This window comes from Musa acuminata, chromosome BXJ2-4, assembly GCF_036884655.1.
Source record: "Musa acuminata AAA Group cultivar baxijiao chromosome BXJ2-4, Cavendish_Baxijiao_AAA, whole genome shotgun sequence".
NCBI lineage: Eukaryota > Viridiplantae > Streptophyta > Magnoliopsida > Zingiberales > Musaceae > Musa > Musa acuminata.
This window is the reverse complement of record NC_088341.1, coordinates 26,364,594-26,436,682: the sequence shown is the minus strand read 5'-3', so window position 1 is coordinate 26,436,682 and position 72,089 is coordinate 26,364,594. Positions and strand designations below refer to the sequence as shown.

The 72,089-nt window shown below is 39.3% G+C and overlaps 3 protein-coding genes across 5 annotated transcripts; all 3 read right to left on the bottom strand.

Annotated features, from left to right (window-relative positions):
- Positions 1 to 28,735: 28,735 nt before the first annotated feature.
- LOC135610179 (DEAD-box ATP-dependent RNA helicase 37-like) lies at positions 28,736 to 46,039 on the bottom strand. Its single transcript, XM_065104351.1, has 7 exons — positions 45,845 to 46,039; positions 44,793 to 45,643; positions 43,876 to 43,959; positions 40,070 to 40,312; positions 34,041 to 34,208; positions 33,762 to 33,875; positions 28,736 to 29,559 (listed from the first exon to the last, which is right to left on the bottom strand). The coding sequence occupies exons 2-7, from the start codon at positions 45,588 to 45,590 to the stop codon at positions 29,065 to 29,067; spliced, it is 1,902 nt and encodes a 633-aa protein (XP_064960423.1). The 5' UTR covers positions 45,591 to 45,643; positions 45,845 to 46,039; the 3' UTR covers positions 28,736 to 29,064.
- A 1,785-nt stretch (positions 46,040 to 47,824) lies between these two features.
- LOC135609063 (pollen-specific protein C13-like) lies at positions 47,825 to 48,661 on the bottom strand. The gene is made up of 2 exons (XM_065102151.1): positions 48,409 to 48,661; positions 47,825 to 48,333 (listed from the first exon to the last, which is right to left on the bottom strand). The coding sequence occupies exons 1-2, from the start codon at positions 48,569 to 48,571 to the stop codon at positions 48,005 to 48,007; spliced, it is 492 nt and encodes a 163-aa protein (XP_064958223.1). The 5' UTR covers positions 48,572 to 48,661; the 3' UTR covers positions 47,825 to 48,004.
- Positions 48,662 to 50,217: 1,556 nt separating this feature from the next.
- LOC135610178 (probable CoA ligase CCL12) lies at positions 50,218 to 60,954 on the bottom strand. Of its 3 annotated transcripts, none has more exons than XM_065104350.1 (14): positions 60,496 to 60,954; positions 59,011 to 59,140; positions 58,590 to 58,849; positions 58,246 to 58,447; positions 56,798 to 56,838; positions 55,552 to 55,680; positions 54,318 to 54,391; positions 54,013 to 54,233; positions 53,837 to 53,931; positions 53,543 to 53,759; positions 53,319 to 53,444; positions 51,261 to 51,359; positions 50,948 to 51,157; positions 50,218 to 50,712 (listed from the first exon to the last, which is right to left on the bottom strand). In XM_065104350.1, the coding sequence occupies exons 1-14, from the start codon at positions 60,768 to 60,770 to the stop codon at positions 50,680 to 50,682; spliced, it is 2,112 nt and encodes a 703-aa protein (XP_064960422.1). In that variant the 5' UTR covers positions 60,771 to 60,954; the 3' UTR covers positions 50,218 to 50,679. The 3 variants fall into 3 exon arrangements, with proteins under 3 accessions (XP_064960422.1, XP_064960420.1, XP_064960421.1); XM_065104348.1 differs by having other exon boundaries at positions 50,218 to 50,737; positions 60,496 to 60,949; XM_065104349.1 differs by having other exon boundaries at positions 50,218 to 50,737; positions 54,318 to 54,388; positions 60,496 to 60,949.
- Positions 60,955 to 72,089: the final 11,135 nt, after the last annotated feature.

Sequence of the window (72,089 nt, the reverse complement as noted above, 5' to 3'; positions counted from 1 at the left end):
TGTAGCTCCGGATTTGGTCTTCTACAAGAGGAGCGTATGTAGATGCTTCCTGGGTTTGAGTTCTGGAAGTCATCCTTTTGCTTCTCGGAAGATTTTTATGGGATCTTTGAATACCAGAATTTTTCCTTTAGTTTCCTTAGGCCTTTCTGAAGGTCCTAGGCTGAGGTTTGTAAGTTTGGTGATTAGTTCGTCAGGAACCACCTGGGATTGCACAGCCTTAGATTGCTGTAGTTCCCTTAGTGTCTGTAATTCTGCTCTTATTCCTCTAATGTCCTCAGCAATTTGTACCAGAAGCTGGATTTGTACGTTATGTTGTCTGATAACTGCTACCTGGTGACTGAGAGTTCCTTGGAAGTCACTTGATTTAAGGAAACCAAGTGATGAGGGTTCAATAGATTCAGTAGCTTTTAGTGCTTCTTTATATGACTCGGTACTTCGTGAGGATATATGGCTCATCCAAAGATTTGCTTTTCGATTTTTGAAAGCAGGATTTCAATCCTTTGGATCTTCTGGTCCAGGTTTTTGGATAACCTTAAAGCTTCTTCTTCTATTATTTTTGGCTGCTTAGATATTTCAAGTACTAATTTCCGTATCTCAGTTTTGGTTAACGGTTTGTTTTCAATGAGTAGTGAAGAAAGGATTTTTACTGATGATTCAAGGTCCTTAATCCTTTTTTCAAGATTTTGGTTTTCTTCGAGTAAGAGTTTGAAATTTTTAAGGTTTACTCGACTCGATAGACAAGTCCTATCATATATGACAGAGATATTGTGGGCTAGTTCTTTTCTTGAGGGATTTGTGGTTTCTGCTAAGTTTAAGTAATCAAGATGAGAAGTTCGAGAATCTAGATACCATTTTTGAATAGATTCTTCCCAAAGTCCAGACATGTACTAAACGAGCATTGTTTTAATCTACTTACTTTCTTAATCCTGAGGGCTTGCGTCAAAGGTCTTACTTTGGTTCCCAGACCTGGCTGCCTTCCTCGGGCTCCTCACAGATTTAGAGAGCAAGAGATCGTATTATAAAGCATACTAAGTACAAATGTCAAGATGATTTGGAAAAAAATCTAAATTAAAATAGTAAATCTAGAGGCTCTGATACCAGAAAGGAAGCGATGAAGAATTGTAGAACACAAAAGAGAATTAATTCTTAAAACTAGGAACTCAGAACTTAGAGATTGAACTTTAAAAGCTTACAGGGTTGAGCTCAAGTAAGACTCTGGTTGTCTACCGATGTCTTGCAAGAGTTCTAGGCAAGGGTTTATATAGAAGGGAAGGATAGAATCGGGTGCTCATTGGGCCCCATTGCGTTCATATCCACTCCTTTTTATATAATTCTTGCTTGCAGCTATTACCAGCTGTTATGCACTATGAGCGGCTCCCCGGGGCTCAGCTCATTTCTTAGATGCTAAGTAAACTTTTAGTACATCTAGTTGTAGCCAGCTGTTAGGCACTATGAGCGGCTCCCCGAGGCTCAGCTCATTTCTTGAATGCTAAGAAAACTAAGTACATTGATTGTATAAATACTACTGGTGGTTCTTTTGTTCTTATTTGGCGGCGAAGAAAAGTTGATTCTTTCAGCTGATTGCAGGGGTCCGCCTTTTCCTACATGCTGAAGCTGGTTGTTCTTTGCGCTACGTCTTTTACCAGGGATAAGGCATCTTCCAGCTGTTGTTGCTGTTGGATGATGACTGGTAACCAATCCCTGTACCAGTTGTCTTTTCCTCCACTTCTTTTCTTGTATTCTTTTGTCTTGATCGAGTGGATGTTGATGAATTGCTGGAGCGCACTAACTGCCTGTCTGGAGGCTTCTTTCTGGATGGCTCCCAGTCTTCTTTCTGACAGTCCCATTTTGTTGAATGAAAGTCCTCCACGTGTTCCGGTGGTGATCTTATCCAATTCTTGTTGGTATTGTAGGAGGAGGTCACTTGATTTATCATCTGGCTCAGGTGAGCCACTGCCCGAGCATTGGGCTTGGCCTGTACTTCTTGGGTGGCTCCTAGGATCAGAAAAAGAGATTCGCTTGGCCATCCTGCAACCAAAACATTGATTAGTCTAGATAATGAATCAGCTAGGACATTATTTTCTCCTTCAATGTGTTCGAATTTGATGTCCACGCCGCTTCCAGTTATATAGTCCACGAAGGCCATCCACCTGACTCTGGAAGGTTTATTTTGAGATGATTTGTTGAAGAAGCTTATTATGGCTTGACAATCAGTTCTTATAATAATCTCCCTTTTGTCCAGAAAATATATCTTCAGGGCTTCTAGAGTCTTCATGACAGCGTGCATTTCTGCATCAATGGTGGATTTGATTGGACTGAACTTGCCGCTTGCATATGCACATATCTTTTCCGTGCTCTTGGGATCATACTTCTGTCTCTAGGATTATGAAACAATTTTCAGGGGGAACTTCCAAATCAGGGAGATTTTGTACTAAGCCCTTGATTTTTCTTATCAGCTTCCAGTCTTGCTCATTCATTCTTTTTTCTCCTGTCGGGCTTGTTTTTGAGTATAATGGGCTTAGAAGTCTGCCCAAGTTAGGTATGTAATTCCTGGCGTAGTTTAGAATACCCAACCACGATCTAAGGCCTTTCTTTGTGGTTAAGTCTTCTTCTTTGTATTCTGCAATTTTCTTGATAATGTGGGGCTGGAGCTTTATCTTTGAGTTTCCTAAAATTGCTCCCAGAAACTCAATTTCTCTTACTGCTATCTTCATCTTTGTTGGGCTTAAAATCAGTCCATTCTCCTGACATATCTCCAACATTTTAGCAAGATGTTGCCCGTGCTCCCTTTCATTTTCTGAAAAGACCAAAATGTCATCTATATATACTGCAATAAAATTTTCAGTGCCCTTAAAGCAGTTATCCATTTTTCTTTGAAACACTGCGGGGGCATTCTTAAGTCCGAATGGCATTGCCAGCCATTCATATAATCCTTCAGGGACCCAGAACGCAGTCCATTCAATGGATTCCGGGTGCATAGCGACTTGGTGAAATCCTGATTTCAAATCAAATTTTGAATAAATTTTGCTGTTGCTAACCTTTTTAAGGATTGTGTTGATACCCGGAAGGCTATATTGGTCTTTCTCGGTGATATCATTGAGTCTCTTGTAGTTGAAGACCATTCTTTCTTTTCCTTTCTTTTCCACCCCAGATATTGGGTCCACCGTTGTTCCCGAATTGACAATTATTGCAGTTGTTCTGTGCTTACTCTTGCTGGGCCTGATGACCCCAATTTCAAGTAATGCCTTTACGTGCTTAGAAAATGCATCCTTCGCCTGTGGTGTTAGATGCCTCAAGGGTTTGTCTTCTACTATGAAATCCTGGTTCTTGATTTCCAATTTGCACATTATCTTGTTCTTCTTCCAGTGTCTGAGAGGATCTTCCCCAATATATCCCTGGGCCTTTAGCTGGTCTAGCAAGCTTCCGAATTTAGCCCTTATAGTTTCATAGCCCTGTTGGTCCTTAGCTGAATATAACACCGATTCCTGTATTTGTATGTAATCATCTTCGTCTAAATCCAGCTCTTCTATTGCTGAGGCTGCTGGGATGTAAGGTAGAGTATTAATAGTCGTCAGATTCTTATAGAATGTAACAGTGTTACCTTCTATCCTTACTCCTCCCTGCATGGCTCTGATAAAATTGCAGCCTATTATCATCTGGATATCATCTCCGAGTTTCATATGAAACGCATAAGTGTACGGGATCCTGAAACTGTTAATTCCAATGGTCATTTTTCCTCCCCTCAATTTTTTGTTGGCTGTAGTTTTGGATGTGATCCCACTAAAGTGCACTACATAGGGATTTTCTTCTAGCGCCAACTTTGGTACTGCCTCCTCATCTATGCAACAGGTTGTGGCTCCTGTGTCTAGTATTGCATTTATTTCAAAAGGAGGAATATTTAAAATTTCCATTTGTACCTTGAGGTTGAAGAGCATATTTTTGGATTTTCTTGATCCTCCCGTTTCCTTTGTCTCCATGGAGAGGATCTTTTGAGTTTCATCTTCCAAGAGGACAAAAGCCTCTTCATCTTCTTCACTTTCTTCAGTTTTTCTCTTTCCGAGCTTTTGTATTTCTTTAAGTAGATCTACCTTTTCCAGTCGTAGTTGATCTACCTCTAGTGTTTCTCTTTCCAATTTTTCATATTTTTCTCGGAGTTCCAAAAGCTCCTTCTTTAGCTGAAGATTTTCTTGTGCAGTTGCTATTGCTTGAACATTTATTTTCTCAAGCTCCTTAGACTTTTGTCGTTCAAACTCAACTGTCAGCTTGAGTCTTCTTATTTCTGCTTCACAATGATTAATAAAATCTTGCTGGGTTTGAAGCAGGTTCTTAGGTTCGTACCTTGGTGGTTCTTCCATCATGACAGGCGTTCTCTTGTCAAAATAGTAGATGCTGCACATTCCGCATGACGTGATTTTACATAAGGGGCAATGTCTCCTATGCCTCCTCTGGGATTTTCTCTTGCAGCATTTGCATTCCTCTAGTGCTGGTGGTAGTTCAGTATTAATTTCCCATACATGCCTGCATCCTGCTTGCTCCTGGGAAACTTGTACTCGTGCCGTGTAGCCTGTATCTGGTCCAATCCACCATGTTCTACTATCTTCTATTAATGCAAAGATTTTGTGGGTAAAGGAGTGAATACCATGTTGTAGATCCTCAATGTCTTCACCTTCTGATATTGAATATATAGCATCGCTTTGATTCTCCCCTTCTTGAACAGATAGAATTTCATAGTCTTCCTGAAGTTTCTGGGGATACGGCATTTCTACGTCCTCGTTTGAAGTGTAGATCTTCTGGAAGTAGTTGTTCAGATTTTCTTGTAATTCTTCCGCATCATTTTCACTTTCGTCGGATAGCTGAATATTGACAGCTATTATGTGGCTTCTTATTTCCTCTTCATCACTGAAAGTTTCATCATCAGCGTTGTTGTAGCTAATTCTGTTTGATGTCGAGGCCGCCTTGTAATTTTCAAAACTGATGGAGATCCTTCCATCAATGAGATTCTTGCTCCTGAGTTCAGCAGGTTGCATGGGGATTGACACCTGAGTAGGTCTTATTGTTCAATCCCTTCCTCTTATGTCTGCTGTGGAGTACCTTCTTCCTGGTAAAGCCCTTACGCCATGACTCGTCAGGTAGTCCTGCTGTGGAGTACACCTCCTCAGTATTGACAATATGAAGAACAAAAGAACCATGGAGGAGGCAGTACCAAAGTTGGCTGACAGTTGAGTTTGAACGACAAAAGGCGACTATCAAATACCCCGAATGTCGCCTTTGCCTATGAAATTTCAGGGGTGGTCCAATCCCTTCCTCTTATGTCTGCTGTGGAGTACCTTCTTCCTGGTAAAGCCCTTACGCCATGACTCGTCAGGTAGTCCACCACCCCTGAAATTTCATAGGCAAAGGCGACATTCGGGGTATTTGATAGTCGCCCTACCATCCCCCTGGTGATTAGCAAATTGGCTTCTCCATTTTGCCATGTATCATATCCGCGGGTCAATATAGACAGCTGTATGTTGCGGTAGAAGTCTCCTACCGTCATCATTGCGTCTGGTACGACATAGACCAGCTGGCTTCCTCTGGTCAAATCTACCTCCATGGTTGCAATGATGGACCTATCATCGGCCCATCTATTGTCTCTGAACACCAGTAGAGCTAGTGTCCCTTCTTCTTGCCTGTGGAGTGTTTGGATCCTTGTTTGTAGAATCCCGAGGTGAACGTACCTCATTCCACTTCGTATGAGCTGGTCAAAGCTCTGTTCTTGGATAAATGCTCTGTCCTCTTGGTTGTTTGTGACCAGCATGGCTTCCTCTGATCTGTGTGTGTAGACCCGATGGTGTACGTCATCTCTTCTTGAGTGGTATAACACCTCAGCAGGTGCTATTGCAGCTCTTTCTCGCATGGATAGCTGTAGTTGTGCCTGGGGGTCTATTTGTTGTTCCAAAATTTGTGTATTTGTGTCTGAATTTCTGGAAATAAGCTGTCCTAGTCGCCTTCTGGCGTTGAATATCCTCCTTTGATTTCTTCTGTAGCTCCGGATTTGGTCTTCTACAAGAGGAGCGTATGTAGATGCTTCCTGGGTTTGAGTTCTGGAAGTCATCCTTTTGCTTCTCGGAAGATTTTTATGGGATCTTTGAATACCAGAATTTTTCCTTTAGTTTCCTTAGGCCTTTCTGAAGGTCCTAGGCTGAGGTTTGTAAGTTTGGTGATTAGTTCGTCAGGAACCACCTGGGATTGCACAGCCTTAGATTGCTGTAGTTCCCTTAGTGTCTGTAATTCTGCTCTTATTCCTCTAATGTCCTCAGCAATTTGTACCAGAAGCTGGATTTGTACGTTATGTTGTCTGATAACTGCTACCTGGTGACTGAGAGTTCCTTGGAAGTCACTTGATTTAAGGAAACCAAGTGATGGGGGTTCAATAGATTCAGTAGCTTTTAGTGCTTCTTTATATGACTCGGTACTTCGTGAGGATATATGGCTCATCCAAAGATTTGCTTTTCGATTTTTGAAAGCAGGATTTCAATCCTTTGGATCTTCTGGTCCAGGTTTTTGGATAACCTTAAAGCTTCTTCTTCTATTATTTTTGGCTGCTTAGATATTTCAAGTACTAATTTCCGTATCTCAGTTTTGGTTAACGGTTTGTTTTCAATGAGTAGTGAAGAAAGGATTTTTACTGATGATTCAAGGTCCTTAATCCTTTTTTCAAGATTTTGGTTTTCTTCGAGTAAGAGTTTGAAATTTCTAAGGTTTACTCGACTCGATAGACAAGTCCTATCATATATGACAGAGATATTGTGGGCTAGTTCTTTTCTTGAGGGATTTGTGGTTTCTGCTAAGTTTAAGTAATCAAGATGAGAAGTTCGAGAATCTAGATACCATTTTTGAATAGATTCTTCCCAAAGTCCAGACATGTACTAAACGAGCATTGTTTTAATCTACTTACTTTCTTAATCCTGAGGGCTTGCGTCAAAGGTCTTACTTTGGTTCCCAGACCTGGCTGCCTTCCTCGGGCTCCTCACAGATTTAGAGAGCAAGAGATCGTATTATAAAGCATACTAAGTACAAATGTCAAGATGATTTGGAAAAAAATCTAAATTAAAATAGTAAATCTAGAGGCTCTGATACCAGAAAGGAAGCGATGAAGAATTGTAGAACACAAAAGAGAATTAATTCTTAAAACTAGGAACTCAGAACTTAGAGATTGAACTTTAAAAGCTTACAGGGTTGAGCTCAAGTAAGACTCTGGTTGTCTACCGATGTCTTGCAAGAGTTCTAGGCAAGGGTTTATATAGAAGGGAAGGATAGAATCGGGTGCTCATTGGGCCCCATTGCGTTCATATCCACTCCTTTTTATATAATTCTTGCTTGCAGCTATTACCAGCTGTTATGCACTATGAGCGGCTCCCCGGGGCTCAGCTCATTTCTTAGATGCTAAGTAAACTTTTAGTACATCTAGTTGTAGCCAGCTGTTAGGCACTATGAGCGGCTCCCCGAGGCTCAGCTCATTTCTTGAATGCTAAGAAAACTAAGTACATTGATTGTATAAATACTACTAGTGGTTCTTTTGTTCTTATTTGGCGGCGAAGAAAAGTTGATTCTTTCAGCTGATTGCAGGGGTCCGCCTTTTCCTACATGCTGAAGCTGGTTGTTCTTTGCGCTACGTCTTTTACCAGGGATAAGGCATCTTCCAGCTGTTGTTGCTGTTGGATGATGACTGGTAACCAATCCCTGTACCAGTTGTCTTTTCCTCCACTTCTTTTCTTGTATTCTTTTGTCTTGATCGAGTGGATGTTGAATTGCTGGAGCGCACTAACTGCCTGTCTGGAGGCTTCTTTCTGGATGGCTCCCAGTCTTCTTTCTGACAGTCCCATTTTGTTGAATGAAAGTCCTCCACGTGTTCCGGTGGTGATCTTATCCAATTCTTGTTGGTATTGTAGGAGGAGGTCACTTGATTTATCATCTGGCTCAGGTGAGCCACTGCCCAAGCATTGGGCTTGGCCTGTACTTCTTGGGTGGCTCCTAGGATCAGAAAAAGAGATTCGCTTGGCCATCCTGCAACCAAAACATTGATTAGTCTAGATAATGAATCAGCTAGGACATTATTTTCTCCTTCAATGTGTTCGAATTTGATGTCCACGCCGCTTCCAGTTATATAGTCCACGAAGGCCATCCACCTGACTCTGGAAGGTTTATTTTGAGATGATTTGTTGAAGAAGCTTATTATGGCTTGACAATCTGTTCTTATAATAATCTCCCTTTTGTCCAGAAAATATATCTTCAGGGCTTCTAGAGTCTTCATGACAGCGTGCATTTCTGCATCAATGGTGGATTTGATTGGACTGAACTTGCCGCTTGCATATGCACATATCTTTTCCGTGCTCTTGGGATCATACTTCTGTTTTTTCCACTTGCAAATTCCTCCCCATCCCTCCATACACCCATCTGTCTCTAGGATTATGAAACAATTTTCAGGGGGAACTTCCAATTTGCACATTATCTTGTTCTTCTTCCAGTGTCTGAGAGGATCTTCCCCAATATATCCTTGGGCCTTTAGCTGGTCTAGCAAGCTTCCGAATTTAGCCCTTATAGTTTCATAGCCCTGTTGGTCCTTAGCTGAATATAACACCGATTCCTGTATTTGTATGTAATCATCTTCGTCTAAATCCAGCTCTTCTATTGCTGAGGCTGCTGGGATGTAAGGTAGAGTATTAATAGTCGTCAGATTCTTATAGAATGTAACAGTGTTACCTTCTATCCTTACTCCTCCCTGCATGGCTCTGATAAAATTGCAGCCTATTATCATCTGGATATCATCTCCGAGTTTCATATGAAACGCATAAGTGTACGGGATCCTGAAACTATTAATTCCAATGGTCATTTTTCCTCCCCTCAATTTTTTGTTGGCTGTAGTTTTGGATGTGATCCCACTAAAGTGCACTACATAGGGATTTTCTTCTAGCGCCAACTTTGGTACTGCCTCCTCATCTATGCAACAGGTTGTGGCTCCTGTGTCTAGTATTGCATTTATTTCAAAAGGAGGAATATTTAAAATTTCCATTTGTAACTTGAGGTTGAAGAGCATATTTTTGGATTTTCTTGATCCTCCCGTTTCCTTTGTCTCCATGGAGAGGATCTTTTGAGTTTCATCTTCCAAGAGGACAAAAGCCTCTTCATCTTCTTCACTTTCTTCAGTTTTTCTCTTTCCGAGCTTTTGTATTTCTTTAAGTAGATCTACCTTTTCCAGTCGTAGTTGATCTACCTCTAGTGTTTCTCTTTCCAATTTTTCATATTTTTCTCGGAGTTCCAAAAGCTCCTTCTTTAGCTGAAGATTTTCTTGTGCAGTTGCTATTGCTTGAACATTTATTTCCTCAAGCTCCTTAGACTTTTGTCGTTCAAACTTAACTGTCAGCTTGAGTCTTCTTATTTCTGCTTCACAATGATTAATAAAATCTTGCTGGGTTTGAAGCAGGTTCTTAGGTTCGTACCTTGGTGGTTCTTCCATCATGACAGGCGTTCTCTTGTCAAAATAGTAGATGCTGCACATTCCGCATGACGTGATTTTACATAAGGGGCAATGTCTCCTATGCCTCCTCTGGGATTTTCTCTTGCAGCATTTGCATTCCTCTAGTGCTGGTGGTAGTTCAGTATTAATTTCCCATACATGCCTGCATCCTGCTTGCTCCTGGGAAACTTGTACTCGTGCCGTGTAGCCTGTATCTGGTCCAATCCACCATGTTCTACTATCTTCTATTAATGCAAAGATTTTGTGGGTAAAGGAGTGAATACCATGTTGTAGATCCTCAATGTCTTCACCTTCTGATATTGAATATATAGCATCGCTTTGATTCTCCCCTTCTTGAACAGATAGAATTTCATAGTCTTCCGGGATGTCCAGCTGTTCAAACATTGCTACTCTCTTGATATTCTTCCTGTCATTAGGGCATTCCCTTGCAAAGTGTCCTTCTTCGCCGCAAAGGTAGCATTTGCACTTCTTGTTTCTCACTAAATGCTTCCTTTTCTCGATTCTTGCATGGGAAGAATGGGGCTTTCCTTTGTACGTGGTTGATCTTCTCACCCCGTATTTCTTTTCTGGTTTATTATAATATCCCGGGATAGGGATTTCACTACAGAAAGATAGGTCCTTTAGTGCTCGTCTGAAGGCGGCATCTTTGCATTCTGCCTCCAGATATTTGTAGGAAAATAAAATCCTTGGGATTACTCCTATAGTGTTCCCTCTATACTTGGCTTCAAATGCTCCTTTAATTCTTTTTCCCAATTCTCCTGGCATCTTGGACCATAATTTTTCAGATAATTCAGGTCCTAAAAACATTCTTCCTGTTTTGGATGCCAATCGCATATAATCTTTTAAGAACTGAATGATATACTTAAGGTTAGTGCATGATAACCTTTCAAGATCACGGTAGGCCTCCTCCTGAGCCGTGGTAGATCCCTGGAACGGATCTTCTAATATAAAAATTGTTCTTAATTGGGAAAGAATATTTTGTGTACCTCCCGTTCCATCCGCATTGGCTATGAGTAATTGATACTCCTCTGGGTATGCCATCCTCCATTGGATCCATGCCAATTTTTCTGCCTCCCCGAGAAGATTTTCTATGAACTCCATTTTTGCCAGTGTATCCGTGAATCCTTGTAAAGATACTAAATTTTTTGTTATGGATTCCCATCTCATAAATACTTCATCAAACATTCCCAACTGTGTGGGGATTATGAAAATCGCTCCTTGTTGTTGAAATGCTGAGGGAAGGTTCCAGGCTTCAGAAAAGCTTTTGGTCTTGAACCTGGGTCTTCTCGAGCTTCCCTCATATTCAGGCTGCTGTCTTGTGGACTCAATATTTACTGCTGGGGGGTAGTTTACTGGCCCCATTGTTGAGTCTTCGGGTGGCCTGTAATTTGAGATGGCAGATGATGAAAATTTTATTGCAGTATATATAGATGACATTTTGGTCTTTTCAGAAAATGAAAGGGAGCACGGGCAACATCTTGCTAAAATGTTGGAGATATGTCAGGAGAATGGACTGATTTTAAGCCCAACAAAGATGAAGATAGCAGTAAGAGAAATTGAGTTTCTGGGAGCAATTTTAGGAAACTCAAAGATAAAGCTCCAGCCCCACATTATCAAGAAAATTGCAGAATACAAAGAAGAAGACTTAACCACAAAGAAAGGCCTTAGATCGTGGTTGGGTATTCTAAACTACGCCAGGAATTACATACCTAACTTGGGCGGACTTCTAAGCCCATTATACTCAAAAACAAGCCCGACAGGAGAAAAAAGAATGAATGAGCAAGACTGGAAGCTGATAAGAAAAATCAAGGGCTTAGTACAAAATCTCCCTGATTTGGAAGTTCCCCCTGAAAATTGTTTCATAATCCTAGAGACAGATGGGTGTATGGAGGGATGGGGAGGAATTTGCAAGTGGAAAAAACAGAAGTATGATCCCAAGAGCACGGAAAAGATATGTGCATATGCAAGCGGCAAGTTCAGTCCAATCAAATCCACCATTGATGCAGAAATGCACGCTGTCATGAAGACTCTAGAAGCCCTGAAGATATATTTTCTGGACAAAAGGGAGATTATTATAAGAACAGATTGTCAAGCCATAATAAGCTTCTTCAACAAATCATCTCAAAATAAACCTTCCAGAGTCAGGTGGATGGCCTTCGTGGACTATATAACTGGAAGCGGCGTGGACATCAAATTCGAACACATTGAAGGAGAAAATAATGTCCTAGCTGATTCATTATCTAGACTAATCAATGTTTTGGTTGCAGGATGGCCAAGCGAATCTCTTTTTCTGATCCTAGGAGCCACCCAAGAAGTACAGGCCAAGCCCAATGCTCGGGCAGTGGCTCACGTGAGCCAGATGATAAATCAAGTGACCTCCTCCTACAATACCAACAAGAATTGGATAAGATCACCACCGGAACACGTGGAGGACTTTCATTCAACAAAATGGGACTGTCAGAAAGAAGACTGGGAGCCATCCAGAAAGAAGCCTCCAGACAGGCAGTTAGTGCGCTCCAGCAATTCATCAACATCCACTCGATCAAGACAAAAGAATACAAGAAAAGAAGTGGAGGAAAAGACAACTGGTACAGGGATTGGTTACCAGTCATCATCCAACAGCAACAACAGCTGGAAGATGCCTTATCCCTGGTAAAAGACGTAGCGCAAAGAACAACCAGCTTCAGCATGTAGGAAAAGGCGGACCCCTGCAATCAGCTGAAAGAATCAACTTTTCTTCGCCGCCAAATAAGAACAAAAGAACCACCAGTAGTATTTATACAATCAATGTACTTAGTTTTCTTAGCATTCAAGAAATGAGCTGAGCCTCGGGGAGCCGCTCATAGTGCCTAACAGCTGGCTACAACTAGATGTACTAAAAGTTTACTTAGCATCTAAGAAATGAGCTGAGCCCCGGGGAGCCGCTCATAGTGCATAACAGCTGGTAATAGCTGCAAGCAAGAATTATATAAAAAGGAGTGGATATGAACGCAATGGGGCCCAATGAGCACCCGATTCTATCCTTCCCTTCTATATAAACCCTTGCCTAGAACTCTTGCAAGACATCGGTAGACAACCAGAGTCTTACTTGAGCTCAACCCTGTAAGCTTTTAAAGTTCAATCTCTAAGTTCTGAGTTCCTAGTTTTAAGAATTAATTCTCTTTTGTGTTCTACAATTCTTCATCGCTTCCTTTCTGGTATCAGAGCCTCTAGATTTACTATTTTAATTTAGATTTTTTTCCAAATCATCTTGACATTTGTACTTAGTATGCTTTATAATACGATCTCTTGCTCTCTAAATCTGTGAGGAGCCCGAGGAAGGCAGCCAGGTCTGGGAACCAAAGTAAGACCTTTGACGCAAGCCCTCAGGATTAAGAAAGTAAGTAGATTAAAACAATGCTCGTTTAGTACATGTCTGGACTTTGGGAAGAATCTATTCAAAAATGGTATCTAGATTCTCGAACTTCTCATCTTGATTACTTAAACTTAGCAGAAACCACAAATCCCTCAAGAAAAGAACTAGCCCACAATATCTCTGTCATATATGATAGGACTTGTCTATCGAGTCGAGTAAACCTTAGAAATTTCAAACTCTTACTCGAAGAAAACCAAAATCTTGAAAAAAGGATTAAGGACCTTGAATCATCAGTAAAAATCCTTTCTTCACTACTCATTGAAAACAAACCGTTAACCAAAACTGAGATACGAAAATTAGTACTTGAAATATCTAAGCAGCCAAAAATAATAGAAGAAGAAGCTTTAAGGTTATCCAAAAACCTGGACCAGAAGATCCAAAGGATTGAAATCCTGCTTTCAAAAATCGAAAAGCAAATCTTTGGATGAGCCATATATCCTCACGAAGTACCGAGTCATATAAAGAAGCACTAAAAGCTACTGAATCTATTGAACCCCCATCACTTGGTTTCCTTAAATCAAGTGACTTCCAAGGGACTCTCAGTCACCAGGTAGCAGTTATCAGACAACATAACGTACAAATCCAGCTTCTGGTACAAATTGCTGAGGACATTAGAGGAATAAGAGCAGAATTACAGACACTAAGGGAACTACAGCAATCTAAGGCTATGCAATCCCAGGTGGTTCCTGACGAACTAATCACCAAACTTACAAACCTCAGCCTAGGACCTTCAGAAAGGCCTAAGGAAACTAAAGGAAAAAATTCTGGTATTCAAAGATCCCATAAAAATCTTCCGAGAAGCAAAAGGATGACTTCCAGAACTCAAACCCAGGAAGCATCTACATACGCTCCTCTTGTAGAAGACCAAATCCGGAGCTACAGAAGAAATCAGAGGAGGATATTCAACGCCAGAAGGCGACTGGGACAGCTTATTTCCAGAAATTCAGACACAAATACACAAATTCTGGAACAACAAATAGACCCCCAGGCACAACTACAGCTATCCATGCGAGAAAGAGCTGCAATAGCACCTGCTGAGGTGTTATACCACTCAAGAAGAGATGACGTACACCATCGGGTCTACACACACAGATCAGAGGAAGCCATGCTGGTCACAAACAACCAAGAGGACAGAGCATTTATCCAAGAACAGAGCTTTGACCAGCTCATACGAAGTGGAATGAGGTACGTTCACCTCGAGATTCTACAAACAAGGATCCAAACACTCCACAGGCAAGAAGAAGGGACACTAGCTCTACTGGTGTTCAGAGACAATAGATGGGCCGATGATAGGTCCATCATTGCAACCATGGAGGTAGATTTGACCAGAGGAAGCCAGCTGGTCTATGTCGTACCAGACGCAATGATGACGGTAGGAGACTTCTACCGCAACATATAGCTGTCTATATTGACCCGCGGATATGATACATGGCAAAATGGAGAAGCCAATTTGCTAATCACCAGGGGGATGGTAGGGCGACTATCAAATAACCCGAATGTCGCCTTTGCCCATGACTCGTCAGGTAGTCCACCACCCCTGAAATTGTTATAACTCTCTCTCTTCTTTTTCAGGCTTAGGAGAGTACTTTTATACTCTCTTTTTATACAAGATCTCTGACCTCTTATAACTTAGAATTATAACCAAATACAAGAGAAGGAGAAGATTTCACCAACTTAGGAATTGATGCTCCGTTAACCAACCTAAGTAGAGTATTTATAGGCCTCAAAAAGTTTCAAGAATAGAGCCAAAAATTTAAATCCTCAAAAAGTTTGGAATACGGGTGATACTACCATTAACATCGAGCAGTACTATTATGTATAACTTTTGATGTTGCAAATCTGGACTTCGATAGTACTACCACTCAAAAATTTGAATTCTAGTCGATACTACCGTCGCCATAGGCGGTATTACTGTTGGAAAGGTTAACAAAGCATAAACAATGTTTGTCGGTTGACTCAAGTAGTACTATCACTTGGGCTTGGCGGTACCAACACCTAGGCTTAGTTTAGGCCATCGATTTGGCTTTCTAAAGGGCCCAATTCATCTCAACTTCAAGCCTAATGACTTTCACGACAAGCAAGCTTCGTTTCAACCTAATAACGACTTAAATTGACCCAAAATAATCTTGATTAAGACCTTAACAAATTAACTATACCTCTGGCACTTTTACAAAGGTTACGACACATTGTTTGCACTTTCGACATGTCATCTAATCTTCTAGCTCTCCGTCCGAACATCCGACATATCATCCTTTCCTTCGATATATCGCTCATTATACCAACATGTTAACTTTCTCATGACATTCAATTTTTTAATGTAATATTTGATTCTTTCGACACGATGTTCAAACTTATAACATGAAGTATGATCTCTAGCACATTAACTAATCCTATGGCTCGACATCCAATTTTCGACATGACAATTTCTCGGCATGACGTTTGACTCTCCTATAACAATTGGCCTTTCAATTGATCGAGTCCATGATCGAAGTATTTTTTGTCACTTATATCAAAAGCATATTTATTGCATAAACTCATCAATTTATTTTATCATTAAAATCCAAAATTCAACATAATCTACTTATAATTTATAACAAAATTATATGAAAGAATTCTAAGTCCCCAACATGAATAAACTATATTTGAAAAAAAATGCTACACAACTTATTAAATAAACTTTATTTTTTATAAAATAAAAATCTAAATTTTTCATAGTGAACATAAGCATCATATAATATTTCTAGCTAGATTATCAAATTATTATTTTTAAAGTATTAGATAAAATCCAATATGTGACTCTTCATGAATCACCAAGTCAATTGATATTTCTTTATTACAAATCAATCAATCAAAAAAATAATATATTATATAATCAAATTAACAACACTTATCTTTCAAAAAATGGATAAAAGTATCACGACAAAATTATACTCAAAATATGAAATTTTATAAGAGAGTATGAAAAAACATGACAACTATTATTGCAATATAGAGAAAATATACTAAAATTTTGGTCTCTTACTCAATAATCATAGTTTAAGTCATTTAATGACATTATCCTTCAGTAATTTTTTAATTAATTATTTTTTAAAAAATAAATCGTATTAACTCAATAAAATGACCACCTATCTTAAAATCATTACTACCTAAACCCAAAATTTAAATCTCAAAACTAATTGAGTTATCCAATATTCTAATGGCTCAATATTCTAATAGGTCCTCAAAATCGTTACTCAAATATCATTAAATTATCAAATCTCAAATTTATAAAAAAATAAATTATTATTTCAATATTCATAATTTATAGAAGATCTTTTTTTTCTTTTATTTTTGAATTCAAATCCTTATCTTTACAATAATTATTTTTTTTACTAGAAAAAGTATAACATCTTCTTAGTATGACCATAAGTAACGATAAAGTCTCTTCTACCTAAGCCTTAGATCTACTACAAAGTAATATATTTTTTAGAAAATAAATATAAGATAAAAATATATCAACAACCACACAGGTAGGAACCTCCAAAAAAAATCATATAAATAATTTTAATATTTATGATATATATCAATAATTTAATATAAAATGATAACATATCAATTCATTATGAAACTCATGTATCAAAAAAATAATTATTATTATTATGTAATAAATAAAATCATATATTAATCGCATGTAACACATCTCGATAATATACATAATAATCAAATAACAAAGGTGTACATAACACACCCAATGCTGTACTCTCCTAATAGTACATGGAGAGGCGTACATCATAGGATGGATTCCTCCCAACAGCGAATAGAGAGAACCCATATCACACTCCCAAAAACGGGTGGAGTGATATCCCTCACCCACCTAAGTGGGAATGCGTTCCTCCTAACAATGGATAGAGGAATCATCTAATCATCATATTTGATGGTCTACTAATCCTTAAAGGGAATCATCCTACCTGCCCTCAGTAGGTGTATATAAACAACTGTCATTCATTTACATTCATTCATTCACGCATACATATGAGAAATAGCTCCTTTCATAAGTTGTATACATCTAAGAATCATTTATGATCTACTAGACTATGTCCATTGGTGGCTTCACACTATGATGGGCTCGTAGCTTTTTTCATAGGTTGCACTTCCAATGTAGACCATTAGCATAGTTACATATGCCATGTGGTAATAATCACATCAATATTATAAACTTAATCTAAAAATAATAATAGAAAATTAATAATCATTTCCAAATGATACCTTAAGAGTCATGCCTAGCCACATGGATTGGACAATACCTAGCAACATGAGCTAGGTTATGACTTACCATATGTACTGTTATGGTAAATAACTTTCGGGCCGCAACTTTGGGGCTGACGCGGCTGGTCCTGGGCTCCAAATGCTTGGAATTAGAGGTGTCCCCCTTTATCGGGCTTGAGGTGGCGGATGCGGAGGATCTTGCTCGAGGAGTCCGCCTGGGCGAGCCGGGTTGACGGAGGCTGGGTACCTGCACACAGGTCGGGTCGGTGGCTCGGCCCGACCCCTCCGACGATCAAGTCAGCGGAAGGGAATGTTCTCTTGGTTGAGAGAGAGAGAGAGAGAGAGAGAGAGAGTCTTTTTTCTCCCTTTCTTCCCTGTGTGGACCCGGAGGGGGTATTTATAAGGGAGGTTGATGTTACCTGATGGGCCATCCTGCCAGAACAGGACCGTACCTCTGACGACGTCTGTTGCCGCTGTGGGCGTTGTGTGGAGAGCTGAGCTGCCGCAGGGTATGGGGGTGTCAGCTGGCGCCTCTGCCTGCCTCGGCCGACTGCGAAGGGTCAGCCGAGGGGGTTGTTCGGGTACGGTGGGTATGGGCGTGCGTCGCGTCGTCGTTAATGCTATTTCCGTGGCAGAGCGCCGTACCGGGCGTCCGACGCGGGGGGGGTGTATTACGTCAAATTTGGGGTGTTACGTCAAAGTCAATTCTTTACCCTTATCATATGCCCCCCCCGAAAGGAGCTATGCATTAGCTTTGTGCGTAAGGAGTTCGATGCATGGCTCCCTGCTTCAACGTGCTGCTCAAGTGGGTCTGAGAGGGGTCAGTCTAGGGGTCATTAAGGCCGAAGAGTATCAGGAGGTACTGCACAGGCGGTGCGATCGCGCTAGGGTGACTGAGGAGATGCGAAGTTGAGGACCGAGGAACACAACGAGGGCGGGGTGACCGCGCCGGTGGGACTCGGGGTGGCGCAGAGCCGGAGGGCCGAGGAGCACAACGCCGGCTGGGTGATCGCGCTGGTGTGACTCGGGGTGGCGCAGAGCCGGAGAGCCGAGGAGCACAACGCAGGCGGGGTGACCGCGCTGGTGTGACTCGGGGTGGCTCGACCGAGGCGCTTTGTGTAGGTGGCCGGCGATCGAGGTGATGGCCTCGGGCGTAACGTGACCGAAGCGATACTTGACTTTCGATTATTGTTCGGCCATTTTGACCGCTGAGCGGGCGTGGGCAGCCGGACGGCCTTTTGCCTGGGGAAGGTCAAAGGGCCATGCCTTTTGGGCGTCGTCAGTTTTCGAGGTTGATGTGATTGGGGGCTCCGTACTTCGCACCGTGCGGCAATTAAGAGCCTCCCCGGCCGAAGTTATGGCGATGCGACTTTTGCAACTTCGCAGCGCGGCTCAGGAGGGGAAAGGTCGGCGTTTCGGCGGGAAACAGGCTATAAGTAGTGGCCCGTCCGTCCCTTTCACCTCTTGGTACCTGCTTTTGCTTCAATCCCTTCCTTGGGTGTCCTAGCCCGGTACTTCTTCAGCCGCCCTTCCTTCCCAAAAGCTTCGGTAAGGATGGCTTCCCCTCCTTCGTCCTCTCCTTCTCCGCCTCCTCTTTCTGGTGCTGCCGGTGAAGAGGTGGCGTTGGCGAGCTTCCGCTCGTCGTCCAAGGAAAGGGCCACCAAGGCCCTCGAATCGCTTATGTGGCCGCATGACCTTGACTCCACCGTGAGCGAGTCGTCGCTCGGCCTTCTCCGGGACCGTTACAGTGTCCCGGCGGAGTTCACGCTTATTGCCCCTGAGCCGGGGCAGCGGGCGTATGACCCTATACCCAAGGGCTTTGCCCTAACAGTAGATGCCCTTGAGGCCGGGTTGCGCCTTCCGTTCCACCCCGTCATTACTGCCTGCGTCGCGTGGTGGCGCATTTCTCCTTCTCAGATGGCGCCGAATTCTTGGCGCTATCTGGTGGCGTTCCTCGGGGAATGCTACTACGCCCAGATTACTCCGAGTCGGTCCCTTTTCCTCTCCTGTTTCCGTCTATCCAGAGGGTCGGGGGGCTATTATTTGTCCGCCCGACCGGGTTTCCGTGTCAGTGGGGCTCCTTCCAGCAACAAGGGGTGGAAGGAGCGTTACTTCTACGTCTGCCATCCGAAGAGTTGGAGCTTCGGGCTCCGATGGGCGGCGCGCGCAGTCGATAATACTGCCCCGGCCTTAGACGAGGGGGAGCTCCGGGCCCTTCGAAGATTGAAGGAGATCCTCCCTTCTTCTAGAGTCATCCGAAAGATGACCGAGGCGTGGTTGGTCGAGGCGGGCTTGAGCCCCGTACCTCGAGGTATGCCCTGAGGAGGTGGTAGTGGGTCTTCCAGTTTTGCTTTTCTTTTTTAGGATACTGACCGCGGTCGTGGTGTTTGTGCAGAGATGGTGAATCTTGCTGTGGTGCGCGGAGGACGTCTTTCGTCTGCCGTATCTCCGCGGCGCCAGGTCGGCCCGAGCATCGGCACTAGGGAGGCGCCAGTAGACCTCGAGGACGTCCGTCCTCGAAAGAAGGCGAAGGTTTCAGCGCCGAAGAAACCGAATCCCCCAAGGGCTCAGGAGGGCGCAGAGGCGGCGGAGTCGGGCTCGCACGATAGGCGGGGAGGGCGAGGTCGGGGCGAGGCAGGCTCGAGCAGCATGGTTGCAGGGAAGGCGCCTCGAGAGCCCTCGATCCGGGACTTGTGTCGCCTTCCCGCGGGGCCGCCGAATGACTTCTACCATGCGCGCCTGATGGGCGAGCTTTCTGAGGGCCAACCCTCTAACCGGTTGGTAGCTCGCTGGGGGGGGCTGACCCGCGGGACCCGGGTGTGGGCTGACGGGGAGACCGCGGCCGCGTTCGTCCGAGGGGGGCTGCACCCTGATCTGGCCCGCGAGATGTATACTCTGCCGTCCGACGTCCTGCTCGGGAAGTCGGTGAAGTCGCTGTTGTGGGTAAGTGTCCCGCTGCTGGCTTCCTACTTGTGGCGCTCCGGGGGATCGTTCTGACTTTCTTCTTGCAGGGCCAGCACTACGCGATGGTAATGGCAGACCGCGTTCGCGATGCGGGTCGGGCCCTAGGAATTTTGTGCGAGCGCAATGCCGAGTTGCGCAAGCAGCTCGAGGAGGTTCGGGCTGGGGCGGCTCCGGAGGCAGTTGCAGCGGCCGAGCAGCGCTCCTCAGAGCTCGAAGCGGAGGCGACGCGTCTCCGGGCTGAGGCGGCGATGGCCGACAAGCGCGTGTCATCGTTGGAGGCCGAGGTCCTTCGCTTAAGGTCCGAGGCGAAGGCGGCCGAGGAAGAGCAAAGCGATCTCCGGGGACTCTTGGAGGGAGCTCAGTCCGAGGCTCGTCTGGCCCGAGGCGAGGCAGCCGTCCTGACCCAGCGGCTGGAGGACGCACTGGCTGACATGAAGGGGGCTTCCGACGCCCTGGTGGCCGAGCGGGAGCGGCGGCCGGAGAAGGAGAAGGAAATAATCGAGGCCTATAAACAGTCCCCGGGCTTCCAGCTCGGGCTGGCTCGGTTGGGGCAGGTTACCTATGAGTACGGGTACCGGATCGCCCTTGGCCGGTTCCAGACGAGCCATCCCGGGCTGGAAGTGGAGACGGATCCGTTTGTCTCGCATCCTGAGGATTTGGATGTGGACATGCCGGAGGAAGTTCCCTTTGATGATGGCATGGGAGGATCAGACGGTTAAGGTGGCCCGGAGGTCAGCTCAGCCGAGCAGTTTCTGTCCTTTGTGCTTTTTCTGACCTTCGGGTCTGGCTGCGGTTGTAACACCTTGCCTTATAAAGAAAACTTTGTTCCAATACGTCTTTCTGCTTTGAAAGTTGAGTCTTGTAATCCCATGCTTCGTGGATAAAAGCGTCTTTTAAGCTCCGAAAATTGAATTGCACAAATTCGACTTGGGAGCCGGGGCATTGGCCTCAGACGAAGAACTTCTTAAGGTTCTGGACGTTCCATGTCCTCGGCATAGAGGAACCGTCCATCGTGGTGAGTCGATAAGTACTTGGTCGAACCACGCCGGTAACCCGGTAAGGTCCCTCCCACTTGGGAGCCAGCTTCCCCCTCGCCCGAGTTGGGTCACTGACTTCGGCTCTTCGTAGGACTAGATCGCCTAACCTGACTGGCCTGGGTCGCACCCTTCTGTTGTAGACCCTTGCGACGGCTCTCTGGTAAGAGAGGGCTTTCAGGTGTGCGTCAGTACGTCGCTCCTCGAGTACATCGAGGTTGGCGCGAAGTCCCTGGTTCGAGGCCTCCTGGTCATAGTTCCTCGTTCGAAGCGTGGCGACAGTCATCTCGGGCGGTAGGACGGCCTCAGTTCCGAAAGCCAAGCTATAGGGGGATTCTCCGGTCGCGGCCTTGGGGGTGGTGCGCAGCGACCATAGCACGCTAGGGAGCTCGTCCGCCCAGGTCGATCGGGCCGCGGATACTCTTTTTCTGAGGCCATCCAGGATGGATCGGTTGGTCACCTCGGCCAACCCGTTCGTCTGAGGATGGGCTACCGAACTGAACCTCAGCTGAATGCCATGACCGGCGCAGAACTCTTGGAACCTCGTGCCGGCGAACTGTGGTCCGTTGTCGGTGACGATGGCTCTGGGCAACCCGAACCGGGTCACAAGGTTTTTCCAGACAAATTTCTCCATTTGGTGTTCCGTCGTCGTAGCCAGAGGCTCGGCCTCGACCCACTTCGTGAAGTAATCTACTCCCACGATTATATACTTCCGCTGTCCAGAGGCCGGTGGAAAGGGGCCGAGGAGGTCCAGTCCCCACTGGGCGAATGGCCATACGCAGTCGATGGGACTGAGGGGGACCGCAGGTTGTCGGGGCGCGCGGGCGTGTTGCTGGCACGAGCTGCACCGCTGCACGTAAGCTTTTGCGTCTCGACACATGGTTGGCCAGTAGTAGCCTTGGCGAAGTATCTTGTGCGCCAGGGTCCGCCCGCCAATGTGTTCGCCGCAGATCCCCTCGGTCTGGGCTTCGTCAGGCTCCAAACACCTCAGGAGGGGGTAGGTGAAGGATCGTCTGTACAGCCGGCCACTTTCCTCGGTGTACCAAGCGTGTGTGCGGCGCAGACGCCGAGCTGCGACTTCGTCGAGGGGGAGGGCTCCATCTCGCTTGAAGCGCAGCAGCTCTTGCACCCACGTGGTCGGTGTACTGCCTGGGGCCGTGGTAGCTACCTCAATGGCGCGAGCGGGAAGCTCCTCTATCTCTGACCACGCTTCGGGGGTTCGTCTCGACGCCAGCTTAGCGAGCGCGTCGGCCCGTGCGTTCTCCTCCCTCGGAATGTTAGACAATGTAAAGTAAGGGAATTTCGTGGTTAGATCCCTTACCCGTGCCAGATATTTGGCCATGGTTGCGTCACGAGCCTCGTATCCTCCGCTGAGCTATTCGGCCACGAGTTGCGAGTCAGTGAGGACGTGTATTGCGGCCACCTGCATCTCGAGGGCCAGCCTCAATCCGGCTAGGAGGGCTTCGTACTCCGCCTCATTGTTGGTGGCTTTAAACCCGAAGCGGAGGGAGCGCTCGAATGAGCGTCCGTCGGGGGCGAGAAGGACCAGCCCAGCTCCGGCGCCCCCGGAGTTGGCCGAGCCGTCCACGTGTAGGGTCCAAGCCTCGGGAGTTCGCTCGAGGTCTTTGCCCACCCGAGCTAGCTCCACGATGAAGTCGGCTACCGCCTGGGCCTTGATGGCAGTCCTGGCTACGTAGCTGATGTCATGCTCACCGAGCTCCACCGCCCATCGGAGAAGCTGACCTGCAACATCGAACTTTGTTAAGATCTGCCGGAGAGGTTGGTCGGTGACGACTTCCACCGAGTGTGCCTGGAAGTAGGGGCGCAACTTCCGGGCTGAGAGCACCAGGGCGAGTGCGAGTTTTTCTATCGGCGGGTAACGCTCCTCGGGTCCACTCAGGACGTGGCTGACGTAGTAGATCGGGAGCTGTGCGCCGGAGATTTCCTTGACGAGGACGGAGCTAACCGCGTACGGGGAGGCCGCCAGATAGAGCCCCAGCTTTTCGCCGGGGAAGACAGAGGCGAGTCGAGGGAGGGTGGTCAAGTGCTGCTTCATCTGTTTCAAAGCCTCCTCGCATTCCGACATCCATTGGAAGTTTTTCGGGTCTTTGAGCGCCTTGAAGAAAGGGAGGCAGCGATCGCCCGATCGGGCGAGGAAGCGAGACAGGGCGACGAGTCTGCCGTTGAGTCGCTGCAGGTCTTTAACTGTCCGGGGGGACTGCATATCGATTATTGCCTGTACTTTCTCCGGGTTGGCGTCGATTCCTCTCTAGTGTATAATGAACCCCAGGAATTTCCCGGAGGTGACGCCGAAAGTGCACTTCGTGGGGTTGAGCCGCATGCCGAACTTGCGTAGCGTGTCGAAGGCCTCGGCTAGGTCGGCAAGGTGTGTCCCGGCCTCTCTGCTTTTCACAATCATGTCGTCCACGTAGACTTCCATGTTCCTCCCGATTTGGGGGGCAAACATCTTGTTTACTGTCCTCTGATATGTAGCTCCGGCATTTTTCAACCCGAACGGCATGACCCTGTAAAAGTATATCCCTTGATCGGTGAGGAAAGCCGTGTGTTCCCTGTCTTCTGGCGCCATTCTGATCTGATTGTATCCTGAATAGGCGTCCATGAAAGAGAGGCGCGCGTGCCCTGCTGTTGCGTCAACCAGCTGGTCGATCCTCGGGAGGGGGTAGCAGTCTTTAGGACACGCACTGTTGAGACTAGTGTAGTCAACACACATCCTCCAGCTTCCATTGTGTTTTTTCACGAGAACTACATTGGACAGCCACTGAGGATACTTGGCCTCTTCTATGAAGCCTGCCGCCAAGAGTCGGCCCACCTCCTCTTGTATGGCACGTTGCCGGTCAGGTGCGTGGCGACGGGGTTTTTGCTTTACCGGTCGGGCGTCAGGTGGGATGTTGAGATGATGCTCCGCGACCTTGGGGTCGACTCCCTTCATGTCCGATGGGGACCAGGCGAAGATGTCGGCATTCTCCCGTAGAAGGCCGACGAGCTGTTCCAGTTCTCGCTCGGGTAGCTCTGAGCCGACCTTGACCGTTTGATCCGGCCGTGCTTCCCGTAAGGGGATGTCAGCAGTGGATCCCCTCGGCCCAGGGTGAGGGGCCGGCCTCTTTGCCTCCCGGGGATCTTCTAGAGGCGATTCTCCCCTGGCCCTTTTGCCCAATGAGACGGAGGTAAGGTAGCAGCGCCTGGACTCTTGGGGGCTTCCGGTGACTTCCCCGACCCCCTCCCGAGTCGGGAACTTGACGGTCCGGTAGTAGGTCGAGACGACGGCTCTGACCTTGTTGAGGGTTGGCCGGCCAAGTATGGCATTATAAGCGGTGGGAAGGTCGACTACCAGAAAGGTGGTCATGACCGTCTTTGATTTCGGCGGGGTTCCCAGAGTCAGAGGGAGGGTAATGGCTCCCAGAGGCGATATCGAATCTCCCGTGAAGCCGGTGAGTGCCGAACACATAGGGCTTAAATTTTCCCTGGCTAGGGCCAGCTTCTGGAAGGCGCCAAAGTAGAGTATGTCGGCCGAGCTCCCCGTGTCGACCATGATTCTTTTTACTTGCACGTTGGCTACCCTGGCCGATATTACCAGGGCGTCGTCGTGGTGGGGTCGCTCAGCGGCTCCGGTTGGGAAGGTGATCTCGGGCTCAGGCTCACGTCCCGAGGCTTCGTCGGGGGCGGCCCGGGCGTAGGCCTTCCTGCCCGACATAGAACTTCCTCCGGATGCGGGGCCCCCGGCTATGACATCGATGTGTCGCTCAACAGGGCCCTCCGGACGAGGAGACTGCTCTTTGCTCGGCCGGAGGTACTGGCCGAGATGGCCTCTGAGGATGAGCTCCTCGATTTGTCTTTTCAGCTCGTAACACTGCTCCGTGTCATGCCCGTGCTGTCGATGAAATCGGCAGTACTTTGAGCGATCTGCGAGCTCTCGCGGGTTCTTCATGGGTTCGGGGTCCCTGAGCAGCCCCTTCCCCTTTTCGTGTAGGAATATCTCCGTCCGGGAAGAGTTCAGGGCGAGAAGAGGGGGCCTGGGGTCAGGCCTGTCCAGCTTTCGCCGGGAGGTGGTGGGTTGCTGCTGTCGGGGCGGCTCCGACTTGACCTTTCTGTGTTCTTCTCGCTTTCCCATCATCCAGGTTTCTGCGGCAATGAACTGGCTGGCCCGTTGGAGCATCTCAGGGACCGCGACGGGGGGTCTCTCCACAAGCGACCAGAAGAACCTGGAGGGCCGCAGACCAGTCATAAAGGCCTGCATCAAGAGAGAGGGGTGAGCATCCGGTAATCCACGGATTTGCGTCGTAAACCGGTTCACAAAGTGAGAAAGGGGCTCGTCCTCCTTCTGGTTGAGCCCTAGGAGCAACGCCATGGATGGCTTCGGTCGGGCGTACGCTAGGAAGTTAAGCTCAAAATCCTTGGCGAGCTGGTCGAAGGAGGCGACGGTTCCTGACTTCAGGCCGCTGTACCATGCGCGGGCTGGTCCTCGCAAGGTCGTCGGGAACGCCCGGCACATCAGGGCGTCTGAAGTCCCGAACAGCGCCATCTGGGCCCGAAAAGCGGCCACGTGGTCCGCGGGGTCGGTTGCGCCATCATACGCGTCCAGGGAAGGGAGGCGGAAGTGTGGCGGGATCGCCTGATCCTGTATCTCGGGGGTGAACGGAGATCCTTGGTGTCCGTCCGTCCCGAGTTCTTCTTTCGACTTACGAACCTCCTGCTGTACCTCGTCCAGCCTTTGACTGACGAGGCGCAGCTGGGCCCGTAGGGCGTTCGTCGAATCAGCAGTCGGGGCCTTCGGCTCGGGGCGGCTCGCCGTGTCCTCGGCTTCCCTGCCTCCCGGTCGAGTTGTGGGGTTTCGAGGCGAGCCCGGAAGCTCTGGGAGCGGTGCGTGGGTCCGGGCGAGGGTTTCCTGTTGCTGCGAGGGCCTCGTCGTATACGGAGGGGTTTGTTGGGAGACAATGGTCTGCACCATGCTTGTTAGAGTTCGAACCTGGTGGGCGAGGTCATGAAAGGCCTCGGGCGACACTTGCGAGGAGTCAGCGGGCGCGCCGCCAGGGGGAGACAAGCCCGAGTCGTTGAATAGCCGCCAATAGCGTTCTGACACCGCTGCGGGACGTTCATCGCGGGTTTCGTCACGCCGTTCCCCTAAGGCGGGGAGCTCCGCATTTGAGGATCCGCCGGGGTAAATTTGATGATCGCTTGACATTTGGATCGGCCCTCCTTCTAGCGCCAATCTGTTATGGTAAATAACTTTCGGGCCGCGACTTTGGGGCTGACGCGGTTGGTCCTGGGCTCCAAATGCCTGGAATTAGAGGTGTCCCCCTTTATCCGGCTCGCCCAGGCGGACTCCTCGAGCAAGATCCTCCGCATCCGCCACCTCAAGCCCGATAAAGGGGGACACCTCTAATTCCAGGCATTTGGAGCCCAGGACCAGCCGCGTCAGCCCCAAAGTCGCGGCCCGAAAGTTATTTACCATAACATGTACTAAGTTGTACCTGACCACATGCACTTGTATAATCAATCAACTTAACTCGGGTAATATCGTCAATTTGATCACATTTATTAAATTAGATTTTAATATTTTTAATTATTAAAGAATAACTCAAATCTATGATTAAACAATTTAGATTTATAATCTTAATTTTGAAACTAATTAAATTATAAGAATTCACAAAATTCTTAAAAAAAGATATATCTAATTAAATGAATTAGAATTATTATGTTAATCTAAAAATAAGAATTTAATAATTAAATCAATCTTAAAATTCATTTAAGCCTAAGAGATCATTATAAATCAAATTAACATCACAAATCAATTATCATTATTTATTAATTATAAAATTTTAAATTTAAAATATCACTATGTATTATAAAATTCTAACAATGCTAATATCAGATGTTAGAATCTACCTCTCCTCGAACATCCTTTTTTGGAATAAGAGAGAGGGAGCTCCCATTATATCAGAGAATATGAAGAGATAAATAATGATTTAATTTTTATTTTTATTTTACTTACACACACAAAGATAAAATTATAATATTTATTTCTTATGTTTTATACATAAAAATAGAATTTGAACTATTTACTTTTGAAAAATCATATCACTCATTAGAAAATAAATCAATTAATAATTTAATTTATCGATAAAATTCTTAACCTATTCATATGATTAAGGAAATCAATTTTAATTATTTTTAAAAAATTATCGGTGATTACATGTACAAGAAAATATTAGCCTTGTATCGGGTGATACTAATGAATACTACCGCTCGATAAAAGTCTGGTAAGAACGGACTGTTCGATTTATCTTAGTCTGCATACTGGTAACTTAACATTAGATACGAGAATTTTGTTGGGTACATGACATTCTTGTTTGTTGTGGTACTTCCAAAAATGATGGGAAATATACAGCAGTTGCTTTCTTTTTGGTAACGAAAGATAAATAATAGATTAGGATAAAGTTGTAAGGTGTTGGGCATAGTTTTTCCCTTTTTCCTGTAAACAACATGCCTCTACACAAATTTCAGAATGGAAAAAGAGCGAGTTCGCATGTTGATCTCAATCAAGACCAATAACCGCCGGTGGTAAAGCTTTGCTTAAGTCGATTGGCATGTTGAATCGAATGGCATTTAATTTAACAGAATACGAGGGCAGAAAATCTAGTATTAAGAACATAAAATCATTGATCATATCTTATCTACTGACTTCATCTTTAGATGGACTGACCAAGAATTTAAATGAGTGACAACGAAATTGGTTTTTCAGTGGCAGAACAAAGTAGCAAGCACTTAATTTATATGTCAACTTCAAAATATAGATCGGTTTTTTTTGTAGCAAAATATCGCCTCATTATTTTCTTGCACGCACACATGGAATAAAGCGTGCAAAATAAATAAATATGAAGTTGTCTCACGGAAATAATACTTTTCAGTAATTGAGTCACTTAGCACACAAATTATAATTCAACAACATCAATTACCTAACAGTAATTGATGCTGTTTGGCTACTTTCTTCTAAAAGCATCATCATTAAAACCATAAAATCAATCCTCATCGATCTGAACAAAAGTAGTCTTGGTACTGCATCACCATGGTCCTGCGGCATCAAACTATACAATCAACATACAGCTGAGTTATTAGTTGCACAACATGCTATTTACTTGCCATTCACTCAGATTTAACCATTTTGGCATTAGGATTAACCAATACACATTATCTAATTGACAAACAACAAATATTTTCCCTCCGTAATATAACTCTTTTTGAGAAGCGTGCATGACATGAACCAACGTGAAAGCACTAACAAGAATGAACACGGTCTGAAGTTGACGGGCTTCAGTGGTAAAGATCTATCTAAGGGCCACTCCATAAATAATTGAACCTAATTAAGTATTACTCAGAAAACAGAAACCTGTTTCTGATGACTACTTGACCGGCCACTCCTTTTCTGCTTCACAGGGGCTTCAATACCTCAGAAATCTATCAAGAACCCAATGTATATATGCGTACAAAGCAGAAACCTGGCTGGATCCTGTTTGCTTCTCACAGAAAGAAACATTGCCAAGATGAAACAAACAGCCCAAAAAGGACCCTCGAAGTCTCATCACATATTCTACAACCTCCGAGTTACACCCTGGTAAGAAACAAAGGGAAACAAAAGAAAATAAATTTAAAATGGGGCTACCTGTGAGACTTATAGGACCATTCATATTTGATTCATCCATGTAGCACTCTCATGAGTGGGGAACCAATAGAGAAACTGCTAGCGACTCAGCAGGCAATGAAGAAGAGAGGGATGACACAAAATATCTAAGCCCTCAAGCGCACAATGCTATCAAAATTATGGCCCTCGTACAAGGGTGAATAGATCTAAGCTAAGAAATAATGGAATGGTGCTAATCCCAAGCACTTAACCCTGGATTGCCATAACCACTGCCATACCCAGAGGATGCACCATATGCCCCACCTCCATACCCACTGCCTCCATAATAATCACCACCTCCCCCACTCCTGGAAGAGGAATCCCTTCGAAAGTCACGCCCCCCAAAGCGTGCTCCACCAGATCGACGGTTTCTACCACCATAGGAAGAACGATCAGCAGCATAGCGAGAAAGCCACTGCGGCACCTCCTGGTTCGCTTCCTGCATAAGCTCTGCCAATGACCTGGCTAGAGATGAATTATTCTCGTTGAAGAAGGCAGTGGCCAGACCAGACTTTCCAGCTCTCCCAGTTCTTCCAATGCGGTGCACATAGTCATCAATGTCATTGGGCAGGTCAAAGTTGATGACATGTGCCACATGAGGAATGTCAAGCCCACGGGCTGCAACATCAGTTGCAACTAGAATTGGAGTTGCACCACTCTTGAAGGATCTGAGTGCACGTTCCCGTTCCTGAATAATTTATAGCACTTTCTAAGACATGACGTAAAAGAATAATTTATAACATTATTGTGAATGACTACTAAAGGGAGAAGCAACAATCTTAGCTGAGCAAAGAAAATAACTACCACCAAACCATATTGGTTAAATTTCTAGCTCAAATGGAAGACAGGAACAATTATACGATCATCAAACAACTTCAAAAACAGACCAATCACTAGGGTTTAATTGTATCTTACAGATGTACATCTCACAATCAACAACATAAATTCCAATTCTACAAGTTGTCATCAGTGACTTTAGCTCAAGGAAATTCCCAAAAGTTAAATCATCCAAGAACTGTGAGCAAGATGTAGATCGCAAAGAACATCAAGCAATTGTTTTGAAATCCTAGCATAATTTGCTCAAAATCCTAGCATATGGTTCATTCCTTTTGCTATTTAAAATTTCGACTATTTACTTTCCCTTTAAAGGCCCATTGGGGTTTTCTTTTGTAATTGTTGCATCGTATTAGAGGTGAGCCCCATGGCATCGTAAGTCTGCTCTTTGTGACTTGAATGATAAAGGTGTGATTCATGGAAATAGCCTCTGCTTGCAGGGATCAGACTGCACAAATTAAATCACAACCAATCTCACATTGATCGGAACATCATGCACTACGATGCCCTCTTATGTTTCATACTATTAACAAAAACATATAGATTGATGCCACCCCCACTCCCTCATCCACTTCCCAAAAGAACAAAAGAAAGTGCATAAATTTTCAAATAAAGGAATTCTGAGGTAATAAGAATAGGTCATCAGAACACAAAAATATTACATAAACATAAAGTTATCAGATGGCAACATCATCTATAATCCTGCATTAGTTATCAACATTGCCCCAAAAAAAGGTAAAATGGATGCCAAACGCAAAAAAAGGAAGCAAATTTTATGCTTAATTGGATATTTCTAAGGCTTTACTTAAAATTCCATGATTACAAGGAAGTTTAATTATGATTAAAGACTCTACAAAAAGGGTAAGTCTATCAATAAGTTATCTTGTCTATGAGAAAGATTAATTTCCCCAATGAAGAAAAGAAATGATCAATATGCCTTGATTTATGGGATGCAATTTTCTTGATTGTTATTTCTTTTTCATAAGTTTTCTTTTCCTTTTTGTACTGAAGGATCTACCGAAAGGGAAAAGGATTGGAGTTTAAAGTTTAAACATCAGATAACGGTTGAATGAAAGAAACTTTTTTGCCACAAAATGTACGAGTGTGAACTCACCACTAGCATGACTTCATCATCCCACTATGAAGGTTTAGGACTTCCATTCATGGGAATAAATCCTTGAGCTATAGTGAGTCTAGTAGATTCATTTCTTTTTCTCATGTAAAATCTTCTTTTATATTCCACAACTATCAAATTCTAGGAAAAAAATATACTTTCTTTACCCATCCTACAACATATTGGTCACAAACTATCCTAAAATAGTGTTATTAACATAGTTACAGGAGTGCACGACACTACCTAAATGCATATAGGTAAATGGTGTCAACCAAAAGCCAAAGGGATCCAAAAAACACTTACAGCATGCTCATGGAATTGGTATTGCCCAATCTAATTAAGCTATTAGTTCTCCATGGATAAGTTATTTTACAGAAATTATATCAACATTCTCATTTGTCAACTACCATCCAAAATTTAATAATAGATACCATAATAGTCAAAAGCATGACCATAAATCAAGAATAAGATCATTTAGTCGACTAATTGTTTGACTATTATGATCATATAGCATTAGCGATTGTTGGAAGACTGCCATGTTACTTATACATATATACTCAAAATATCCAAGTGCAGACTCATAATAAGAGAAAGCTTTTCAAATAATACTACGATTGGCTCATTATTCTTAGTATGTCATTGTTTATCTAAGAGTATATTGCTGCAGTACTTGTTATCTTGCAGTACCATTTTCGCACTAGTCCTTTTAGTATAGAATGAGTTGATCACCAAAAAAAGACAACGTTTGCCAAAAGAGAAATAATGATGTTCTAAAAAACCTAACCACATTAAACAAGTAGAAAAGGACTTTTCTGATTGCTTTGAATAGTGGCATAAGTTCTGAGAAAGGATAGCTTATGGTAGTGTGACAATGAAAAAACTAGTTATTGCAAAAAGGATAAGTCACAAGGCTGCAGAATGATGAGTTCTGAAATTGATAAAAAGGAAGATAAAAGAACTATTATAGAGGCTAATAAGATAAATTAGGGGTGGGGTAGCATATATTTTGAGAAGGGAGAACTGACAGTAGTGATATAAAAAATGATCGCACAAAAGCAGATTATACAGCAAGAACAAAATGGAAAATGGAAAATAGAAAACAAATATATAAAAGGAAAATAAGTTATTATTGAGGCTAACTCCACAGCATATGATAGTTTTTGCAAAACAATAAGTAAAAAAAATAAAAAGTAAAGGTGAAAATAAAGGTATGCGTGGCTCACTGAAGGGAGAAAAAAGAGTGGAACCACATTAGATGCATAAATAGTAAAATGAAGTTTATTATGATTAACAAAAGATAGAAAAGTTATTTTCATTTAAATGTTAAGTGTCTGGGCTCAGTTGAGGACCAACCACTTGCATGGATGGTATAAAAAAACGGGTGCCACAAGCTCCAATGATGACACCCATAGCTCTCTTTTTTGGGTCTGGCCCACTATCTTTGAGTTTTGAGGAATGCATCATCCACACCTAATAAGTTACTTCATGGATAAACTAGGATAAGCCAATTAAAGGATAACATAGCTCTAGAACTTACAGCATTATGCATAAGTTATAAAAGTCAACTAAAGGATGCCTTAAGCATGGAAGTACTGGAAAGATCCAGGGTGAATTTGGCAAACTTCTTGAAAAAGACAACTAAAAGAGGCCTGGTGAACAAAGGGAATGCATGCCACATCATAATATAAGAACAAAAGAGATGTTCAAAAATATAAATAATCAGAGAATTAATTTATGAGCCATACTGAAAAGGGCATTTTCGAAGATTGAAAGAACAAAACTTCAGACATGAAACCAAGATTCTAAAAATTGATCCCCACTCCAATTTGAGAATCTTGTCGGACAAGTGTGGTACTGAGATACTGAGCAGTATACCATTATAATTCAGTACCATTTGACAAATAATAAATTGATTAAAAACAGTGATATACCAAGCAAACCAAGTTGTATGGTCCATTTAAGTTGCTTGGCTGGACTAATACCAACCATTATGTACCAAGTTCGACCAGTATTTTGAACATTCATGAAATGAATATACAAAATTAAGTTTAGAATAACACAGGAAGATCCAGCATCATAATCTATTCCTTTACTGAACAAATAATTAATTTTTTTTTAAAAAAAGGAACTATACGTTTTTTTTTAAACCTAGACAAAAAAAAAAGAAATTTTCCTATATAAAATGTGAATGTTGTATGTAGATACAAGTGGAAGGACATCGTGAGGAAAATCATCCCACAAACACCCGAAGATTGCGTCAAGGGTCAAACTAGAGTCCTTATTAGCAGATGAAATTACTAGACACTCAAAATGAAGTCCCAGGACATGTGCTATTTCCTAATGGTGCCATTTATATTGACAATAATAGAGAAAAGCCAAATCTAAACTAAAGAAAAAATGATATCTTTAAGATTTGAAGGTTTTAGTATAAGCAAAAATATATAATAAAATACAACTTTATGTCTAAATTGAAGGTTTTATATAAGATGAAATAGATAATACAAAATCTAGCATAATCTAATAATGGATGAATATTAAACTTTAACAAAGAATGTTACATATTCTACAGACAGTTTGTTATCACATCCAGTAAAGGAATTTTGATGTATTAGTCTACGTCGCATCATATCCATATATTAATTTTGTATTTATGCTTCAAAAGTTATTCTTATTAGGACTTGAACCTTCCAGAGCAAAATTAATACAATCTGATTGAAGTAATTTTCAGAAAAATATAACTAAAGATTGTTTTCTAGCAGTGTTAAGTTCAAAAAAATGCAGCACAGCACTCTCGACAATTCAAAGATGAAAACTGCAAATTGGCAAAAAAGAGACAAACTATCACAAAAAATGGAAATACATTTGTGGCAATTTACAAAGTAACAAACAATTGAACTAATATTTTCTACATAAAACATTTGATCAATGATAGATTCACTTGCCTGCTGTGTCCTATCACCATGAATGGTGGTTGCAGGAAACTCATTCATGCATAACCAGTGCTCCAAGGAATCAGCACCTTTCTTTGTCTCGACAAAGACCAAAGTTAGAGCTTGCTACATAAGAATTAGAGCAACAATATCAGACACATTGATAACAGCACAATCACAAATGCAACTAAACGGAACAAATAAGTTGTCTCATGAAAGAGATATATTTCTGTTCAAGAAAAGCCATCCTATTCTTAAAGAAGGCAAAGACTTTCCGTGGAACAGTCGTACCTTTCCATGGGCACCATTAACCCTTTGGGCATGAAGAAGGTCCATTAGGTGGCTTCTTTTGTCAGAGTCAAGAACAAACTCTACCCTTTGGACAATCAGATCTGTACTGGAACCGACCCTTCCAACAGCAAGAAAGATGTAATTGGAAAGGAAATCAGAAGCCAATCTCTGCACATAAAAAATATTTAAAACAATAATTCATAAAAAATACAAAGAAAATAATGTTGAACATTAGCAATAAGAATAGATTAGCTGAACTGCTTGAAGATAAATCAAAACCAATCAGCCTTATAGACAGTGACATACTGAAGCATGCTCTATTTATTTACAAAAAAACTAGGCTCAATTTTTCAAGCTTTCATAATATAAAAGTACTTGGAAACAGTAATAAGCAGGACAAATCAAAATAAATATGTTGAATAGATTCTAACCTTAATATAAATTCAATGTCTCTTGATTCACCTCAATGGAGATCAATAAAGGAAATCATGGCCTTCCTAAGATAATCTTACAAATTGGTTTGACAATTTTTTATAATAAATCAACCTCCGAAAGGAATTTTTCCATTACAACATACTCTGGTTTAGGCCACAGATAAGAGTCAGGTCAGGTTAGAGCTTGGGCCTAAATGGACGCCAATAAATAACAACTAAGGATTTGGCCAAATCACTTTTCTAGTTCATACTAGAGTTTGGTTTGACCGCAAAAATGAATCAAGAATTATCTGGCCAAAGATCTAACAAATAATTGGGCCGAGGATCAAGATCCACGAGGATCCATACTTTCTCCAACATCAATTAGCAGGTAAATGGTATCATACACAATCTGACCAACATCCATAACTCAAACGATCAACAATATTTGTAACCACCCAATAATTAATTCGTTTTTCAAAAATTAAAATATTGTAATCATAATTTTATCTTAATAAGGTTAACAATTTTCCTGTTTGAATAAATCTAGCTAGGAAGTTAATTCCTGATAGAGATTTAATTCCTAATTTATATATATCTAAGTCAAGCTAGGAAGCTAATTTATATAGGTTTGATGGAGTCAATTAAGGAGATCAATGTTCTTGCTCGTAGAGATGGCCTTGGGCATCAGCACACCTTGCAGACCTGTTGAATTGCGAGTGAACCAAAATTTCAAACCTTCACAAGATCTTCGAAAGAAGACCTTGAAGGCTACCGATGTTGATTATATGGCAGCCTCTAAGACACCACAAAATACACCTGGTAGTCCCACAGCTGTCAATGCCCCGGATATGGTCAAATAGGTCCTGAACTCTATGAGAGATTATTTAAGTGCTTGTCACCACCTCTGCGAGATGTGAAACAGGTTGGAGCTCACCAAGGAGACAACTCTAGTTTAGAGCAATTCAAAAGGTCGAGAAGACATTCGAAGCCATCAACAATGTACAGTACATTTAAAATGTTTTAACAAAAATATTAATTAATGACTGTTAACATTGGTATGTATTTTCTTAAATCAATCATTCCTTTTTTTTTATTGTGGGTTCCTTGAAGATCATGAAGATCCTGGATTTTATGAAATAAAAATGACATGACCATCCCCATGGAAATATAATATTTATCAGATATATATTAATAAGTATTACATTATCTTTACTATTGGTAGATATATATATGCATGACTATCAGTAGGTTAGTAACCAATAGATTTTTCAAAGAATAATTATTTTGGGTAATCACATTTTTTATTTTATTGGATGAATAATACATCTATCACCCAATAATAACCATATCCAAGAAATACATCTCATTCATAATTTTTGTTACACAATATGTTCATCAATTATATACAGAATTATAGGTAATTTATACATTTTTTAATATTTTTATTACATTTATATATTGATACTAATAATTTTTTATTGAGTGCATGTGAGATATATCTTATTGAACATCAACCATGGAATATGATTGCTTTCATTACAGTGATACACTTTTAAATTCTATAATGAAAAATATATATATTATATTCTTTATTAAAACTATAATTAACACATTACAATTTTTAACTTGAAATTATATTATATTAAAATAAAACATAAAATTACACTTTCTTTTCTTTTCCATATTATTTGTGACATACAATTTGGGTTTTCAAGGACAACCATTACTTATGTTTTATTTGAAGACCCAAGATCGTCTTTCTAAAGAAGTATTAACTTATATTCTATCTTAATATAGTTACAATCTAAAGTTAAAAATAAAGATATAGTCATAATATTTTTAATAAAAAATATGAACACACTTACTTTCTATATATAATCCAAAAAGTCCACCCAATAATATCACTGTGAATAGAAACAATCATCTTCCATAGCTCGATTAATGAATATTCTCTTTGAAACTCAACAAGATATATTTCATATATACTCGATAAAAAAATATTAATATGAAAAATATAAACTCAGCAAGATATATATCTCATATATATTCAATAAGAAATTATTAATATCAAAAACATGTAAAATGCAATAAAAATATACAAATTTAATATCCTCTGATACATATAAATGATGAAGCCACTGCAGTAAGATTTTGAAAGCATAATTATTTAGTTTATGTATTTCTTGGAAATGGATGGTATTCAATGATACATGTAGTTATTCATCCAACAAGAAAAGAAATATGATCACCTAGAGTAACTGAAAAATCTAATAGTTATTATCATACAAATAGTGTATCTACTAATAAAAAAGATAGGATAACACTTATTAAAGTAGTTTTAATTACTACTACATTATCAATAAATTTATTTTCTTCATCCATATTTATTCATCAAATTCAGAATTTTCATAAACTTAATGGGCACTGACGAAAAATTATGATCATTAGAAATAATAAATTTTAAAAAATACATATCAATTTTTATAATCTTTAATTATTATTGTTTTGTTAAAATTGATGAACCTGATTAAGTATTAAAAGTTAAAATATAGATATGAAGTATTACAAGTATAATACTAAATTAAAAACGAGACAAAGTTATCTAAAAAGTAATATTAAAAAAATAACATGAAGTAATATCTAAAAAATAAAGAAACATTTTGGTATTCTAATTTAGATAAACTGAGTTACATGCAAATTGGACTAACTTTAGCTTTAACACAAAGCTAGCACAAAAATTAACTATACATTTCATAGAATTCTATGCCTCTTGAAGTTTCAACCATCGCCTAACAAAATAATGTTCACAGTTATTAAAATAACAATAAGTACTACAAGAACGAAGATCCATAAATCTAAAGGTATTCACAATTCAAGAATATTATGTTTTGGATCAGTATACTAACAAGAACAAAAATGAATAAATATCATTTATATTGCTTCATTCTAGTTTTTATTTTGTATCTATTTCTCACTAAGCATGCTTGTCAATATTTTCAAGTGGAGTAAGCTCTTGAATATTACAACAATGGTAAAAAAAGATTGAAATTAATCCAATTCATTTTGTGACAATGGTGACATGAATTTTATCATCAACTAATATGTTATACTATAAAATTTTTAATTAGTGGCATATCAAATAATGCTTAGCATACATGTTTATCTTTTAATTCTCAAATAATATAGTAGATGCTGATTATTTTTACCTTTGTAAGAACAAGAGCCAATAAAAATTTCATACCTAATAATTATTTGACTAAAGCCATTGTTATTGAAATATAATAATGTAATAACAATACACAATTAAATCATACATATTCACATAGGCCTTGTTTATTTAATATAGATTTTGTTTTATTTGGGTTCAACATTTTTTCCATCAATTCCATAAAAACAAGTATCCAGCCACTATACCATGGCCCTTGTTTCAGACCCAGTCAAGCCTAGGACAGCCAGCTAAATGGGTTGGGCTGGCCCGAGTCCAACTAGCAGCCTGATTTGAGTCAAACGCAGTCCAATCTGATGCAACTCCTTTTAATTTCAATCTATTTTCAACCTTGTCTTTTACAGAAAAAAAATCATATAATCAACCACTTAAAATGCGTTAACACCAAAAAGATTATGAATAAATATCCCAAACATATTATTAATAATAAAATTTTAAATATGCTTTTCATGAATTAAAAATTCTAACAAATTCATAAATTCAAATTTTAAAACAAGAAATCATGCAAATTTTGTCTATAAATCATACAAACACAACTATACATCTAATCTACCATATAATTTTGATAAATGATTTTATTTAATCTGCAAACTAAATTTTGTTAGTATAATCATGTATAGACATCATATTTTAAATTCTAAAAATCATAAACAAACTCATATAAAAGGCTTTACAGAAAAGATCTACTTAACTGATCCTAAATAACTACAATTTTATAGCTTTGTTGTTGCTGTTGAAGAATGATTCTAATATAATCAAACAATTTTCACAAATTAAACTTTTAAAAAATAAAATAATAACTAAAGGAGAGAGTCAGAGAGCCTATTGCTCTAAAGACTCTCCCTTGCAATCTCTCACGCTAACCAAAAACCAACAAAGAGGAGAGAATGGAGGATTTCTCACTTAGGGAAGTGATCATATCATGATAATTTTGAAATTATTAATTAAATAATTTAATCTTATCCCTAAATTATATACATGAATTAGGAATTAGATCTCCGTTAGGAACCAACTTCCTAGCTACACATCAAAATGGGAAAATTATTAAGACAAAATTATGGTTTTTAATATTTTATTTTTTAACAAATGAATTATTTATTTGACTGTTACAATATTATTCTCTTCTCATCTTCTTTTCTTTCCCATTCTTTCATCCCTTTCTCCACTTTTATCCTCCATCTCACCACCATGCCCATCACCTCCGCCCCTTGATCCACCAAGCCATCACCATATGACATAGCAGCAGCTACTGCCAGTACAACCAATGGTCCTCAGCATGTGTGAAACCAGATCAAAATGTTGGGGCTCCAAGGATCACCATCAGAAACAAGTATGCTGCTATCATTCGATCACAGCAGACTAACTTGCAAGTTATTTGTTAAACATTTAATACTATTAGATTATTTCACAGGGAGAAGATAAGGAAAACAAATTAGTAGGTAAAAGAACATGAAAAAAAGGTAGATGCAAAAATAGCAATAGAAATCACAATTTCTTTTTCTCAAAGTAATGCCTAATCATTGTTAGGGAGTATTTGCTTTCTTACTCTAATTAGTCCATCTAGAGTCAAATTCTGGTACAGATTCCCATCAAGGAAACAAATATAGACTTCATAACATAATAAACTACTCAGCTAATTATGTATTTAAGACAAAAGTTTGAGTTTAACTCAAGCTCTACCACAGGAGATTAATGGATCATGTAACAGATGGTTAAACAAACCACAACATATTAAAATCAGACAAAATCAAGCCTAAACTCAACCAACAATAGATCATAACTCTGAACAAATCGATTAAAGAAACAATAAAAGACAAAAATGAAGTCTTCAATGATGGTTGATCCATCTTCAAGTTGCATCAAACAATGCCCACAAAAATAATCAAGTGAAATTAATATGATTGCTCATTCCTTGTGGCCTGACAACTAACAGTTTGCCAGTGGTCCACTTCAGAAAAACATATGACAACCCAAAAGAAACTACTAGAAGCAATACACACAATCAGACATCAAAAGAATGAGCAATAGTTATATGAATCAAAAACAACAATTAAGACCAAAATTGACCAAATGCTAAGCTATGAATCAAAATAAAATAAAAAACTTCCAGTATATCTGGTCGACAATTAGGCATATGCCTGTGTAATTTCAACAACAAATAGTTTAAAAGTATAAAGTTATTATCATAATATCACACTCTTAAAAATAAAAAAGTTAGTTCACGCATAAAGTGTCATCCCAACAACTGAATTAAGGAGAGAAAACATATAGTGACAAAAAAACATTCTTTAACTCATGTTAAATAAGCGCCAAGATCACTGAACTTAACCAAATAGCATTAACAAAAAAAGACACCAAAGGGCCATTTAATATGTGGAAAAGCAAACCTGTATCTCGCTAGGGAATGTGGCACTGAATAACATAGTCTGTCTTTGACCTCGAGCAGGCATGTCCATCTGCTCAACAATTCTACGAATTTGAGGCTCAAAACCCATATCAAGCATTCTGTCAGCCTCATCCAAAGCTAAATATCTAATACTTTGTAATGAGACTCTAGCTCTCTCAAGCAAATCAACCAGGCGACCAGGAGTTGCCACAAGAATGTCAACACCCCTTTCCAAGTCACGCAGCTGCCATTATTTATGAACAATGAGGAGGAGCAATCATCTTATCAAAGTATCCAGCAAGAAAATCTCTCAGTAGCATGATTTAGCATATAAGAAAGGAAATCCATGGCTTTTACAAATGTAGACAAGGATTACACAATGACAAGAAGAATTACACAAACTAAAAGAAAGGACAGGAAAAAACATTGTTATTTGGTGCTACAATAATAAAAGAGCACTCTAATACTAATCATTAGCGAAGAGGACAACTTCCTTGTTCATATGGACGAATTAATCCAGCAGATAAAGACCATCAAATCTACTGAAGCAAATAAGCTGAGAAAGTTAACAATTCATCGGCAAGATTATTCAGTTAATTAGAGTAGCAAGTTCTAAATTTGTATTGACAATTCTACGACTGAAGTACTTGGCACCTAATACAAAGCCCAATATCCAAAAACTAATACAAAACTCAGAAAATGTCAAGGTGAATCAGAAGACAGAAGACCTCAGGGAAACAAACAAGTAGACAAATTTAACAATTCATAACAGTTTAAATTAAGTAATTAGAGTAGCACTAGTAAAGTTGTACAACTATGCCAAGAATCCTACAAGTTTAACAACGGATTTTAAGGCCTAGTATCTTCAAGCAAGGAAAGGTATAAACCAAGGATTTAAAAACCGGTTAGATCAGTCCATATCAACGGATATTTACCAATCCGACCAAAAGCCAGACACAGTCCGAGCAATTTCACCCGGTCCTATGAAACAGAGGTTAGCAATTGGTGATCTGCCAACAGGCTTACCGCTCAGTTTTAGTGAATAAAAAGAGGGATTCCAAGGTAATCCAACCACTCAATACCTGTATCTTTTTATATTTTTATAGCTTTTTATGACAACTATCTCTTTCGTTTTTTTCAACTTCTTTTGATTCCTTGATCCTCTCTATCCCTCTTTCTTTCTCTCGTCACTCTCCCCTCCCTTTGTTTATATCATCGCTCCGTCACTTCAACACCACCACTGCACTGCCTTGTCGCTTCCCCCCGCCCGCCCCCCCCCCAACACCTCTCTCACATACTCATCTCTCCCTCCTCCTCCTGATTCTTCTTCTCCTTCTCTCCTCCCCTCTTCTCTCTCTTTCTGCCAACCAATATGACAGCATTATGTGTCTCAATATACTCATATATACTTGACCTGCACCAGCCTGGCCAGTGACTGGTATGAGTCTCGAACCAAAACTTAAAACGTTGGTACAAACAAAGTCAAACATATCAAAGTTAAAGAGAAGTCAGGAAGCCAGTAGAAAATAATCCTCAGGAATCATTTCCTCAAGAAACAAAAAAAAGAAGAGATCAAGTCCCAACTAAAAATAAGAGCATTCCAGGATCTCATTATGGATCCAAATTCAACTCATTTATAAGCACATGCACGATACATTCAACTATGAATAAATATATGTTTCTTCATCATTTATGCTCCTCTTTTACTGAAAACAAAGTGAAATGACTAAAATTTACAAGGAAGTTTATTTCACAGTATACCGCTCGTACCAAGCTTCATGGATTAGGATGCAGACCACCTAGTTCAAGCAATATCCAAATGTTTTAAATAAACAAATTTATTTTACTGGATTTGAACAGGTCAGTTACAACCCGAACAAGTTGAAACAAATTGGTTCAATATATCAATTGTACCAAAATAAACATGTCTCACTTAAAATACAAAAAAGAAATTTAAAATACTAAAAGAAGCTTCAAATTCAATCTGAACCAGCTAAAAAAATTTCATCGGATGGCTCAAACCTCACTTAAGTTACAAATATAAGTTACAAATAGCAACCTTGCCATAGAGCAATGGATTACCGTCAATTATAACATGTGATCAAGGTTCGAGCCATGAAAATAACCGCTCTACTTGTAAGGGTTGTACATTGGCCTTCCTCAAACACCACATTAATGAGAAGCTCATGTAACACAACACCTCTTTTTTGTCAATTGTACCAAAACCCTAGAGGTCTTTTGTGACCTGAAAACAAGGTTTTGTGATTCTTCAAAAACCTAAATAAATAATGGTCTAAACCTAAAAGCTGCCACAACATGGAAAGAAGAGGTAGAGGCAGAGGAAGAGGAGACAGTTAACATGGAAAGGGAACCAATTAACAGTGCCACAAGGGAAAAAACAGGCTTTTTTTACATTACTGCTTTTTCCCTTGCCTACCATTCTTCTTCTTGTTCATGTTTTTTTTGTGTGTGTGCCGTTGTATCAATATCTTCTGATATACCCACCAGAGTGGTACAAATAGACCACTGAAACCAAGATACACATCAATCTTCAGACGTGGCATTAGATAGCAACTACCATAAATTGAGTTCCAAAAGTTAACCAAAGAGCCACACTTCTCCAAAAAGGGTTTTTCAATATGTCGATATTGGAGATTATCATGTCTACCAAATCCAACTGATAAATATTTATCCACTGAACCATTAACATTTTCCACTTGTAAAACCAACCAAGATCAGTGCAACTCAATTTTAAGGCAATTTACCATGCAGAGTAAGGAAACCCACACCCAATTGCGACCAGAACAAAGGCCATAACAAACCAAAAAATCCATAGTTTAAAAAGCTAGCAAAGGACCTCATGCTTAATAGGAATGCAGACTTAATGCTCAATAATGGGTGTTTGACGATACTAGCACATAGATCAATGTCATCTGTGTAATAAGTTTCATACTCCATAATTTTCTAGCGTAAAGAAGAAAAAGGTGAGAAAGGCAAATGTTTGGGAATGGACAGAATAAAAAAGTCATGGAAAAGAAGAAAGCAGTCATATTCAGCCTAAATAGTATTTTCACTAACGTAAATATCAATAAGATGACATAAAAAATCTTCCTGTATTTATATTTTCTTTTATTTTTTTCTTTTGCATACAGGTTCTTAATAATATGTATAAATTATTTGTTTAATATAAAAGTATCTAAAAGAATTGTTTTGAAGTTATTTTGCATACAACTACATTAACCTCCATTAACATTGTTTATAACAGTCTAACCATTTACTTTTGCATAAAAGACTCATTTTCTTTTAATTTTTGTATAAAAGTCATGTACAAAGAACTAGTTATTTTCAATAACTTCGGGCATTTGATAGGACTACAAGAAGTAAATGCTTCCAATCTTTATTCCAAACATGAGTTGCAGTCTATACTGACATGTTTTAGCCGTGTAAAACCTACATGAGGAAGGAAGGGGTACACTGAAAAGACAAGATTGATGAGACAGCAATCAATGCACATAAGGCCTTCATCTTTTCCTTTGTTACTGATTTTAGCCTAAGGATCGCCTTTAGTCCAAAAATACAATTTTTCCACAACCTAAGTGAATCCTAAATTGCATCTACAGCAGAAATACTCTCTTCTTCGTGTTCATATCTACCTGCATTAGTTCCTAGAATGAAAAATAAAAGCTAAGACACAAAATATTAGTGACTGTCACTAAATAGGTTAACAGCAAAAAAAAAATCACAAAAAACATTTATTACGATAGGCAATTCAGAGTCAGAACTCTATTCAGACTACAAAATAAGAACCTGTTGATTGATCGGAGCTCCACCATAGGCAACAACCACCCTGACACCAGTTTGGTATGAGAACTTCCTCGTTTCCTCATGTATCTAACACATCAACAACAGAAAATGATTGAGAATGAATAAGGTGCACTAGAGATAAATAAAAAATAAAAAACTGGTAGTTCGTATCTTGACAAATTTAAAGAAATTAATAGGAGAACACTAACAAAATTATATAGAGAAAATATTGTTGATCAAGGATTGAAGGATTTGTGCAAACATTTCTATGTACATAGACAGGGCATTAAATTATCTAACAAATAACCCAAATGCAATAACTTATCCAACAAGATTGTGAATATTCAGTGAATTGTAAAGTTTGCCACTTCTTTCTTTAAAGTTCATTTGGCTGTAAAGAAAAAGAAAATCAAAATCTACTTCTTTTCTTTCAGCTTGGAGTGAAGGAGAAAGAAAAAAAAAAATTTTTTTTTTTTGGAGATATATGTTCAACGTGATAGAAATAAAGTTTTGGTGAAGTTCTCTTTTTGTTAACAAGAGAAAACATTCGGAGAATAAGAACTTAACTTTTCCTGAATTCTGGATGATAGATTGACATGCTCTTAGAGTTTCCCCATAAAACAAAAATCAAAAAAGGAATCTTCCTTAACATGTGAAATTTCTCATGCAAACAAATACACTTTTAAGGAAACATATTAAATACAATGAAACAGAAGTTTCATAATGACTGAAAAGCCTTCTGATTTCTGATAATTGAGAAAGATGCAGCTACAAAGTTCACATGCCTAATAAAAAGATTCTGTAATACTCACTAAATGAATAAAGTAACCTGTCAATACATTCCAAAAGACTGAACTTTTGTTAATTACTAAACTATGAAGAACATAATATTAAGGGTTCATAAAAAATAGAGATCATACTTGAATTGAAAGCTCACGGGTAGGCGATAAAATCAGTGCAGATGGATACGCTGTCCTCGAAACGCGCTGCCGCTGTGCAGGTGGTCCCCTCATGATCCAACTAATGATCGGAAAGCAGAAAGCTGCAGTCTTCCCCGACCCAGTTTGAGCACAGGCCATCAGGTCCCGCCCAGCAAGTAAGATAGGGATGGCATGGCGCTGGACTGGGGTTGGCTTGACATATTTGCACCTCCTAATGTTTTCATTCACTGCATCCCCTAAATCAATCTCGGAAAACGTACTCACAGGTGGAGGGACATTCTCACCACTGGTCTCCACAGGGATATCCTCGTAAGCATCAAAATTTATCCCAGTATTCTCTGGGCCATCAAAAGCAGCCTCAGTGGTTTCGTCCTCGTTTGCGAAAGGGTTGATCTCCCGGTCCCTGCGGTCCCACCCGCCGCTCCTTGAGCCCCAGCCATCACCCATACCCCGGCCACTACTAACAGAGCCAGCGCGTCCCATCTCTCGGCTGGGGCCACCACCCCAACGGTTTCCACCAGAAAGTGCAGCAGGCCCAGGTGGTAATTTAGCAGCAGAAGAACCATCAGCAGGAGACGGCACTGGAGGTTCCGAGGATGCTGTGCGGTTGCGAAGATGAGGAGGGACATAGGCAGCACGACCAGGACGAGGTGCAGCGACAGCAGCAGCAGCAGCAGAGGCGTCGGCAGCGTTCGAGTAGGTGGTGCTAGCAGAAGCACCTGTCGCAAACGCCGAGCTATCGGCGTTCGCAACTGAATCAGCCCATGAAGTTCGCATAATTCAGGAAACAATCTCACTCTTCAGATCGAATCTCCAGCCGGGCAACAGATCTAACGCGACAAAGAACCACAAAACCCTAGATTAAATATTCCCACCCAAAAAAAGAAAGATACACAAAACAAAAGCAACAAAATACGAGCAATCCAATTCTCGTCACAATGGAAGACAAATTAGACGATAAAACGGGACAAGGCACCAAAATCCAGAAACTTCCCTCAAACCAAAACGAACGATTAGGGATGCGGATAAACCTGGAAAAATGGAGAGGAGATGCCGGCAGAAAACCCAGAAAGAGTGCGATCGAAGCGTCGTACGATGGATTCGTGGAAGAGAACTAGGAGAGGAGAGCCACGAAAAGGAACCCTAATTATAAGCTCTTCCCCAAGCAAGAGATAGAATAGAGAAGGAAATAGACTCCTGACCAAGCGTGGAAAAGAGACGCGGACAGAGGGCAACAAATATCTCCCCATAGTTTGCGCACCAGCACGGTTATATTGTAGGGTTTAGGATCCTCTCCAAACCTATCCCCGATTAGGAGGATCCAATTCCTGTATCGGAGTCGTCCATAGAACGGGACCCACTGATGCTTTTGATCTTAACGGTCCGATCATGATAGATCCGTGAAATAAAAGCATTCGATCCCATCTCTATTTCCCCTTTTGCGGTAGTTGTGGGTAAAAGGAATCGGGAAGGTTATTTATGTGAGGAAAAGTGGATTGTCGCCGTTGGGGTCGGTACAGAAGTTTATGGTCGCCATTCTTTGTCCTCTGATTGGTGTTAGATGCAGGCCCCACGGTGGGTCCACATATGCTTCCATGTTTCTTCCAATCAATAATGCTAGGTAACGCTACATGGGTGAAACAATGGAGTTAAAGAATTACCTTCTTTTTCTGGGACGACACCTCTGAAACCCACCTAATTTATCATCAACTTTTTTATTTCTTTTTTCTCACGAAAAAATATATAATTATATATAGATATATATACTCTCTCTCTCTCTCTCTCTCTCTCTCTCTCTCTCTCTCTCTATATATATATATATATATATATATATATATAGGGAGATATATATATATATATATATATATATATATATATATATGTGTGTGTGTGTATGTTTTATTTAAATTTATCTTAAATTTCATTAAAGGATATTTGAATCAGCAATTAAAAAAGTAGCATAAACCCGAGAATCCTGAAAAAAAAACACACCTTAGAATTAAATTGAATTTTTTTCTCTTAAACTGGTAAATTATAGACCAACGACATCATAGTTTATCATTTAAGTAAAATGTATTTTTAAGATTTACAATCTATCTGATTAAATAGCCCCTTAAAATGCTCATCAGTTCCATTAAATATAATTCTCGACGTAAAACATATAAATTGCTATTTTTTAGTTAACGATCAAGATGAATAACCCTAATCTAACTACCACGGATACATAAAGAAATGGATCGATATTGTTTATTTTTTTGTCGCTACTTAATGTAAAGATCATAATGTTCAAAAAATACTTTTTATTAATAAACTTTTGGATTTAATTGGCTATGCCCAATGGAACTTTTTCTTTTGGATTTTCTGTAATTGTCCTGATGTGATTTTAGCGCCACTTACACCGTATCCATATGATCATATTAATACTAAGTTTAAATACGTTGGAATCCAATATTTTCATCAATATAGTACTATTACATAAACTTTCCTTTTTTTATTTAGTCCATAATATCATATTATTTGTTGCAATTATATTAATAAATTAATATTTTTAATGAGGACGTACATGCAATAAATAATAGGGACAAAATCTTATCAATTTGAATCTTGCAAGCATATTAATCTTTTGACTAATTGTATGGAGTTGCAACTATTCCTTGCTTAGACATATTTATGTTGATTATTTTTTGATATAATAATATATTACAAGAAATTAAATTGGACATACTTAAAACACATACGAAATGAATTGGATAAAAATTTGGATTATTAATATCAATAATTTTCTATTTTATTTTCGTCCTATATTTTTATTGTAACATCTTTCCTATTTAGATAGGCGAGCAAACCACTTAAAAATACTCTATTATTGTTCCTATACAACAACAATTTAAGTTAATGGTTTTTCCTATGTATTTTCAGTATGATAATAAGTTTTGATCCTTATGTTTATGTATTTTCCAAAGGATCCGTCGGAGCAATGTTGTTAATGTAAGACATTAGCACCAACATCATAAATAAGATTCATCGATCGATTAATAATATCACCACACGACAAGAATGATGAACGCATCGGGCGATCGATGAATCAATCCATCAAGAACATCTCCCAACCTCAGCGACAACTTTGCTGCATCCATCAAAATTAGCAGTACGTTGAAACCGTGCCTTGGTTGTCACGTAACACACATCTCTCAGCCGTCAACTCCCAAAGCATACTGCAGCAGCAGCTGGCCACAGGTCTCGAGCGGCTTCTCCTTGAGGAAGCCCAAGGAGTTGGCATAGCGGACGCCGGAGGTGATCCCAACGTTGTGGGTGACCACGACGAGGGCGCTGTTCCTCCCCTCGCTGATCTCGGAGCAGTCGCTGCGAGGGCTCGATATCAGCGTCACTTGGCAGGTCTCTTCCTGGTGGTCGTCAACCACCGTGATCTGATACTTTCCCGTCGCATCTGTCGTCGCCTGGTTGGTGTGGATGATCTCCCCGGTCGTGTAGTTCTTGCACTCCAGCTTCACCTTGGCGCCTGCCACACCACAAGGACTGCTCAGCATTAAGATCTCAGATCTACCTGTAAGTGTTTAGTTTGGTAGATGATGACCTGCAATGTACTCGGTGGCGCTGGTCTCGAAACCAGCACGGCAAGTGTCGCAGTACACGCGGCCTTCGACAACGATGTCGGGTGTGGAGACGACGCAGACGACGGCGTTGAGGAAGGCGAAGAGGAAGCAGGTGGCAGCAAATGCATGAGAACCGTTAGCCATGGCTGACACAGGTGTGCTTCCAAGATGGTGCCGAGGAGGAAGAGAGGCAAGTTGAGGGCGAGAGGAGGGAGATGGAGGCTCAAGTCACACGCCGTCCCCTTAAATAGTGTAGCACTAACGTGTGCGTGTGGGTGTGTGTGGTGGAGAGTGATTTGGGGGGAAGGATGGATGGATGATGACTCGGTCTACAAACCATTGGGGCGAGGCACGTATGCATGGGTTTCGCGAGGATTATGGATCGGTTTATGAGATCTTAATGCGAGTGTATAATATTCTTATGAGGAGCTTTTTGTTTACGTAATTTATTATCATCATTAAAGCTAACATTTTGCTTATGTGTAAAGAGAGTAAAATTTGAGCTTGATTTCTGGTTGGCAATTAAATATTCCATTATATGGATAAACAAAATAAGATGTTGAACCAAACTAGTGCTCCTTTATGATCTTAATATTCATTTTTATTTTTTATTATTTTTAATTTAAAAGGAACCTTTTACTAACTTCCCCATTCACAAAGAAAATGCTCTTATATAATATACTAATTTACATGAGGTCACCAAACTATGAGATCCATGGATTTAGTGGCCCAAACTCTTTAAGTCATACATTTTATATCCCATTAAAAAAAGGAATGGCACCTTAACATTTGGTATCTGTCAAAATATTTACGAGCTGAGCTGATTAGTACCTTAACATCGACATGCTTACGTGATCAGTCAACTTAAAGGAAAAGTTGCTACTTCATATTTAAAATAAATGAAAAAGGAAATAGATTTTGAGAGCTACTATAATTAAAATAATTAACTAGAATAAATTAAACAAATACTTTATTTAAAAACACACAGAGTTGATATGCTAATTGATGTATAATGATTTTGAAAGCAGTACTTTTGAGCTTCTCGGAAACTAGTCGTACTTCATATCCATTTAAGAAAACAATGGATATCGACATGGTTGCATGATCAATCAACTTTAAAGAAAAAAAAAAGATTTTGAAAGCTTTCATAAAAAAATAAATACATAAATAAATGAATGAATTTTTTAATCAAATATGTATGTAATTTGATTTATAATGATTTTGAAAGCTGTACCTTTGAATTCCTTACAAATTGAGTCCTAACTTAAAAGGATAAATTTGCTAATGTGTTAGCAAAATAAAATAAAAAGAGATTGCAGCTAGGATAATTAAAATGAATTATTTAAATGATCTAACTAATGTATAATGATTTCGAAAGCTACAGATGTATCATCTCCCTTCTTGTCAGTCATTTTGCCTTTCTACTCATTATTTTCTGAGCTTGCTGTGATCATATTAATTTTGGGGGGGGAGACTTTATATTTGGGAGCCACGTTTAGAGTTCAGAGTGAGAAACGTCTGTGACATTCAGCAACTCTTTGCCCAATATCAAAGCATCAAATCAAAGATCAATATTCGTGGTTTTGTGCAGCCGTTGGATTCCTGTTCAGAATATAAACATATATAAATACACACTACATATACTGGACACTGCAATTCAGATATTCCAAAGAACTAATTTGAGGGCATCAGACCTGTAAATTCCCATTTTTTACAAGCTGCAATTCACTTTTGTCACACCAAAAAAGAAGAAAAACATGGCAGAAGGTGAATGGTAATGGATCATCCCAAGCAATTAATCCAGTCCGTTTATATTGCTTTTACTGCTAGAGGCAGTAAATGTAAACACCAAACATAGCTAACCAATCATATAGCATGTAGATGAGAGCAAAGCCCTTATATAGAGGAATAATGCAGTGAAAAGCCAGTCTGAACATCCAAACTAAGACATAAGACACTGAAGGTTGGCTACAAAGCTTTCTCCTAATTAAGCGAGGCATAATGGCTGTAATCTCCATGTTTAATCTACTTCCAAATTACGGCATGCACCATGCTGCCACCATCTGCCTATATACCTCGTGGCATTGCAGTGAGCATAGCAGGGTAGGTGAAATTGCAAAGTGATGATGGCTGACCAACCTTTTTCTGATGCATCTGAAGCCAAATTATAGGGTCGAGTCCTCCAAACTGATCCTGTCATAGTCTGCTGTAAGTTCGATACTCTTGTTTCAGCTGATCCCTGAGGACTCTCCTCAGCAATTTGTTTGAAGCGGTACGAGGAAACTCTGGGACAACTTTCACAAAGCTCACCTGATAAGTGGAGTCAGGAAAAGCACAGAGTTTTTAAAACCTTAACATAATATAAACATACTAATTTCTGCTTCATTGGAAAAAAAAAAAAAAAAAAAAGACTACTGGTATGGTCAAGAACTGTTCTACTCTTAATTATAGCAAAATGGATACAAATAGTTCAGATAGACAATATATCACCATGAAGGTTCTTAGGAGGGGCATTAATACCTTGAACAAAGGATTGAGATAGTTCTGGATGGCTTTCTGGAATTTAGTCCTCAGGAACTCAGGATCGCACTTTGCCGACTGATTCTTAGGAACTACTAACACAACCAACCGTTCAGGGCCTCCAGTATTGGATGTAATGGTGACTGCTGCTGTCTCTAACACATTTTCATCAGCTCTGTTGCATACACGTTCTATCTCCACTGAACTTGTCTGGTAGTCACAGGCATTTATAATTACCATTTAAGAACATATCTGATGCTATGCTTACTTCAGAAATGGGACAATACTTGGAATATTTTGGCATGGTTGTTACCTTAATGCCTCCAAGATTCATGGTGTCATCAACTCGGCCATGGACAATGTAATAATTACCCACTGTTCTTTGAATTATATCTCCATGTCTTCGAAGGTTCTGGAGCCATATTAGCACGTTAGAAAATTTAAGAGAGAGATAACATCTAATGGTTACTGGTTGCCATTTAATATTCATTTAATTGAGGTGTTAAATTGAGTAAATTTCATGATCCACATATGGCAAGACAAATGACCAATGGAGTCATCACCTGAACCCAGTTCAACTGTTGCAGTCATGTGAAAACTTTCATATGAGAATCACTAAGAGATGTTGAAATACTAAGGTCAGTCAAATCAGATATTAATTTTATGTTTGAAAGTCATAAAGATGGGAAAGGTAAACAGTGCGTTCCAGCTTAAAGTTGACATGATTCAAGTGTACTGCAGTACAATGCATTGTAACAAGTGAAGAATGAAACAAGATGATTGCAGCGATGAAAATAGTAACAGAGAAACTAAAATTGAGAGATTTGTTTAAAAACAGTCATGTGTGCAGTATGACATGCGCATGGTGATGCCAATCATTTCTCCTTGGGGATCCAACATCAATCCTCTCATCCCTACTTAATTATGATTACCCAGTTGATTCAACCACTACACTACTCACATGAGCTTTACAGAGGTCGCAATTGAATAGATCATTCGAGATACAGCATACCAGCATGCTGGTCCTTGTTAACTGATCATGAGCACACGCTATGAGACTAAACATTACTAGAGCCAATCTGGTAAACAATTTTGTCATACATTTCTTATGAGCATGTGGTAGCGACTACCATGTCATTGGCAAAAGCAGAACATCCCCATATCTTTTTCTTAAAGTATTTCTTGATGAGCATAAGTTGATTATCATGACATGCTCCATTCTGATTCGGACTATCACATAACTGGAGTTCTTGAGTTAAGAAAGTGTCCACCAGGAGGGCCAATCTCTTCATGACCTGCCAAATCACCTAACGTGATGGCATAAAATATAGAGTTGCAAAAGATGGCTTAAAGATTTAATTTCCATAGTGTGACCATGTGTTGGTAAAATGTTGAAACGGTACATATTTTGTGAAGATCATATGTTTAAGACCTAAGAACAAAACCAGGCGGCCTTCAGAAGGTGCTCCTTGAGAATGGGTAGTCATTTGCACTACCCACATCTTAGTCCACATTTAATGTGGGACTCTTGCGAAACCACAATTGATCTACTCAAATCCATGACATCCTCATCAGTCCACTTAGCTCTCTATGATCCCACAAGTATTACGAAATATTAGGGGCACCATTGCCATCAAACTAATACTACCTCATCTCCTTGTGCTCTAGAAGTTCATCATGATTCACAAGATTTGACACACAGACCACAAACAGTTACTGCTCTCATACTACAGTTTTTGTGTACTATGTGCAAAAACTTACGGATATTGTTTCCAAAAAGATAAATAAAAAGGTATAGAACCTACTAGAAACTTCAACAAGTAATAAGCAACAAATATAAGTGATAAAGACCAGGTTACAATCCCACTTGCTGAAGCCATGTTAGCACGATGATCCTAATACTCACCTGTTGAAGCCATGTCAACAAAAATCAGGTTCCTGTTGTATGTGCTCATGATAGAAGTATTTTTTATTACTAGGCTACTCAAATGTTCCTTGCCTTCTCCTTAATAAATATGATGTTTATGATTCTTTAACATATTATTAAAATTTGGCCCCAAAAAGAGGAGAGTGTTACAGTTTAGTGCGCAAGACTCCTGCCAACAGGGTTTGGAGAGGGTATAAAATTTGCAATTGGAAATTTTTTTGTGATAAGAAGTATAATCCTGTGGATCATTTTCTCAAAAAACAGTGTAATATAGGGAGGTAACATAAATCATCTGCAAATATCAGAAGAAAACTTGGATATTAAGTTCTTGCAGTGGGGACTATATTTCAAACTGTTGATGAATAGGGAAGCGGATAATGTAAACAGAAAAGGCAAATATGTAGTAAACAACATACTTTAGCTAAAAGTAACCTAATTACATACCATTCCTTTGTGTGTAGGCATTCCATCAAAGTAAACCTTCTTATGATTGGCGTTGAGTAACCTATCAGTAGATCCCATGTAGAGAGGAAACAAACCAACTTCTCCAACACAAGGTTGATCATCCGGCTGTTATGTAGGCCACAAAATATCATTTGTATTTTCTAAATGCAGTTATCAAGTGCTGTTCTTCCCATATATTTAATTTTTATAGGGAAACATCTTACATATGGAATTCCTTGTTCATCAAAAATGATGAATCCTGTTGACATTGATGGAGTACTAAATGTTGCGAAAGCTTGCGGCTGCAACAAGCTTCCCTGGATGTAGCTAGATGCAAGTTCAGTCCCACCACAACATTCTATAATTGGTCTGTAGGAAGCCCGGGAAGAGAGCCATAGGTCATCATCAATATCAGAGGCTTCCCCTGTAGAACCAAAAATCCTGCAAGGATGATTGCATAGAATGCTATACTATTAGGCATGCATTGGAGAAAATATATAGTCATCAACACAAAGTACCTGATCTTGGTCCAGTCAAGCTCTTCCATGCATTTGCTGCTTTTCCAATATTTGACTAGGCTTGGTACTGTTCCTAACATTGTCACAGATGCATCCTAGAGAATAGTTTCAATGATCACCCAAAATTGATTAATAAATGCATATGCACATTGGTACAATCTTTTGGCAGACATTACCTGGACAAACTTTCCAAAACCACGTCCAAGTGGAGATCCATGGTAAAGAGCCAGAGTAGCACCATTTAAGAAACACGAATACAATATAATCGGTCCCATAACCCATCCTAGATTTGTTGGCCAGCAACAAATATCTCCTGCTTGGATATCAATATGTGCCCACGAATCAGCTGCACATCTTATTGGTGAAATCTGTGTCCAAGGAATAGCTTTGGGTTCTCCTGTATGGGTTGATAGAAACAGAAAATGAACCATCTGAATAAAAAGGTTCTACAAGAAGTAAAACTGGAAATATACTAGAGTACCTGTTGTTCCTGAAGAAAATAGTATATTGGTCACACTGTCTGCTGACTGATAAACAGGAGGATAGTTATGCCTGCTGTTCAAAAGCCAAGATTGTCAAATAACAGATTTTTTTTCTATTAATGATGTTTCCATAAATAAGACTAAATCCAAATTTCTGGAAAGTAATTTTTAATGGTGAACAATAAAAACATTACGAACCTTATATGTTGTATAACTAAAAATGAAACATTTAGTCAGTCAGATAAACCTGTATATTACAAATTAGTAAACAGTATTTTCAGGATATTGACCTTAATATATGAAGTTAGGATACCCAGAGCACGAGGAACATCTATCATAGATGCACCTGCAAGAATCCCTTTGTTGGATGGAGACAGACTCTAACAAAAGACAGCTGAGCACATTTGCAACCAGCAATGAGGTGTAAAATTTTGGATTGAACATACGCCCAACATATTGGTGTAAATATTTGAAACCACAACAAGGTAGGCATGACCAACAATTGCAATTAAGTGGACTTCCAACACTACAAGCAGGTAACTCTTTAAACATGTATGTATGACTATAAATACATAAGAATTAGAAGCAGAAACAGTTGTAACCAAAATATGATGGTAAAAAGGGCAGACCTAATAAAGTTCTTCCCCAAAATGTATACTTATTTACAAGGTCTGAAATTTCATACCGTACCGGAGTTTCGACCTGAAATTTCATACGCGACGTCGCCTCGATTATTTAAATTATATATATATATATATATATATATATATATATATATATATATATATATATATATATATATATATATATATATATATATATATATATATATATATATATATATATATATATATATATATATAATTTTATTATTATTATTCGTTCCGCCCGGTAACGGGCGGTCCGCGTACCGATAACCTCTCGGAACGGTACGTATCGCCCGTACCAGGCGGTACAGTCCGGTATTGCAGACACTGCTTATTTATATCACGAGAGTGGTAAAATTAGCATACAAATTAATTAACAAAACATCTGGTGACTTGGAGTCAAAATCCTAGGTATATATTTAAGAAGGGGTCAGGAAGCTTCTATAAATTCTAGGTAAAGCAAAAAACACTCAGTAACAACATCATAAACTTGAACAAAACTAGTGACAAGCACCAAGGTAAAATGATCATCTATATTAGGTTACTGTCCTAAACGATTTAATAAGATAAGAGTTGCAAGACAAACCTTGGAAGTGAACCAGCAGAAGAGATAAAATCTTTCCATGACAAGTCATGGCTTCTTAGTTGAACTCCGACATCATTGCCATGAGCAGGAACAACAATAACGACACATGACGTACCCTTTATAACACGACTGAACAAAAACACTAATCAATGAACATTTTGATAGCCATCAATTTTCAATGTGGCAAAATAATGAACAACATTCACAAGTTATTCATGGGGCTTGAAAACAAAAAAAAGTGAAAAAATAGCCTGTTTATGAAATTACATGATAATGCTCTGGAAGACATGTATAGCTGCAATAAGAACGCAATAAAGATTTTATGAACTTTTAAGTATGACCATATCCAGTGAGTCATATATTGGGTTGTGATTTGTTTTTAGCAAAAAAGTCACAAGAGCACATTAAGTTATTCAGGCACTGGGATGTATGTATCATTCCTTTTGTAACAAAACCTAAAACTAGGAATTGTACAGAACAAGTAATTGAAAGAGGAGAAAGAAGGAAAGAGATGACTCACAGAAACATGACGATTTTATGTAGGTTAAACATTGAGCCCATGGAAAAGTTTACATAGGTGAATGTAGGTTAAAAAAATAAGTTCCCTCGAATGGAAAAGCTTCCCAATCTGTAGATTCCTCACTCAGAACCTAAATAACTAACATTGTGAAGAATTTATAGATATTGTGTTAAATTGTACATGCGGCAGGTGCACAGCATCCTAGGTCAATCAACTAACAGTCAGAAATAAAGCAAGACAATAATCCATTGACATGATCAAATCAGTTAAGCAAGGGAATAAGGAAAAGAGAGGGCATCATAAACCTAAAACCAGTTTTAATGTTGGAATTAGAAAAATGTATTGACGATGGATGCATCCATTACCGTGAGAGAAAATTTACAACATGCTCTACTTTCAAATTTGGAGGTCACCAAACAATTTAAGGCAAGAAACACATTGAATTGATTTTAAAAAATCTTAGGTAGTTACACATGCATGTAAATTTGCAAAACTTTAAAACTGAGTAAACTGATTAGTCTTACCTGTAAAGAGAAAAGTTTGTTACCAAGTAAAAATTACAATATGCTCAACATAATAATTTTGAAGTTCCTAAATGATCTAAAAGAAGAAGCATGTTGAACTGATACAATTTTGTGAAACAGATCAAAAAGCTAGGGTATTGACATATGCATGTAGGTTTGCAAATATTTAGAACAAATTGAATCAACTAATCAGTAATCTTACCTGTAAAGAGGAATTTTTTTATCTCCTCGGAGAATGAAGTCCTGAAATCTCCTAATAATTACAAGGTTAGACAACTTAATAAATGAGGAAAAAGAATATATATCACTTTGTTTTCACTGCACTGATCAGCAAAACTACATGACCATGATGTTTGAAATTATTTTTGAGAGCACAAGGATCAATTACTTTAAACATCATTTAAAAGCATACTTTACCTTCTTTTCTGTTACTTGTGTTCTTATTCAATGGCAATTTTTGATGCAAAGAATTACACTTTGAGAAGCATATGCTAGAGCAAATCCACATGCTTTACCAAGTAAATCTAAGATTAGTGATTTGAATCAAAATAATCTTCATGCTATTGACAATTTGCTTCATACTGATTAAGTTAACATGAATGCACTGGTTTCTGAAAGCTTATGAATCATAGTATGGGGCAGTCCAGCATACGATATTCTCACTAGTGAGTGCACGAGACTCCATCCAATGCACCCGGCATGAGGCTGGGGGGGGGGGGTTTGGGGTTGTGGGTGGGGGTTCAATTTGTGCAATCTTACGCAGCAGAGAGTCTTATTTCTGTGAGTGGAAACTCATATTCTGTGGAGAAACCTCAGTATGAAACCAAAGCTTGCCCTCAGCTTCAGCATCAAAGTAATAATATTGAAATGCTTCTACAGAATCCATATGTTTGTTTGATGTTTATTTCTTCAAAAGCACTATATCATGCTTTGTTGATTCTATCTTTCATACAAGACATTCTAACACACAAAAATAATATTAAATAAAAAAATATCTATATTGGAAAAATGGTACTTTGCATGGTTAGGGTGTCCATCTTTGGCCTGCACAGGTCAAAGATGTGGAAAATGGTATTTTGCATGGTTATGTAGTCTGTCAAATGCTAATAGGACTTTTGGTCCAATGAATGAGGATACCATTATATAATGCTTTAGATGCACTTGTGGTATATCATGCATGCAGTGGAGGACAAATCATGTAGACTGACCAGAATTGTAATGCAGATCTAGTGTTGACCATGCTCATTAAATAATTAAATGGTCAAAACAAGCATTCGCTTGCTCCATCGGCTCCTGCCACACTCTCAGCATGACATGGAGTTTTGACAAAGTATATCATGCTAGCATGATAAGACAGATGAAAATCATTAAAAGCCTTCAAAATGTTTTTGCCTAGTATTCATGAATAATATTTTCATTGGCATCTGCTCATGTTTTATTTGAAAAGAGAAAAAAAGAAGGTGTACTATCATATGCATATAGATGTGTATGATGCACAAGAATATTGCATCTAAACGCAGACACCATTTTACATATGATATATCAGTGATAAGTACATTACAAGGACTAGGGAAATGCAAATTATAAGATCTCCCAAGGGTCCCAATGCTCTTGATCTTTTTGTTCAATAATAATCTTGATGATGCTCACCTGCGTAAATATCCCTTTTGCTTTAGCCACCTCCATCCGTTTTGCAATTTCGTTTGCTGCAAAGCTGTCAGCTATTGATACAACAACACATCCAGCAAGGATGATTGCTAGGTATATGATTACTGCAGTGCATGTCATTGGCATGTCAATGGCAATAGCATCTCCCTTCATAAATATTTTATCAATTGCACTTGCGACTAACCTGTGACTCATAGGGTAAACAAATAATCAGCTATTTTGCATACATCTGACAGTATTTAGTATACGAGTTCAAATATGATCATCCTGATAGATTTCAGTAATCTATATAATAATTGCAAATTGATAATTCCATTGAATCATACATGACTTGATTACGAAGTTCCTTCAGTGACAAATAGTTTATCGAAGAATCATCAGAACCTTCATTTCTCCAGAGAATAGCCACACTTTCATCTGTCCTTTTCTGGGATTCCATTGGTAAGAGACAACACTCAGCAATATTCAGGACTGCACCTGGGAACCATGCTCCACCATTCTTAGAATTTTCTGAAGTATCCAGAACAGATTTTGGGGCCTCATGGAATACCACAGAGAGCTCTTTTATCACAGCTGACCAATAGACCTAAGAAAAAATTTCAAAGTTCACTTAGTGGAGGATATTCAATTGCAACCTTTTGGGGAAATCACTGCCTATATGAGCTGTACCTGACACCTTACAAAAAAGCACTAACGTTGATACAGAAAGTATTGCCAGTTCCTATAGATTCAATTAAAGCAAGTTACCTCTGGACGGTGAGCTGAGAACTTCTGGAAGAGGCTGAAGCTCATAAGTGGATCATGATATGATGATCCTAAAAGCTTCGGACCATGATGTTCCATCAATTTCCAAAGATTTGTATGCTTAGAGTTTATCCTGCCAAGAAAAATTAATTGATTACTATATTATAGGACTTGCACATGAAAGTTAATATATGTTGATTTGAATATGAATATTTAGTAGAAATTTTCACATCATTAGCATTATAGGTTAAAAATCTTAACAATGCAAAATAAAGTAAATGAGTGTAATCGATAGCAAGGTTCATCATTGTGAGAACTGGACCCGTCTCAAGGATTTGCTTGGTCGGTACATACCGATCCGTATTGACGTATCAACACATGGTACGTTGGGGCGTACCGACGAGGACTCGAGCGATCCATGCCTTGATCACTAGCCGCATCGGTCTATACCACTCATACCATACCAACTCAAGCGGTACAACAAGCATTGATCGATATAGTGACAAATCACAATATACTAAAAAATTACGATAATTTTTTGAAAAAAAATAAAAAGATATGAAGTTGCTAAAAATTCAAAATGCTCACAGAAATATCTACCATAAATGCAAATAAAATTAGGACACTAGAGAAGTTTGAACATAGAGGTGTTTCCTTTTGCATAGGACATCATCAGTGTACCATATAGAACTTCTTAATTGTGAATAATCTATTTAGAAATCATACTATGGTATACATCTTCTAATGCATTGCAATTCACAGAATTTCTGGTCCCCAACGAGTTACTAACAAATTCTCTCTAATGTTAAGAAAGAGAGGTATCAGTTGCAACTCTAATTATGACCGTTGATTACATCATCTTTGGTTCACTAAGGGCTCTTAATAAGCTCAAAAAATTAAATTACAAAAAAGTAAATCAAGAAACCATGTATTTTTAATAGAATATAAAACAACTAGATTAAAATTTAAAAAAAAATAGTAAGGTTGGGTGTTACAACCTAAGTGACCATTGTCAACATTACAGAAATAGCCTCTGTTTTAAGGTTTAGAGTCTAAATTTATTGAGTCTTCCAAGAGCATGGATCAGCGCAAAGCTCACGCACGAGGCCACCCTTTTTCTTTTATATACACATTCACTATGAAAGCATAAATACCCTTAGTTAGCCTAACATAACAAGTGCTACTTCACCAAGAAAAGCTCCTATCTTAGCTAAATGATGAGCACCTTGTTATCACAAAGGCCATCACTTTTACAATATTATAATGCCCAAAAGTGTGTAATTGGTTGCACATAGCAAAAGATTACACACAGACTAATAGGATATAGATCATGATTGTGAAAGGCACTTCTTGTTGAACTTGAATCCTTTCAACTATCAGTCCCCTTTTAACACATATTTTTTTGTTCTTCATTTTCCACGTCGGACTCGTGCATCCTACCAATACCAGATCATGGCGAGAGAGAGAGAGAGAGAGAGAGTGGTTTACGGGGAGGGGAACCAGTAGGGGGGCGGGCCGCGGGCGGACTGGTCCCACGTGGCATAGACGGAGTAGTAGACGAGCTGGTGGAGGGGGTGGGGGTGGGCCGGCAGCAACAGGCCGCTTTCAGCCACGGCCCGCCAGGCCTCCGCCTCCGCGCCCTCCCGCGGCTCCTCCCCGACCAACCGGCGGAGCCCCTCGTGGAAGGCCACAGCCTCGTCCGCCTTCAACCCCGTCGCCACCACGTCCTCCACGCCGATCTCCCACACGCTCCCCTTCGCCATTGCCCCTCTACCAGATCTTCCTCCCTATATATATATATATATATAATGAGAGGGGGGCGAGGGAGGGAGGAGGGGTTGTGTTCCAGTCGTTGGGGTGTGCGGATGTGGGAAGGACAGGTAGCAAAGCCGAGTAGTAATTCGGTGAGGAGGAAACGAGGCAGGTCGGTGGAAGGAAGCAGAAACCAAACACAGGCTGCTCAGTAAGCCAGGCTGGGCTTCTCCGTGAAGTCTTTTGCTTCGGTAGTTGTTATGCTTCTAGAACAACCTTGGTATTAATTAATCATCAATTAAGAATTAATGCCGATCAATAAAAAAAAATAATAATAATAATAATAATAATAATAATTTATACTAATAAATTTTCAACCTTTGTTTTTTTTTTTTTTGAAAAAAATTAAAATTCTAAAATTGACTAGCAAAGATATTTCTTGTTTAATAGTAAGTAATAACCCACTCTTTCACTCATCTTTTAATAATAACAATAATCATAATCATAATCATAATCTGCACAAGAGTTATTCTTTGGTCGTGGGTTTTCTATTTGGGGGCGGGGGGAGGTGTGGGAATGACTCGTTCAATTTGTTTAAGTCTCTCGCTATATTTATATAACGCCTTCACCACATTAAAACAACGGTAAGAGTCAATTTATTGTCTATTTACGAGGATTTGTTATTAAGATAACGAAGTTGACAAACACTTACAATTGTGTGTACATTCGCTCTAAAATAGAACATAAATGTGAATATGGTTATGTAACGAAGAAGAAATAAATTAGTGTATGGACCAATCAAGCTTTTCCGAGACTTGTAAACCGCTGTTTCAATGGAATTGGTATGACACGACACTTCTTCGTTCCATTGATGTTGTCAATCTTATTACCAGGAGGGCAAAGAGTTTGATTCTGTCAAGCATGCATACTTGGATTAAAAATGTCTTGAAGAAAGAGTATATACAAATATTCAAATACCACAAAATAATAAAAAGTCAACGCCTCGTTGACATACAACTTGACCTAATCTTTTAAGAGATATATATATATATATAATATTCGATTAATTATAATTAATTGTTTTTAGAATCTCGATCTTTGTATTTTAAAAAATTATAATAAAAATATTATATTTAGAAAAGTAAGACATTTAATCTTATTTTTCTTTATGTTATCCATTTGATTGATAAAAATATCATACGTACTCAGTGATAAATTGAAATGAGATAAAGTCAACGTGTATATAATGGTAAATCTTATTATATTTTTGTTAAAAGAATTGATGATATAAGAAATAATAAGAATAAATGTTTTGATTTGATAAGTATAGAGGTCATAATGAAATTTCTAAATATATAAGGATCAGAATACTAAAGGTAGATAATTACGAAGGATAATCTATAATTACCCTTTCTACTTTCTCTTTTTTTTTTTTTTTTAAACAATAAGTAATAAAAATCTAAGATCTTACGATCATGTGATCAATTATTTATCATTTCATTTCATGTTCTAACCATAATCATAAAAATAGGATTGCACCGACCGATAGGATCGGAAGAAAATTAGAAATCGATTGATCCATCAATTCAACGAACGACCTAACGACTCAAGACTTAACTAGTTTTGCCAGATAACTTATCAACTTCCGGTCAAAGAGGAATTTTATACTGAGCCTTGATAGCTTTTACCATGCACACAAGTCTAATATGACTTTTTTTTTTCTTTTTTGGAAAAGAAAAGTGTCTATTAATTCCTGACAGACCTACAAAACTACTCATGCGAGTCAGTGTCCAAAATGATTGATAAACAACACGAGTGGAATGCGATCCACCCACATAAAATAATTCTCAGAAAATATATTCTGCTTGATTGCATTTTCTAAAATAACGACCATAGAAAAAATAAAAAAAATAAAATAAAAATTGTTACACAAGCAAGATATGATGAATGCTGCCGGTAAGTGACGACGGAGTTGGCGTCGTTGGAAATTGCGTGTTAGAATGACAGCTTAAGAAAAGAAAAGCCAATAATTGAGTTTGGAAAAGGAAAGCCAATAATCGAGGTTGCCAAGAGAACCATCTCTCTCTCTCTCTCTCTCTCTCTCACACACACACACACACCTAATGGTCAACTTGTTGTAACATGAGGATTTTTTCTTCTTGTGTTGCTGTAGATCTTTGGGCTATTTAACCTGGAATCAATGACCCGTAATAACCTTTCTTTAATGATGTAGCAATGTGACTCCTGACATCTTCATACATCTGCTTCATGCCAATGGAACATGCAAAGTCGTATAATAGATTTGATAAGTTTCAAGCATTATTTAAACAAGTCATTTTCTGATTCCATACATCTGATTAGTGCCAATCCTGTGACCATTTGCTTTGCCACAGATAAAGAGTTATAAATCCAAAAAATGATTTGAATGCCAACCACCAATTTGTAAGATTTGGATTCTGTAACAAATGTTCTGTGATCAGTTCACAAGTATCAATAAGAGTTTAAAAAAGGTTGATGTCAATAACTGTTTATTATATTCTCTATAATGGATTCCAAAAGTACTTACTCACCTTAATAATCTCGAACATAAATATCTGATATCTGATAATTTTGTGGCTAAGGGATTGGACCCAGCAGCATCAGCTTTGGGACATTATCATAAAATCCAAAAGAGAGATTTGGAAGGTGCAGAACAAAGATGCATTTATCACGAACAAAAACACTTGGCATGGCAACAAGTAAAGAACACAATGCATTAACATATACTACTAGACTCGAATGACGACTACATTAAAGTGTTTTGAGGAAGAACAAGTTACGATTACAAGTTACAAGTTAAAAGGACATGCCGTCCTCCTTCGCTTGGTCTTACAAGAGGTGACACTCTTCTCCTGAGTTGATGCTTGATCCTTTTTTTTTCTCGTTTCATCTACCTCTATAGGCGATATTGAGGTGGATACATATGGCGGGATCTGAACAAATACGTGTTCAAAGGCTCTGAGCTCCCAACCCAACCCATCTCCGCTCCCAACAAACAAATGCGACGACATCATCGTCAGCTCCCTTCCTTTAGTGACTTGATCGATCTATCGTGAATTGATATGCATCGTTTTGATTTCATCGATGAACAGACAGCGACGACCGAGCAAAAGGTAGAAGCACAAACCACCATCGGAGCCTATGTTTAAGCTCGACGTTGAAAGGATATAAAGAGAAATAACTTTTATACATGAATAAATACTAATAAGTCATAACATGCAGCAGAATTAAATAGAATCATAATCAAATAGAACACTAAGATTTACGTGAAAAATCCTTCCATGAAGGGTAAAAAATCATGGGGCAAACTAGAGATAATCCACTATAAGAGTAATGAATATACAAATCTCAGTCTTTTGCCCAAAACCTAGCAATAATCATAAGAGAATAACTATGATACAAGGATTACGTCATTATGCATAATATTTAAATTTTTCTCAAGTAATCACAGCAAAAATCTATTACAGATCTGATCTAACTTGAGATGAGAATACTGCATGGATGATTGAGAACAGCCTCTTTGCATTGTCATTGTCTTCTTCCCTTTCCGTCTCTTATTTTTCTACCATTTTTTCCTAATTTTTGGAATCACGTAGCTGTAGCAAAATCTGCCTCGTTGCTATAGTTTTTCTCCCCCAAAAATCACAGCCACCACACCCCCCTAATTTGTATCTAGGGTTTGGAGAAAGGAGGGTGGGCTGTGGGCTATTAAAGCCCACCATGGGCTGAACCTATGGGCTGTCAACCCAACAACCTCCCCTTTCAACCCATAAGGGAGGCTATCTCACGACTCTTCAATGTGAAGCAATGCCGAACAGCTGTTGGCACATCTCCTACCTTTATTTTGATAAGTTCTTTGTCAACATGTCTGCTTTATTATCATCTGTATGAATTTTCTGAAGCTGTAACTGCTTCTCTTTGAGTATATTTTGAATCTAGTGGTATATGATATCTATATGTTTTGATTGGAATGAAAAATTGAGTTCTTACACAAATGGATGACACTCTAGCTGTCACAATTCACCATATAGTTTTCCTATTTCAACCCCAATTCTTATAAGAATTCTTTCATCTATAATATTTCTTTATAAACCTCTATAGCATCAATATATTCTACCTTTATGGTAGAGAGAGCAATACACCTTTGCAATCTTGATTGCCATGACGCAGCTCCCCCTGCAAAAGTAAGTATAAAACCTGATGTGGACTTCCTCGTATCAATATATCTTGCCATATCTGCATCTGTGTAACTTGTCAACACATGTGGTCCATATCCAAAGCTTAAACAAACCTTAGAGATTCCTTTGAGATATCTAACAATCCATTTCACTACTGCATAGTGCTCTTTGTTTGGATTTGTAAGAAATCTGCTAGTAACACCCACTGTATATGCGATGTTCGGTCTCGTACATACCATTGCATATATTAAACTTCTAATTGCTGAAGCATAAGGAACTTTTTACATTTTCTCCTTCTCTTCATCACTTGATGGACTCTGTTCTAAGCACAACTTGAAGTGACCTACAAGAGGAGAACCAACTGGCTTTGCATTGCTCATACTGAACCTTTCCAATACCTTCTCGATGTATTTCTCTTGTCATAACCAAATCTTCTTGATTTTTCTGTCACAGGAAATCTATATGCCCAGTATTTGCTTTACTAGGCCCATGTCATTCATTGTAAAAGACTCACTCAGTTCTTTATTTAACCTGTCAATTGTAGATATATCTTTCCCAAGAATAAGCATGCCATCAACATAAAGTAAGAGAATAATAAAATCATCACCAAACTATTTGATGTACACACAATGATCTGAAGCTGTTCTTTTGTATTCATTTTCAGTCATAAATGAATAAACTTTCTGTAGCACTATCTTGGAGTTTGCTTCAGCCCATACAAGCTCTTCCTCAACTTGCAGACAAAGTTCTCTTTGCCTTTGACTTTGAAGCCTTTTGGTTGCTCCATATAAATTTTCTCCTCCAAATCACCATGAAGGAAAGCTGTCTTCACATCTAACTGCTCAACCTCAAAGTCTTGCCTAGCAGCAATACTAAGAGCAACACAAATAGAAGACATTTTAATAATGAGAGAAAAAATCTCTTCAAAGTCAATACCTTTCTTTTAACCAAAGCCTTTCATAACCAATCTAGCATTGTACTTTAGTTGAGAACAATATTCTTGAGTCTTCAACCTGAAAACCCACTTGTTCTTTAAGGCATTCGTTTCCTTTGGTAGTTGTACCAAATCATAAGTGTGGTTCTTCTGAAGAGAATCTATCTCTTCCTGGATAGCAACTAACCACTATTGAATCTCAGATTTTGATGATGAAACCAATTGATAATATTTATGATTTGATCTGCGTTTTGAGTGACATATGATGCTTCGATCAGAGAGAGACAATTAAAGCAGGAAGAATCATGTTGGGCCGGAGGAAATCATGTCAGAAGATTGGACGTCGGGTCAAAGGATCGATCGATGTATCGATAGAAGGCTTCGGGCCATGGATTCGGGCATCGGGCCAAGAAGAGTGGATATTGCGCCAAGGATATCAGAGTTACGGAGGTCAACTGGCCGATTGGCTAATAGGCCATAAGAGAGGACAATGCGCCGAAGAATCAGACGAAGCATCGATGGACCAATGACATGTCGGACGACATAATTCATGCTTAGTAATAATTGTCTAGATCGAAGTGCGTTTTTATATGTGCAGGATTAACTACGATAGCAAAACATAAAGTAAAATGAAGTCTCAGAGTCAAGAACGTGATTTCGTTGAGAGTTCGAGGGTTCGTTAGAAGTCCGGACGTTCATCGGAAGTTCTACCGGAATTGACCAAGAAGTCCTGGAGCTTGCCAAAGAAGCTCTTCGAAACTCATTAAGAAGATCGCCATGAAGTCTAGGAGCTTGCTGGGAGCCCGCCAAAACATTACCGAGAGATCATCGGAAGATCACCGGAAGAAACCGGACTTATTTTGCTTAGAATATGTTTTAGAAATTTTAGTTAGTACATAATTAGAGTTGGGATTAGGAGATAATCCCATCAACTCTGTTAGGGGCCAATTGGGCCCGAAGTTGGGCTAGTTTGGGCCAGATTCAAGGCCCAACTAGGGTGCTAAAATCTTGGCCGACGGTGGGACTGCTTGGGGAATAGCACCGTAGGAATTCTGGGTGGTGGTACTGCCCAGGCTAGGCGATGGTACCACCGGCAGTGAATGCTGCCAGCGGTGCTACCGCCCCTATCAGGCGGTGGTACCGCCTAGTGGCAAATCCTACGGTGGTAGTACCACCCAAGAACGGTAGTGGTATCGCTAGTACCCAGGAAACCTAGGATGAGACCTTTTTAGGCTCCAAGTTTGAATCAACTTGAAGCCTATAAATACCCCTCTCATCCCTGGTTAACTAACATAAGCACAGAGAATTTAAAAAGGGAAAAACGTTATTATAATCTCTTGTGAGAATCCTCCTCTAGTCTAAGTGTTAGAATAGTTTGAGGGAGGAGTGAGTGCTTGTAAAGGTTCTCCTAAACCTGTGAAAATGAGAAGAAGGGTATAAGAAGGAGGTTAATCTTCGCCTATTAAAGGATGCTGGTGGCCTCGACGGAAAAGGAGTCGGCGGAGTGGATGTAGGTCACGATGACCGAACCACTCTAAAAATCCGGTTTGCCTTTACTTCTTGCAATTTACTTTTATAAGCAAACCGCCTCTCCTTCTTACTGTGCTTTTACTATGCCTGCACTCGCATACGCTTTCAAGTTTCTGAAATCAGTATTATCATATGAAATGAAAGAATTTTCTTAAACCGACATTTTTCCCGCTGCACTAATTCACCCCCCCCCTCTTAGTGCCGACTTGTTCCTAATAGTTGGTATCAGAGCCTCGTATTTCTCATTTGATTTAACACCCAAGAGAAATGGCTCTTTTTGGCTTTTAAGAGGGTCACTCTCTCATTAGATTTAAATTTATGGAATATTATCGAAAATGGATTTCAAAGGTCTTCTTTTCTAATGAACCATTGGAATGATTTGGAGAAGAAGACTTTTTCTTTAAATGCGAAAGCTATGAATGCTTTGTTTTGCGCCTTAGATAAAAATGAATTTAATCATGTTTCTATGTACAAAACGATTTTTGATATTTGGCACACTCTTGAAATCATACACAAAGGTACCAATAGAGTAAAAGTTTTGAAGATTAATATTTTAATGCATGATTTTGAATTGTTTCATATGAAACCAAGCGAAACCGTTGTTAACATGTACATCCGTTTTACGGATGTCGTCAATGGTTTAAAAGCACTTGGTAGAAGTTTTTCAGATTTTAAACTTGTAAACAAAATTTTACGTTCTCTTAATAAGAGTTGGGATCCGAAAATAACCGCAATACAATAGGCAAAAGATCTTAATAATTTTTCACATGAAGAACTTTTTGGTTCATTAATGACATACGAAATAGTACACAATGCACGTGAAGAACTTGAGAACCACCTTCCAAAGAACAGGAAGGATTTCAGACTTAGAATAATTGAAGACCACTCGAGCATAAGCTCAAGTGATGGTGAACTTGAACTCCTCATGAAAATTTTAAAATAAGAATTAAAAATTAAAAATGAACTTACAAAGAAGAAGAAGGTGACTTTGGACGAATCGAGCTCATCTGAAGATGAGGAGAAAATCAACAGAGGCGAGGTAGCAAACTATGCCTTAACGGCATTCGACAATGAGGTAAACAACTCAAACGAAACTTCTTTAATTTATTTTGAAATTACATAATGCTTTTCATGAGTTGTTCTTAAATTAGTTTAGAAAAATTATATATTTTTTTGAATTGCATGTTTAATGATAATGCAAAAATAAAATTGGATCATGCTTACCTTTCTAGTGATTTTAAAAATAATCATGTTTTATGATAAACAAACAAAATGATTTTGATTAAAAAATGCTTTATCTTGATGAATGTTTTGAAAATAAATGTTTGTATCATACTTGATGATATTTATACATGAGGACTTGAAGTAATGATTTGAAATCATATGTTTTGGAATTATGTGTTATACTTTTTGATCTTGATGTTTTTTGATCTTTTCGTTTTAAACGTTGATGCATGGTTTTGACAAAAGAATAAATATTTGGGCATGCTAATATAAAGTCAATCACATAAATTGAAACTAAAGAAGTTTAGATATCTTTAAGAATCATTCAACATTATGTTCAACGAAACCATGTTTGATGTTTTAATGAAAATGTAATGATGATTTGAAAGCATGCTTAACGAGTTTAAATTTCAAACTTTTGCATGAAAATTTTTGTGACCTTTTGAAAGTTCTTTTTCAGTGTTAATGAATGATGCATGTTTTTATTTGACATAAATGAAAAGACATGCTTCTATAAAATCAATCTTATGAATTGAATCACTAAAAAGAAGAAAGCTCTCTCCTTGAAAAATTTCTCTACTTTATCAACTTTCCAAAAAGGAGAGACTAATGAACTTATCTTTATTCTTAGAATCTCTTGAAAATGATTTTGATTTGATAATTTTAATTTGAATGAGCTTTATCTTGATTTTTTGAGATTTATAACTTGAGATTTCTTATACATGAATCAAGATATTGTATCATTTGATCTTCTATGTTTGTTTTTGCTATTTATAAAAAGAAGAGATTTGATGAAATAAATCATGTCTTGTGGCATTCATGATTTGATATTATTATCTTTCATGATATGATGTGTAAATTTCTTTGTATTTGTGGTTGTAAACATCATGTTATAAGTAGAGTATTGATGTAAAAATTGTATTCTTCTACTCTACTTCTTCCTTGTTTACAATAACAAAGGGGAGAAAGAAAATTGCTAGCTTGAATGAGAAATTTAGACATGTTAGATCTTCCAAATGCATAAATTCTTCTTATATATTTTCTGGATTATGATCTTGATCTCTTGAATTTTAGACTTGATCTTTCATTTTTGATGATTGAAATAATGATTGGAATATTGATGTAATTATGAATGATGATTTGGAATCATACATTTTATATTTTAGAAATATACATGATGATTTGGTATTATGCATGCTATACTTCAACTTATGATAATGATGCATGCAATGATGAAATATTCATGATGAAAAATTATTTTGACATTCATTTTTCATCTTTGTTATTTATACTTTGTCATGATTTGAAAATTATTGTAAAGGAAAAAAGAGATACAAAACTGTATTCTTCCCTTCTTTTTGACAATGACAAAGGGGGAGATAGCTAGCTTGCTCATCTCAAAAAGATGCAAAAATCTTGCCAACTTTCATATGTGTGTAAAATTTGCTAGCTCACAAATTGTAAGGAGAAAAACTTGCTTGCTTGCTAGCACATCTAAAGAGAAGATGCAAACGTACTTCATGTAGCTTGCTTCATGTAAAACATTGTATCTTGCTAGCTTATTATCTTGCATTATTTTTCAAAAACTTACTAGCCCTCATACTTTAAAGAGAAGTAACACTTGTCAAATTGCTAGCTTGTATGTTGTAAAATAATGTAAAATTTTGCTAGCTTGCACTTTGCAAAGGAAGCAAAAATGGCACTTCTCAAAAGAGAAGAAAGAGCTTGCTATCTTAAACATCACCAAAAAATTGATAGATTGCTTATTTTAAGAAGCAAAAATGCAAACTTGCATAATTTGCAATCTTGTACATCTTTAAAATTAATGATGATTTGGTGATTATGCATGTTGTAAAGTGATGAAAAATTACTAGCTTGCATGATATAAAACTTACTAAATTTTCTAGCTTACAAATTGCATGATGATAAAACTTGATATCATGTTTATTATGTAATAGTTTGAACTTGTATATCTAAAACACTTGATAGTTGCACTTCTCCTTTTTGTTGATGATAAAGGGAGAGAAGTATGATGATGTTATGTATAAGTTTATGATAATATGTTGCTTGGATTTTTGAATCCAAGAGTTCTACCAATATGGCATGTTAGGGGGAGTTTGGTTAAACTCCGGGAGTTTATTTAAACTCGGTCGTCAATTGGTTATTATTATTAAAAAGGGGGAGATTGTTAAATCTTTATGATTTGATCTGCATTTTGAGTGACGCAATGCTTCGATTAGGGAGAGATAATTAAAGCAGGAAGAATCATGTTGGGCCGGAGGAAATCATGTCAGAATATTGAATGTCGGGCTGGAGGATCAGTCGACATATTGACAGAAGGCTTCGGGCCAAGAAGAGCGGATATTGCGCCAAGGATATTGGAGTTGCGGAGGTCAACTGGCCGATTGGGCAATAGACTGCAAGAGAGGACTATACACCGAAGAATCGGACAAAGCGTCGATGGACCAATGACATGCCGGACGACATGATTCATGCTTAGTAATAATTGTCTAGATCAAAGTATGTTTTTATGTATGTATGATTAACTACGATAGTAAGGCATAAAGCAAAATGAAGTCTCGGAGTCAAGAATGCGATTTCTTTGGGAGTTCGAGAGTTCGTCGGAAGTCTGGACGTTTGTTGGAAGTTCTAGTGAAATTGACCGAGAAGTCCTAGAGCTTGCTAAAGAAGCTCGTTGAAACTCGCCAAGAAGATCGTCGTGAAGTCCAAGAGCTTGCCGGGAGTCCACCGGAACATTGCCGAGAGATCGTCGAAAGTTCGCCGGAAGATCGCCAGAAGCTCGCCGGAAGAAACCGAACTTATTTTGCTTAGAATATGTCTTAGGAATTATAGTTAGTACATAATTAGAGTTGGGATTGAGAGGTAATCTCATCAACTTTGTTAGGGGCCAATTGGGCCCGAAGTTGGGCTGTTTTGGGTCGGATTCAAGGCCCAACCAGGGTGCTGAAAGCCTGACCGACAGTGGCACTACTTGGGGAACAACACCCCAAGAATTCTGGGCAGTGGTACCACTGGCAGTGAATGCTGCCAGTGGTGGTACCATCCCTGTCAAGCGGTGGTACTGGCTAGTGGCAGATCCTACGACGGTAGTACCGCCCAAGAACGTCGGTGGTACCGCTAGTACCCAGGAAACCTAGGATGAGACCTTTTTAGGCTCCTAGTTTGAATCAACTTAAAGCATATAAATATCCCTCTTATCCCTGGTTAACTAACACAAGCACAGAGAATTTAAAAAGGAAAAAACGCTATTGTAATCTCTTGTGAGAATCCTCCTCTGGTCTAAGTGTTAGAATAGTTTGAGAGAGGAGTGAGTGCTTGCAAAGGTTGTCTCCTAAACTTGTGAAAAGGAGAAGAGGGGTGTAAGAAGGAGGTTGATCTTTGCCTATTAAAGGAAGGTCGATAGT

Coding starts and splice junctions, on each gene's coding strand:
- LOC135610179 (XM_065104351.1), bottom strand. CDS start 45,590: ATGCGAACTTCATGGGCTGATTCAGTTGCGAACGCCGATAGCTCGGCG. Junction 34,209..40,069: donor CATTCCCTAGCGAGATACAG/GTTTGCTTTTCC, acceptor TTTTATGTGCAG/AGATTGGCTTCTGATTTCCT. Junction 29,560..33,761: donor ATGGTGATAGGACACAGCAG/GCAAGTGAATCT, acceptor TAAATTATTCAG/GAACGGGAACGTGCACTCAG.
- LOC135609063 (XM_065102151.1), bottom strand. CDS start 48,571: ATGGCTAACGGTTCTCATGCATTTGCTGCCACCTGCTTCCTCTTCGCC. Junction 48,334..48,408: donor CGCCACCGAGTACATTGCAG/GTCATCATCTAC, acceptor GTGGTGTGGCAG/GCGCCAAGGTGAAGCTGGAG.
- LOC135610178 (XM_065104348.1), bottom strand. CDS start 60,770: ATGGCGAAGGGGAGCGTGTGGGAGATCGGCGTGGAGGACGTGGTGGCG. Junction 56,839..58,245: donor CAAAAGGGATATTTACGCAG/GTGAGCATCATC, acceptor AGGAGATTTCAG/GACTTCATTCTCCGAGGAGA. Junction 51,158..51,260: donor TGAATCTTGGAGGCATTAAG/GTAACAACCATG, acceptor TGTGACTACCAG/ACAAGTTCAGTGGAGATAGA.